General features: G+C 46.7%; 3 protein-coding genes, 1 long non-coding RNA gene and 1 pseudogene across 10 annotated transcripts; 1 reads left to right on the top strand and 4 right to left on the bottom strand.

The window, feature by feature from the left end:
* Positions 1-1,432: 1,432 nt before the first annotated feature.
* LOC120672729 lies at positions 1,433-10,410 on the bottom strand. 5 transcript variants are annotated; one of them, XR_005674267.1, is made up of 3 exons: positions 9,781-10,410; positions 2,745-2,796; positions 1,433-1,751 (listed from the first exon to the last, which is right to left on the bottom strand). XR_005674267.1 is itself a non-coding variant. In XM_039953282.1 (3 exons), exons 1-3 carry the CDS (start codon positions 6,901-6,903, stop codon positions 1,733-1,735), a joined length of 507 nt encoding a protein of 168 aa, XP_039809216.1. In that variant the 5' UTR covers positions 6,904-7,011; the 3' UTR covers positions 1,433-1,732. The 5 variants fall into 5 exon arrangements, 2 of the variants coding, with proteins under 2 accessions (XP_039809216.1, XP_039809215.1); XM_039953282.1 differs by lacking the exon at positions 9,781-10,410 and adding an exon at positions 6,460-7,011 and having other exon boundaries at positions 2,753-2,796; XM_039953281.1 differs by lacking the exon at positions 9,781-10,410 and adding an exon at positions 6,460-7,011 and having other exon boundaries at positions 1,458-1,751.
* A 3,684-nt stretch (positions 10,411-14,094) lies between these two features.
* LOC120676996 (putative disease resistance protein RGA3) lies at positions 14,095-15,823 on the bottom strand. The gene has a single exon (XM_039958338.1). It carries the CDS (start codon positions 15,773-15,775, stop codon positions 14,267-14,269), a length of 1,509 nt encoding a protein of 502 aa, XP_039814272.1. The 5' UTR covers positions 15,776-15,823; the 3' UTR covers positions 14,095-14,266.
* Positions 15,824-22,860: 7,037 nt separating this feature from the next.
* LOC120674950 (putative disease resistance protein RGA3) lies at positions 22,861-24,420 on the bottom strand. Its single transcript, XM_039956045.1, has one exon. It carries the CDS (start codon positions 24,418-24,420, stop codon positions 22,861-22,863), a length of 1,560 nt encoding a protein of 519 aa, XP_039811979.1.
* Positions 24,421-28,428: 4,008 nt separating this feature from the next.
* On the top strand, positions 28,429-34,085 carry LOC120672566. Of its 3 annotated transcripts, none has more exons than XR_005674202.1 (8): positions 28,429-29,333; positions 29,779-29,969; positions 30,073-30,179; positions 30,711-30,816; positions 31,646-31,756; positions 31,830-31,902; positions 32,093-32,507; positions 32,948-34,085. It is a non-coding gene; the product is annotated as an uncharacterized LOC120672566 (long non-coding RNA). The 3 variants fall into 3 exon arrangements; XR_005674201.1 differs by having other exon boundaries at positions 28,430-29,333; positions 32,093-32,361; positions 32,470-34,085; XR_005674200.1 differs by having other exon boundaries at positions 28,431-29,333; positions 32,093-34,077.
* A 17,684-nt stretch (positions 34,086-51,769) lies between these two features.
* The window catches only part of LOC120674949, a 5,460-nt pseudogene continuing 4,117 nt past the window's right edge, over positions 51,770-53,112 (bottom strand).

Genomic DNA, 53,112 nt, shown 5'->3' with positions numbered 1-53,112 from the left:
CTCGTAGTGTGCTTGCTAGCCATCTCATCTAAGGAAGTGTGATGAACAACTAGCGTAGCTCACGACTTGTGGGTAAAGATGTGCAACCTCTGCAGAGTGTAAAACTGGTATACTAGCCGTGCTCACGGTCATGAGCGGCCCAGATCCTCCTTTTGATTAGTGGGGTTATCTTCCTTTGATTAGGGGGGTTCCCTGGGTGGTTTGGTTTGGTTTGGTTTGGTTCTCAGTAGTTCATAATTAATTTTGATTAATTACTATGTAACTGGGGTATGATAATTCATCAACTTGTAGTAAATAGCTTTAATAAAATTTTGCCAAGATTAAAAGCTAATGCAGTTGAGTCAGCCAACTTTAGAGCCTCATAGTTTGTGTTATACTTGTTGAGTACAAGTTGTGTACTCACTCTTGCCTACTCTACTCTTTTTCCTCTTGTTCTTTTGGGGATACTCTACTGCTGCTCAGTTCCTGCCGACGCGAGGGAGTTCACCTAGAGCTACCAGGAGTACGAGGACTTCTAGGCATTCATCTCCCAGTCGATGTCCCTGTGGTGCCCAGCTTCCGAGAGACTTCGTATATATTTTACGCTTCCGCATACTCTGTATCAGACATTTTGTCATTAATGTAATAAATAACATTTGTATACGCTTTATTATATCTTTTTACGTGATATGTGCTGTGATATATTGTTCATTCTGTTGTATATACGTGTGACTTGATTCTAGCAAGTATATGATTGCTCGGTTTATGTCCTTTTATAAACCGGGTGTTACACCAGAGGAGAGCGAAAAGCTTGTTAGGATGGCTGCCAAACATGGCCTGGTGTTTCCTGGTGTAGTCTCTCGAGCACTGAAGCACCCTGAGCTAGAAGGCCCAGAACTCGATGTTCTGGTTGGCTCTCATCAGGCTTGCCACTACGTCCAGCAGCTCCGCGATCTCCATGGCCAGGGATGCGAGCTTTGGATGGTCGAGCATCGCCTGATTGGTGATGTGCCGCCCCTCGGCCTCCTCTACCATGGCATCAACCCGGAGCAGCACGCACTGCAGCCATTGGATCCCGTGCTCTGCCTTTATTGCCCTGGACCTCCTGTGTACCTCTGATCGCCACGGATAGGGCTCTTCTCAAAAGGTCGCTCATGATCGCAGAAAGGACGGCCTCCATTGCAAGGACCAAGGATCCCCTCAGGGAGAAGGTTGGTGGTGCAGTGGACTAGTGGAGACGGGGGGCAAGGAGAGGGTTTGGTGGTGGAATGGAAAGAATTGGTTCCTGTGAGGAATGGTCCAAATTATCTCGATTAAACTGGGTCATCATCCATTGATCAACCCAACTTAACTGAAATAATTTCACTAGTCTCCGATATGCGCCTTGAGCAACGCTCAGGATTAACTCGCATACCATCTGTTCACATCATAACAACCATCACAGGGATACATATGAGAGCAAAATTTTAAACTTTTGATTACAAGTCTTAATCATCTTACAAAAACTCATGAAGTTAACTATAACATAAGCAACTAAACAAGAGGATTTTCAGCATTTAAAGGTTCTTTACAAACTAAGGTGTATCCTAGGTCTAAGTTTTGCTTAGATTCTGAGTTAAAACGCAGCGGTAAACTTAGAGAGTATTAAGTAGCAACAATGATGTTCTTGCCCAAGACACCAATTGCATAAGCTTCGAGAGACTTCGACCACCATCCATCCACTTTACCGGCTGCGGCGTGATGAACATGGCCATCACTCATTAGAAGAACACCTGCAAAACAATTTAACGGCAACACCGTAAGAACATTTCGTACTTACAGGACTTATCCATAATACTATACATTTGGTGGAGCAATAGGCTAGTCAAATTTTAACATTTATCAATACAAATGCGAGCATAGTTGTCAAGTGAATAAGCAAAAGAGATGACATCTGACATTTCTATATCGAGCACCAATACAATTGCATAAGTAAAGTGATCATGTAATCATGAGCTCAATTTTCTATAAACCCTTCGCGAAACTCTACGTTAAAGTCCAAGTACAGGAGCGCTCAATGACCAAGAACATGACTATTGCGATAGATTAATACCCTGCAGGAGTGTACAACTTTTCCCACACGGCACGAGACCATAGGCCATACTACTCGTCGGTCCGTAAGCAATAATTCACGTGTCAACCGTCCGCATACCCATTCCCTAAGCTGAGACGAACGGCCGGGATGGACAGGTGCAACGGAACCGCCGACTACACCCCATCACAAACCGCTGAATCCGCTCAATGAAGGGTGCGCGTATATTGAGTTTACCATCCCATTATAAAGCATGTAGTTTATATGGAGAAGTGCTCAAGTATCACAACAATAACGACCGATCCTTAATCGACCAGCAAGTTTGAACCATTTGGATTCCACTTCCAACATGGCCCTACCACACTTGCTCAAGTCTCGATTCATCATTCATACCTTGCTCATGTTTTAATCTCTCTCATCTACTCAAGTATATTTAGGCAAACACCCTATAGCTCGCGAGTGATGGTGAACTTGCCAGCTCTCGACTTCTACCGTAAGCTAAGCATGACTAAGCAAATTAATTCAAGAAGTCTAAACATACATATTTTACCTAGTATAAGTTATTCTAGAACAATAAGAGAAAACATGCCAAAGTGGATTCTACACAGATCACATGAACTAGATAGGGTTAAGCTCATGCACAAGCAATAATCCATAATAGCAAATTAAGATTCAAAAGTAAGGTTTGAGATACATAGATGCCTGTCTTGGTACTCCACAACCGTGACACTCCAGAACGTCATTCTCTAAGAAAGTAGACAAACACATGAATTAGAAAAGATGCCATAAATGCATATGCTTATGAGATGCAATGACCTATGAGGTAAAGACTAACATGATTCAAGGTCATAAAGCAAGCAATCAAAAGAGAAAAATCAGGATACACAAACATTACATAGGGTGAAGATGCAAAACAATTATTCATACAAGCACACATTCTCCCAGACAAGTTTTAACATAAAGATGGCATAAAAACTAGTTGTGCTATTACTAGTTGTCATATAAATTAAAAATAAGTAACTCATCACAACATAAAGCATCAACCATGTGCGTTAGTTCATGATTGCTATCAGCATAGAGTGCTAGAGTCTAGAGTATGCTCATACAAGTTGATAATATTAGTATAGCTAAATTTAGGCATTTCGAGAATTAATGGGTAGTTGCTAGCATCATCGCATCTTAGTTAGGGTAAGATCATCATTATATAAAAGAGTAGCTATCAAATCATGTTCTACTTAATTAACATAAGCATCATCATTATAAGTGATTTCATGAAGATTACTTGTAACACCCCGGTGTTAATCCATCCTAATTAAAGTTAATCATAATTAGTTTCAAACCTAAATGATCAAATCATAAGATAGCATTTTCTTTGTCAGCCTGGCCAGACCGGTCTGACCGGCTGAGCCGGTTTCAATCACTTTGGGCCCCACAACATTTAAATCTTTTCTCTCTCCCTCATCAGTTCACTCACCTCACTCAGCTCCCTCACTCCCTTTCCGAGCCCCTCTTTTCCCAAACCCTAGGATTTCAAATCCTCACCCTAAATTCAATCTCAAGGCCGGGTAAAGGATCAAATCGGCGTGGGAAGGCTCCTTCTCCACGATTCCCTACCCAGGGGTGCATCGGATCCAAGTTCTTCGCGGGGGAAACACTCACCCAAGGTATTTTAGCTTGTGATGGTCGATCTCTAGTTCTAGATGTTTTTAGGTAGTTCTCTCTGGTCAAAAACGTCCAAATATATCCCTGAACTAATACCTAGAAGGGTTTTAGAATTTGTGGGTGATTTTTGCCGCGCCAAGGATTCTAGGTTTTGATCTGGGCAGGACCGGTCTGATCGGTCGGAGGGACCGGTCTGACCGGTAGGGGTCCGGACAGTCCGGCCATTTGTCCGGATACTCCGGGTTTGTAGTGGTTTAGACACTCCGGGTTTAAGTTCGGATTCTCTGGGCTTGGGAGTCCGGATACTCCGAGAATACATCCGGATAATCCGGATTTTGGGTTTAGAGTCTCATTCAGTCACGACCGGTCCGACCGGTTTTGTAGACCGGTCTGACCGGTATTAGTAGAACAGAGTAGGGATCAGTAGGAGTAAGTTAGTGTAAATCCTTAGCGTTTGTTTCCAATTGTTGGTTTCTTGTAATTGTAAAATCATATTTGCATTTCCTTATGTTACGTGCATACATGTAAAACTTGTAGCGAGAACGTTGTCTGCGAATGGATCGTGAAGCCCAGGATTGGAGCAGAAAGATCGAGAAGGAATTCGTGAAGACCCGGTCCAATGGTCGGAAGGGCCCAAGGCCTTGCTAGAATTAACACTAACTTAGTGTTACCCTCAGGCAAGCCCCGGTGCATGACCTACTATTTTAAATTATGACTCACTATATATATTTATTACTTGTGCATTACGTTTCAGGAGTTGTTTGAAACCTTAGTTGTATGATCACTAGGTTTTCCTGGGCCTTCTACTAGTATGGATAGGTCAGTAGCATTGCTATGCTTAATAGGGCTTGATAGAAGTCGAGTGATTTTTCTGTCACTCGCGAGATATAGGATATTTAGAAGTCGAGTAATTTCCGGTTACTCACGAGATATAAGTTATATACTTATATTACAGTACCTGAGTTATTGAATTGGATATGGAGAGTTGAGACCGGGCGGGGATGATGTATAGGTATGGCAGCAGGACAGGGTTCCTGAGTGCCTTAGCCCCGTCTGTGTCGGTTAAGGACCGGTCGTTGTCGGCAGTGCTGATCGGGGATTGAACTGTACTAACCGCATGCCGGGAGTAGGAGGTAGTCGAAACCGATAAGCCTAGTACTGCCTCGCTTCGAAAGTACAGAACTGCATCACCACCGCTTAGGGCGAGTCGAGTAGTCGCGGAGAAATGGGATGCATATGTTTACTTTTGGTGGTCTCACGTTGAGCTCGGCTGACTATATGAAGGTGGGGTGATTCTGTAGTTCGAGGCGGGGAGGGGAAGGGTTGGTGCGTGTGGTCCGACGGGGCATACGCGTGCCGTGTTGGTTAGGTCTACCTTGCAAGGTTAAATTGAATCGATTCGCCGTGTCTCGCAGTTATGAGGGCCTTGATCTCTTTGCTGCATCGTAGCAAAATGTTAGAATGTGAGTTATATATATATATATATATATATATATATATATATATATATATATATAATGTTGAACATATTGAATTATTCTTGATTGCACCACCATGTTTGCTATAGGTTGTTTATGCAAATATTGGATTAGGGTTAATGTGTATAGAATCTGGAGCTAAAATATGGACATTAAGGACTCACGTTAGTTGCTATTTTCTGCAAAATAACCACCATCCAAATGTCTTGCATGTCTAGGTATGTGGGCTAAGTTATACCCACTGGTCGGGTAAGTCTTGCTGAGTATTAGTTGCTCAGAGTTTGTTGTTTACCCTATTTCAGGTTTAGGAGCTAACTAGGTGTCATATCGGTGGGCTCGATGTGGCGCCTTGTCTTCACGTCTCGGTAGTTCTCGATTTATTTAGTTTGTTTTATTTATTCTCTAGTAAAAATACTCTGTAAGTTAGATTCTTTTCCGCTGCTATCTTTTCATTTGTAAATTTTAAATTTAAAGCTATTTTGAAAAAGTCTTAATATAATTTGCTATTTTTGTAAGTTTATATCGTGATGGTACCTTCTGCGCTCGCCTTCGTGCGAGACTTCTGGTGTGTTTCAGTCGGCCTGTGGGTTGGAAACAGCCTGTCAAGTTATACTTAATTAAGCTAATGCGCCTGATGTGTTCAAATGATGACGGTTACGCTTAATTAAGTGTTTTAACTCGGCGGATCTGTCACATTACTAACCATAAAAGCATATCATATTTATTTTTGACTATCAAAGGAAGGTTGATACCTCACATGAGCACAAGTGATTCACTAGGCATTTTGCAAGTAAATTAGTCCTAGGACAAACATATTTAAATTTGTATCTGAAGGACCGAATAGGCGACCTGAGGGCCAATGGGAGCCTCAAATCCGATTTCGAAAAACGGGAGAGATAAAGTCCCTATTTCACCCGACACGCCTCAGACAGTGAGTATCAGTAGTGCATAGCTCAGGACGGCTATCGGCACTAGGAATAGCCTCACAACAAATTGGAAAAACACACGCGGAACGACAGAAGCACGACAGAGAAAAGCTTGAACAAAAACTCAGTTGAACAAACTTGTGAACGAAACTGAAAGGAACATTGTCGGGAAGCAAAGCCACTCAAGAACTCGAGAAAGGTGATTAGTGCACATGTGAAACACTAACTAGAGAGACTGGAACTAAAACTATCTAACACATGCACAACTAAACTAATCAATCAGAGCATAAATTAAATCTATGTGAGAAACAAAAATAAAAAACAAAGGAACCAGGAAGCTCACCTTCGGCTGCGTGGTTTGGCCTGACGACTCACCTCTGCCCGTGAGGTGCATGCCGACCTGGGCTGCTGCGCGTTGGGTCGCGAGCCCCTGCTGCTGGTTTGGCCTGCTGGCCTGGTGCTGCGGAAGCTGGAGCAGAGGGCTTGACTTGCGCCGCCGCCCAACGCTGCTGCTGGCGCTACTGCTTGCCGCTTCCTGCTGTGTGTCACTGAGTCGCCGCCAGCGCTGCTGCTTGCCGCACCACCGCGCTAGGGCTACACCGCTCGTGGCAGAGCCCGTAACACCGTGTGCGCTCCTCCGTGCCTCCAAGAACTCTGCTAAAAAACAACACAGGAACAAAATGGAAAGGGAGATCCCAAAATTCCAACCAAATAGAGACATGAATCGAATCGGATCAAAACCCCAGAGGGCAAGAGGAGGGAGGGCCTCCATTCCCTGCGAATCCATAGTACAAGGTCTCAATTTTTCATCACAAAATCCTTACCCTAGGTAAAGAGAAGAAGGGGGAAGGAGATGAAGAAAAGAAACGAGAGGGGGGAAAGAACTGTGAACAGCCCCATCTTATCCCCTTGATTCTCCATCTAAAAAGACAATCCTATCCCTACAACTACAACTACGGTAACTACCCACACAGGGGCATTTTGTCCAACTTTTTGTAGAGACATCGGACGGACGTGCGGCCTTCACGACTGCGCTTCGCTTCGACGCAAGCTTCGCGATGCCGCCACGTGACATCCGCCAAGACCTTGGCAGCGCCAAGTTCGCCCCCGGTTTTGTGGCCGAAACCGGGAAACCAGCCACCGCTGATGGTTTTGAGGCCCAAACCATCGAAACCGTCCGTCTCCGCTTGGCCGCTACGCGACCTCTCCGATGCCGACACGTGTCGGACCTCCCGCCGCACCTTGAGGCCTTCGAGTCGTTCGCGTGCGCCCGTCGCATGGGCCGCCTACTTGACTCGCCATCGCCCTCACCGACTCGGCCCACGTCACCATATCCTTTCATCATGCTTCCTTGTCGATCCGTGCACCATGTGGGCCGCCCTTGACTCCACCCGGCATCTTCAGGTCCCTCGGCCCAAGTCTACTCGCGTTCATCCCCAAACCTTTCACTTGGCCTTCACCTCGCGCCGTCGACCGCTGCGTCGCACCCTGCACCTGCGCTTCACAACCAAGGCAAGCATCAACACGCAACGATTATTAATCACTCATCACATAGGGATGACCACCACTGGTCCTCAATCTCCCCCTTGATGAGTGCATTGACAACACTCCGCACAAATATGATAGTCTGAAAGTTAAACCAGAGAATGAACATAACTTCTCCCAAAAGATCCAGAAGCCAAGTGAAAAGGCAGAAACAATCCGGAAGAAGCAAAATCTCAGTCCCCTAAGACAAGGGTAATGGCTCGACGCGACTAAGACAAGAAATCACATGATCCCTAAATAAAAGGGAGAAAGGGCTCAACACCAATCATGTGACAAGAAGGAGTCGATCAATCACATGATCCCTAAAGAAAAGGCAGAAAAGCTCTCAACACCAATCATGTGACAAGATAGAATCGAACAAGTGAAAATCGAACACAAGGCTCAAACAGCTCCCCCTGAAACAATGCTCCCCCTTTCAATGCACGCAAAGCTCCCCCTTGAATGATGCATCTCTCCCAAATTATGATTTGTGCAAAACTCTCCCCCTTGTTGACAATGCATCCATCAAGGTTCAACAATGCAAAAAAGAAGTGCAAAGCATGCCATGAAAGGGTTCAACCTACAAAGCTTCTCAAATAGACCAAAAGCATTGAAATATGCTACAAGTGAACTAAAACTTGAGAAGCGGGTCATAAGCAAGCATTCAAAGCCATCATGAAGATATTATGATATAATCAAGAGGCAAAAGCATGATTATGAGATTTAAGCGTGCTTAAGATATATATCACCACATGAGCAAGCAACTAGATAAAAATCACTCTGTCAAAGATAAACTAGTTCACAAGAGCTCATACAAGGATGACAAGTTCTCAACATAAGATCATTGCTAACACATGCAAGGCATTCCTACTCATTTCCAAACTCACTGAAACCATGAGCCTACTTCTATGGCAAGCACATGTAACAGCAGAGCAACCTGGTGAATGGTTTTTCACTTAGTAATTAAAATAACATGTAATCAAGCATTTCGTTTGCATTTTCATATTTTTTGACCAACTTTAAGATAATACATGAAAGTAACCAAGGTTTATGAGGTGCCCCTTGGCACTAGTGTAGCTCAACATCAAAACTACCCCAAGGAATGCAAAGCATGCACAATGATAAGCCATGTGTAAAGAAACATGCATCCAAGCATAAGCTATCACAAGACTAGCAGCCTAAGCAAGAGCAAAAACTTAGCCAGAAGTTACTCATGGGTGAAGAGCAATTATGATTCAGATTCAAATTAAATGCTCAGCTCACAAGATTTCTATCTTATATCATCAAGAGCATAAGCAATGCATTGCACGAACGCCACAAACTAAAGCATCAGTTCACAAGAGCGTAGATTAATACTCAAGGCATATAAGAGAAGCTCAGTATGAATCTAATGCATGATATACAAATACAATGCATGTAAATGGTACAAGTAGTATACAAAAATAAAAAAGAAAGACCAAAACTAAAAATCAAGTGAACAAAACCAAAAATAAAAGGTAAGTGTACAAAATAATGCAAGAACCAATTACACGCTAGAAGAGGCAGGGCTCAGCTCAAGTTAAATAAAACTCATGAGGAGTAAGACTAATCATTGGAATAAATCTGGAAAAGATCCAAAGCGAATGAAGGACATCCAAGGAACCAATTGAAGGACCAAAAATTGGATACCAAATCAGTTATAAAAAATGGATACAAAAACCTACACTGGTCCTTAGCCAAACTCCCCCTCAAATGAAGCCAAGCTCCCCCTCAAACAAAGACAACTAGCAAATACACAGCTAGGAAAAGGAGAGAACACAAAAACCAAATAAAATACACCAAAACCAATTACAATTGAGGTAGAACTCAAAGAAAGAGAAAAAAATGCAACTTGAAGACATGACCAGCTCAGAAGTAAGTTAAAGCTCAATTCATGTTACAATGTGTGCCGATAGCCGTCCTAAGCTATGCGGTAATGATACTCACTGTTTGAGGCGTGTCGGGTGAAATAGGGACTTTATCTCTTCAGTTTTTTGAAATCGGATTTGAGGCTCCCACTCACCCCCTCTGGTCGCCTATTCGGTCCTTCAATTGGTATCAGAGCATAAATTAAATCCATGTGAGAAACAAAAATAAAAAACAAATGAGCCAGGAAGCTCACATTCGGCTGCGTGGTTTGGCCTGACCACTCACCTCTGCCCGTGAGGTGCGTGCCGAGCTGGGCTGCTGCGCGTTGGGCCGCAAGCCCTTGCTGCTGGTTTGGCCTGCTGGCCTAGTGCTGCGGAAGCTGGAGCAGAGGGCTTGCCTTGCACCGCCGCCCAACACTGCTACCGGCGCTACTGCTTGCCGCTTCCTGCTGCGCGTCGCTGAGTCACCGCCGGCGCTGCTGCTTGCCGCACCACCGTGGCGCTAGAGCGACGCCGCTCGTGGCAAAGCCCGTGACACCGTGTGCACTCCTCCGTGCCTCCAAGAACTCTGCTAAAAAACAACACAAGAACAAAACGGAAAGGGAGATCCCAAAATTCCAACCAAACAGAGACATGAATCGAATCGGATCAAAACCCTAGAGGGCAAGAGGAGGGAAGGGCCTCCATTCCCTGCGAATCCATAGTACAAGGTCTCAATTTTTCATCACAAAATCCTTACCCTAGGTAAAGAGAAGAAGGGGGAAGGAGATGAAGAAAAGAAACGAGAGGGGGGAAAGAACCGTGAATAGATCGACGAGAGGGAGACAGGGGGTCGGTCCTGACCACCCCCATCTTATCCCCTTGATTCTCCATCTAAAAAGACCATCCTATCCTTACAACTACAGCTACGGTAACTACCCACTCAAGGGCATTTTGTCTAACTTTTTGTAGAGACATCGGATGGACGTGTGGCCTTCACGACTTCACTTTGCCTCGACGCAAGCTTCGCGATGCCGCCATGTGCCTTCCGCTCGGACCTTGGCCGTGCCAAGTCCGCCCCCGGTTTTGCGGCCAAAACTGGGAAACCAGCCACCGCTGATGGCTTTGAGGCCCAAACCATCGAAACCGTCCGTCTTCGCTTGGCCGCCATGCGACCTCTCCGATGCCGGCACGTGTCGGACCTCCCGCCGCACCTTGATGCCTTCGAGTCGTTCGCGCGCGCCCGCCGCATGGGCCGCTTACTTGACTCGCCATCGTCCTCGCCGACTCGGCCCATGTCACCGCATCCTTCCATCACGCTTCCTTCTCGATCCGTGCACCATGTGGGCCGCCCGTGACTCCACCCGGCATCTTCGGGTCCCTTGGCCCAAGTGTACTCGCGTTCATCCCTAAACCTTTTATTTGACCTTCACCTCGCGCCATCGACCGCTGCGTCGCACCCTGCACCTGCACTTCACAACCAAGGCAAGCATCAACACGCAACGATTGTCAATCACTCATCACATAGGGCTGACCACCACTGGTACTCAGTATCCTTGTACAAACATTTAATCAAAGCGGCCATAGGTAACTAACAAGTCTCTTTTCATGATTTTAGAAAAGCATCATAAACTAATTAACCATGCAGTCAAATAGGTAACAAGCTCTTAATTAATAAATTAGAAACTACATGAACATACAACTACTGCATAGGTCAATTCTAGACAGTAGATAAAGGTTGAACTAAGTAAACAAATTGGACTCACAATTTAGATGCACATATAGAATTAAGCTAAAAATATACCCTACACCTATATCTAAATTTGAGACTAGAAAAAAACAAACAAACCACCTACAAGTTAGGGATTTCAAATACCCACATGAATATCACTTTCTTATATTCTAACCCACAAGTTCTAGAGTTGTGGTAACCCCCCTACCATTTTGCCATTAGCGCCACATGACCCCCGACCCATATCCATGACAAGGTGCTACAGATGCTCCATGTACAAATAATTTTGTCGCCAAAACTAGTCTCCATGAACCATCCCAAATTTGAGAAATGTATCGCCGCCTTGATGGTACTAGGCGCTGACTCAAGTAACCAAATGGGCAGAAAAAACAAATTTTCTGCAGGTTCTACACAAGAAACATCAAGGTTCCATGGATACACTTAGTCAGTCTTGTCATACCATCAATCTGAGTTCTTAGAAAAACATCCGTTAGCTTGCTACAGAATTCTGCAATTTTTGTTTGTCAATTATACAGAACCCGTTACAAAAGTAACCCAAAATGCCTATACCTATTTACAATTATCCACCAATGGCATTATAAAAAATCGAAAATACCCTTATACATGCTTTGCTGTTATATCCACCCGTACCATTTGCTAAAGAAATGAATCCAAACGCAAAAACGAAGACAACCCAATTTACTAATTTAGATAATGCATAAGTTTGTTGCACAATGTTATTATTGTAAACTGGGTGGCTAGATGATGATGCTGTGCACGCATGTCTAACACGGTTGCATATATTTTGATAACTCAAAACTTGATATGTTAATCAGGAAAGCAAAACATGAAACAGGGGTTGGTGACCCTGTTTGCATATTCAGTAGAGCTGTACCTTTTGTCTTGTTCGCTGCTCTCCTCTCCCTTAATGCTAATTGGACTAGTTTCTTTGTTCTGTAAACAAATATCCAACGTCCAAACTTTACAAGGATTTTATCTCTGTCTCTATCTTTAATGTATACATATTTCTAAAGTGGGTAAGGTTTCCACATAACTTTTTGGTTTGATTCACCTTATGTCATTGACAGGTGAGGCTTAGTCCATCCCGTATACGAATCGGACTAGCTTTTCGTCAATCGAAATTCTAATTGAAATCCGGACAAATCAATCGGAACCGGACAAATCAATCAGATTCCAAATCGGATCCCGGATAATCAATATTTCACATGATCACAATACGGCCTGTATATGGAGTGAAGAACATAAAGTTGGAGATGTTATGTAGATCTATTATATTACCTGTAGCAACGCATGGGCACTATGTCTCATATGTAGATATTATGTAAAGTTTCCACCTAAATTTATAGTTTGGTCCGTTTTGTATCATTGACATGTGGGTCTTAGTCCATCCTGTATGTGAGTTGGACTAGACCTCAATCCCTGACTTGATCATGTAGATCTCTATGAATTAACTAATGGATAACTATACCTATCCGATATTTACACCAACTCTGTCCGTAGCAACGTAAGGGTATAATTGCCTTATTGGTACTCTCTATGTCTACTATTTCTAAAGTAAGCATTGTTTCCTTGGTTCGTCAATTGGAATCCTAATCGGACTCCGGATAAATCAATCCGAATCCTAATAGGAATTTGGACAAATCAATCAGAATCCCAATCGAAACACGGATAATGAATATCTCACACAATCATAGTACAAAATGAACATGAAGTGAATGAACATTACATAGATCTATTATATTACTCGTAGCAATGCACGAGCACTATGCTAGTATATTTCTAAAACAAGCAATGTTTCCTTGGTCTATCAATCGGAAGTAGACCTGATCACGGGCCACCCGATCCGATAAACCCGTCAAACCCGAGCCCACGAAATTGTGCACATAGCATATATGTGAGGAAGATTCTGGATACCCATAAGGATGGAATAAACTGGACTTCTACTAGGATTCCTCTGTAATTCTACTAGAACTCTACTTTGTAATCCTCCTAAAACTCCTATCTTGTAACCGACTAGTATCCCACCCCCTGAACTATATAAAGGAGGGCGGGATACCTAGATCGGAATAAGCTAGAAGGCTCAACAGAGCATAACACTCCAGCGCAGGGCGCAATATACTAAATCACCACACAGGATCTAGGGTATTATGTTATTTCGGCGGCTCGAACCATTCTAAATTTGTGTCTTGTGTCCTTGCATTTACCTTCACCTTCCAAATTCGGAGATCTATCCCCAAGCAATCTCCTACCTTAGATATCCCTAGGTAGGTTGACGGTAAAAACTCCGACAAAACCCGACCCAAACCGCCCGAAAAAAATCCGACCCGACCAAGTGACGGGTCAGGTACGGGCCGAAATATTTGACCCGAAACTCAAAAAATCGGATCCAACCTGAAAATTACACAGAAAAATATGGGCCAACCCGACCTACCCAAACCCAACCCAACCCGACCATGTTATGGGTTGGGCGCGGGCCAACATTTTTAGACCCGGAACCCAAAGTGACCTGATCAGACTCGACAGATGATCATGTCTAATTGAAATCATAATCTGAGTCTGGACAAATCAATCCGAATCCTAATCGGAATCCGGGCAAATCAAACGCAATCCTAATCGGAACACGATCAGGGCACGACTTGTACATGAAGTGAATGAACACAAAATTGGTGGTGCTATGTAGATCTATTATATTACCCGTAGCAACGTACGAGCACTATGCTAGTATTTTCTAAAGAAAGCAATGATTCTTTGTCCATCAATGGGAACCTGATCGGAATCCGACAAACCAATCGGAATTTTAATTGAGACCCGGACAGATCAATTGGAATGCTAATTAGAACCCAAACAATCAATGTCTCACACGATAATGGCAAAGTCTGTACATGAAGTAAAGAGCATAAAGTTCGTGGTCTGATATAGATTTATTTTATTACCGGTAACAAACACAGACACTATGCTACAACTAAAAGGTATTACACGTTGTATGAGACTACCCGAACAAATTCATATCAAACCATCATCTTCCTAGGGCGCTTCTTTCTGACCGTGGAGCATCCGACTGTTTGTGACGCACAACTGAACATGCAGGTGTTGTAAGGGGGTATGCTAGACCTCCACCCAACTACTCTGAACTTCCCCTGATGCGGAGCACGCCCTGTTATGATATCATGTGCTGTTAGCTCGGGGGCACCCTGCTCCGTAGTATGCTCCTGGTACCTGTTGTAGATCACAACGACATGCCGACTCCTTGCCACACTCCAAGCGCACAGAGGATGCCCATTGTCCAAAAGATCTTTCGGATGCTTACCATACGCGAGAAGGTACTTCCTTGTGAAATCTCCCAAGCACTGGAGCACCCTGCGCCAGAACTGAACGTTCAGGTTGGCTCTCATCAAACTCCCCACTATGTTTGCTCCCGTGAACGTGCCGTCGTTCAGCAGCGCTGCAATCTCCATGGCTAGCGACGCGAGCTCTGGTTGGTCATCAGGGTTCGTGCTCCCGAAGGCGATTATCTTGAAGAAGTACCAGTAAGCTTCTTGAGGAAGAAACTTCAGTCTGAGAGCTGGCGCTGTGCCAAGAGCTGCTATCTTCTCTGACCGGCTTGTGATTATGATCTTGCCCCCGTGCCCCATGCTTCTCGCTGCAGAGCAGTACAGATTCCTCCATGTATCCTCTTCCATTTCCATGTCCCGGGCAAGTTCAATGACAAGAAGTGACCTGCCACAGGAGGCGGCGGTAAGATCCTGATGCTTGGTCACACCACTTCGTCCTAGAGCAGCCATGTTCTCAGCGCCAAGATCGTCTCCGCCGAAGAAGACGATCGAGGAGAAGTGACCGCGCACCCTCTCGTCGAGGCAGACATGCTCAACTAGCGTGCTCTTGCCGATCCACGCCTCGCCCACGATTGGAAGCACCCCGGGATTTCCGTCGCCCACAGCTTCTGGCCGGAGCAGGAAATCGATGACCGCCTCCTTCTCCATCTGCCTGCCGAACATGACCTTGTCAAGGACCAAGTACTCGCTGTACGGCTGCCGGGGGATGCGAGGGTATCCCTCGACGAACACGGTGAACTCCACCATGTCGCCCATCAGCGTCTCAAGGCCGTCGAGCATCTTCTCCAGGTTCTTCAGGTTTTCAGCGTCAAGCACGGTGCTCTGCAGGTTCTCTTTGCTGCTGACGGGGAAGGAGAGGAGACGCTTGGCTGAACTGACTCGGGACAAGACAACATCGCGGCCACCACTCACCTCGCCGTGGCCTCTGTACCTGATGGTATCTAGCACGTAGTGGCCGCCGTACATGCCTTTCCTGAGCATCTGAAGCTGCCGGAGCATCGCCTGGTTGGTGATGTGCCGCCCCTCAGCCTCGTCGACCGTGGCGTCGATCCGGAGCAGCACGCACCGCAGCCGCTGGAGCTTGTGCTCTGTCTCTTCTGCCTTGGATGCCCTGTACCTCTGTATCAGCACGGACAGGGCTCTGCCCAGGAGATCGCTCATGATCGCGGAAAGAAGGGGCTCCATTGCTGGACTGCACGAGAGAAGATTTGGTGGGGGATGCAATGGAAAATGGAGCACGGAGTGGTTAAATTAGTGCGCACAAGTCCTTGTCTGCCTGCAAACGTTGAAAAGAAGGGCCGTTTGACAGGTCATTCTGTTGATGCAAATCTGGTCATCACACGAAAGCGCCATTGCAGATTCCAGCCGAGAAGACAAAAAAAGGGTATCCCCATGGAGCAGTTTTGGCACGCGCGGATCGCAAACGATCTTCACCAGCGAGGTTCTGCGTAGACCGGTCAGACCGCTTGAGGCAAAGACGCCGCGAAAATCTAAAACCACGAGTTCGGGAGGGACCCCGTCGGAGCTCGCAGATTTAGGTTTGTTCTAGAGTCGGCAGGCCACACAGAACGCCCTCGAACGTCGTAGAGACGAGCGAAGAAGAACAAAGGGTTGGAAAAGTTAGGGTTTGAAGATAAAAAGTAAAAGGTAATGTGTTGATTCGATTGAGATTACCTCAATCGGCCGTGGCCTTTCATATATATAGGGTGGGGAGGTCTGTATCTATTAGGAGTTGAACCCTAACAAATTTCATGTCAAAATACAACTCCTAACTCGAATTGGCTGTTTCGGACCGGTCTAACCAGTCTCTGGACCGGTCTGACCGCCCTAGACCGGTCTGACAGGTCAGACCGGGGTGCAGATCTTCCGGGAGGCATAATTTCTTCATCCGGACTCCAAATTGGGCGTTCTATATATATATTTCGATCTTATCGACGAGATCTACGTAATGGCGCTGTCCAATTGGCATTTTGACAAAATTACTTAGACCGGTCTGACCGGTTTATAGGACCGGTCTGATCGGTTCGCCCAGATTGACCAGCAAACTCGGTATTTGTCAATTTTGGATGCCAACATATGCCCCCATGTTTCTTGGTAAAGCTTGCGTACCAAGAAACATCTCTTAAAGCCCAAAATTGAACTAAAACAATGAGAAACACCTGTGCCAATCATGTCTTGCTTTTAAGGGCGATATTGTATATCGGCCATATCATTCGATTCTGCTCAATATCTTTACTTCAGTCCTACTTCATGTCACTAATGCATCTTGTGTGAGTGAACCAAGTCTGAGTACATATTACCTCGGCTGTGAACTCTTGAAACACTAATTAAAATCACTCTCACACATGTAATCTGTTGTGGACGTATAACATGGCCGAATTGCTATAAAGTCAATCGGTCGCCACAATATTCTGATTGGATGATGAGCAGATTACTCTTGAACCCCCTCCAATTTGTTTTCTTCTTGTCTTCCAATATGTCTTGGATTATGCAAATGTCCAACAACAAACATTTTAACTACTAAACTCGGCCTCAATAAGTCATGAAACCTCAATAGCCGAAGTAGCAGCCCAACCGGTTAGATTAGTGTCAATGGCATTTAGACCAGTTTGTTCATGATGCGCCCCCTTCCATTACTAAACATCGGTCTTTAGCATGAAATATCTTTTAAACATGATGACCTGATGCTCATTGTTTTAAAGTATCTCTACATTTTTCCTCATTGACAATTTGCAAACTTTCTTGCTCGAATTGAAAAACTTCTAATTCAGCTTTATTTGCTAATATTAAATTTTTAAACCAGTTCAAGACTTCATAATCAAAGCCTTGAGAACCCTTTGCAAACTGATCTATTGAATAGAACTTCATGAGGTAAATAACCAATTGCCGATTTCCAGCCCCCGAGCACTAAAGTGTCGTTGAGCTCCGCGTTGCTGCATTCTTGGTGTAGCCTCATGATTCACTAGCTCCTCATCATCTTGTACTAAAGGCGCCAGTAGTATTTCTTCATTGCAAGGAACCAAAACGGGCATTTCTGATTCGGCTTTCTGCTCAACTACAGGCTGGACCGCTCTGACCGGTCAGACCGGTCGGCTATACCGGTCAGACCGGTCGGTAAGGGCGATCAGACTGGTTGGTAAGGGCGGTCCGACCGGTCCTGCTGGCTGGTCAGCTGACTTGACCCGCCACACCTTGCTCTGAGGGATGATGGGCCTGCATTTGTTAAATTGCCCAACCTTCAACTTTTTGGCCTCCTGCCCCTTCTTCTCTTGACATCGTATGCGCTGCAGCTTCCTCTTTTGAGTACGAGTCAACCCAGATGGACACCACCTTGATTGAAAGTACTTCGATGTTGTAGTGTTGCCGCTGCTAGCCTCATGATAATCAGCCACGATCGGCCTCTGGACAAAAGCATCGACCGATTTACGAAGAACCATTGGTCTTGTGCCCGCCTCATTGACAACCACCTTGATATTACCGATCTGCACAACAGCATCGGCTTTGATCTTCTCTGAATCATTAGTGGACTGTACCTCTTTTTTATTCTCTTTGACACGGTACACCTGTCTTAGAGGATGAAATTGACCTTGTCCCTGGTGGGACCGGTCTGACCGGTCAGTGGTAACCGGTCTGACCGGTCAGTGGTAACCGGTCTGACCGGTGCAGGCTGTTGCCTCTGACCTAATCGGTGATATCCCGATTGGTCATACGTCGGTCATGCTAACCTGTCAAACACAAGTCTTCTAAAGTTTCCTCCCCTCTGATGAGATGGTGAAAGCGGCATCGGATAGCATTGCAACCAAATCCCTTCGTGCTCCCACGTTGGGCAAGAAGAATCTGATGCCGGCGGCGCCCATGGCATAGTAGAATACACCTTCTGAGGAGGGAACAAGGTGGTGTCATCTCCTCTGCGCTTGCTGAATTCTCTTCTAGGATATGCAGGTTTGTCTTGATGCAGAGGTGACCTTGGTGTCTTTTTTAACGACCGACCTTTTGGAACGGCCTTTGCATACCTATTCAGCAACTGATAAAAAGTGAGCTTCTGCTTCACAACTCCTTCTTGCACCTTTGATTCATTCACCTTCCAAGTATCCACTTCCGAGCGCTTGGGCTTGAATGTTTTGGGTCGGCCCTGGGGATAACCAGTCCGACCGGTTGAAGAGGCCGGTCTGACCGGTCGCACTTGAGTGACAGGCCGACTCGAATTCTGCGAGGAACTAGCTTGCCCTCTGGGTCTTGAAGCTTTCAAAGTAATTTTCAATGACTCCTTGCCATCTGGAGTCTTTTCTAGCACCACTTTCCTGGCCAGAATCTTGTTATTGACATTCTTCGGCCTTTCTTCTTCAATGATCACATTCTTTCCTTTAGCTCCTTCGGTTTGTTCTGGCTGAATGAGTACCTTGGCGTTGTTCAGATCAATGGTGTGAAGAGGTAATGACGCCTCGCCAACTTGCATCTCATGCAAAGCTAATCGTCCTTCATTAATGGCCGATTGTATCTGTCGACGGAAAACATTGCAATCATTGGTTGCATGAGAAGAAGAATCATGTCACTTACAATATGCACGCTGCTTTAACTCCTCAAGCGGCGGTATGACATTAGATAATTTGATGTTTCCGTTTCTATGCAGTTCATCAAATATGCGATCACACTTAGAGACATCAAAAGTAAAATGAACTTCTTCTTGCCGATTCTTTTGAATCGGCTTAAGTGATGAACAAGAATATGGTATAGCCTCTAATGGCTATATAAGCTCAGCAATATAAACTCTTTTTTTCTTATCGTCCGAATTATCGGATTCACAATCAACATATGTATTGGACTGATGAGATTCACAAGTTTCTTTGGCCCATTTAAATCTGCACTCTTGGCCTAAAGCTGCAACTTGAAGTTGATTGATCGAAAAATAAGTGAGAACATAAACCACCAAGAGCCAAACCTGCCAAATCTCTTTCAGAAATTGACAAATTGAAACATCGATTTTTTACATCTTTAAATCTTGTAAAGTAATCATGGATAGACTCATCTCTACCCTTTCTAACCGATGTCAAATCTATCAATTTCTCTTCATTGACTCCACTATCAAAGTGATCATGGAATTTTTGTTCTAATTCATTCCAAGAGTGGACCAAATTTGGAGGCAATGAAGAAAACCAAGAGAAAGCGATTCTAGTCAAAGATAAAGAAAACAAGTGAACTCGCAAAGCATCGCTAGAACTAGCCTCTCCAAGTTGAGCCACATATTGACTAATGTGTTCCCAAGTTGTTCTATTATCATTACCGTTGAATTTTATCAAATTTGGAACACACCAGCCAACGGGATAAGAAACCAAATCAAAGTCATCAGGATATGGTTTTTGATACAAATGAGATATGCCCATATCCACTCTGAATTTGATTTTAAACATATTAGCCAGATCTCCCGCAAGATCGGCTTTGTAATTTCTACTTGTAGATGCTTGTGCGTTAGAAGCTAGACGATGTGTGGTAGGATCAGTTTGTGCTATCATCTGTACAGAACTAACGGGTGCACGCCTTAACAAATCATTATGCACATCATCCGGAATCGGCCCATGATGGACACCCGATCCTCGCGGAAAAATAGGCGGCACACTGCATGCTACAGTAGTATATGAGGAATCACAATTTGCCAATTCATTCGTTCGGCTAGGGCCAGCCGAACAAGGAATTGATGCAAAACGGTACTGGTGTTGCCGGGCTGGCCACCGCCACACCGGTCTGACCGGTTCGGCCATATTTGGTAGGGCCAAACGTGGTGGCGGTAACTGCCTAGCGAAATAGTTCGGTGGCATACTATATAACGGTTGTGATATAGATGCTGATGCTGCTGATGAACTAGGGTTAAGGGTTCCAGTAGAATAACTATGATCCAAGACTTCTCCCTCACCCAAACCTCGCGCTTGATCGACAAGATTGCGCAATAGATCATTTGTACGTTCACATGAATCAACAATCCTATCTCCTATGATGGACAGAAATTGTTCAACCAGATCAGGAGACGGAGTGCTTACTTTGCTTGTCGCTGTAGATGGGAACGTCGGCATGATGAATTCTTCTTTCTCGATCACGCCTTGCCGAGTCCTCTCGTAACATGCAAACAATCTCCTCGTGGCCTCTTCTCACTCCTTTCTGAGCTGGGCCTCGAATTGCTTGCGGCGCTCCTCAGGTATGTCGTCGTACTCAACATCAATGATGTCCTCGGGGTCGATCTTAGATGCATCTACAATATCATCAGCCATGGCTGCCGATAAAGGTTTCTTCTTCCCCAGCGGAGTCGCCAAAATATGTTGACGCAAATCTGGTCAACACATGAAAGCGCTAGCACGCGCGGATCGCAAACGATCCTCACCAGCGAGGTTCTGCGCAGATCAGTCAGACCAGTTCTTCAGATCGGTCAGACCGCTTGAGGCAAAGATGCCGCGAAAAGCCTAAAACCACGAGCTCGGGAGGGACCCCGTCGGAGCTCGCAGATTTAGGTTTGTCCTAGAGTCGGCAAGCCACCCAGAACGCCCTCGAACGCCGTAGAGACGAGCGAAGAATAGCAAGGGGTTGGAAAAGTTAGGGTTTGAAGATAAAAAGTAAAAGGAGGGAGAGGGAGCATGGAAGACCCGTAGGCGAGAGAGAGAGAGGAAACGGCGCTGCTCATCGCCGCCAGGCCACCCGCTCCCCGCGCCGCGCCGCCCGCTCCTCCGTCGTCGGGGGTGGCCGCCGTGAGGCCCGCCGCCAGTGCTTCGCCCCACCACACCGCTGCTGCTGCCCCAAGCGCGTGCCGTCGACGTAGCACAAGGGGAGAGAGGGCAGCGCGAGCTGGAGGAAGGAGGAGGAGGGAGGGCGGCCGCCGCAACTGCTCGACAGCCGCGAGCTCGACGGCCGGCGTCGAGCACTCGCAGGCCGGCCCAGGGGGAGAGGGAGGGCGCACGGCGGTCGCCCAGCTCCTCGCTCGCCCATGGGCGCTACTAGCGCTGGCCCATGGCTCGCCGTAGCGCCCCTCTCCTCCGCTCGGCTGCCCGCGCCGCCCGCAAGCGAGCCCAGCCGCGCGCCCAGCTCGGGGGGCCGCGCCACCCGGGCGGACGTCCGCCGCCGCCGCTAGCCGTGGCCACGCCGCCCGCGTGCTTGCTGGGCCACAAGGCCGCTCGGCTGCCCGCGCCACCCGCCCGCGAGGAGCGGCGTGGGAGCACGAGGACCACGTCCAGCCGCCGCGCGCCGCCCGAACGCGCGTGCCCACCTCCCGCCGCCGCCGGGGAGGATGGTTGCCGCCGCCAGAGAACGCAGGGGAGGAGCAGAGATACACGGGAGGCCGGAGAAGAGGAGGGGAAGGAAAGAGAGAGAAAAAAAAGAAAAGAGAAAAAATAAGATGGTAGTTGGATGATTGAATAAAATATGAGATAGTTAGGATAGAGTAGAGATATAGAGTACGAACGACTGCAGAGAAACTGGACGTAGAGTAGAGAATATTGATAATCAAGATGGAATATATTTTTTAGAGGATGAATTTAGAGTACGACGAGTGCACACAGGCTAAACGGGTCCAAAGCGCGCACCATGATGATAGGTCCACTGCTATTTAATGCATAGAGAGCTGCTCAGTCAGTAGCGGCACGTGCAGCGCCTCTTCACCAGCCGCAGCTGGCGCTTCACGAAGTCCATCTGCTTTTCTCTCTTCATTTCTCTATCATCCACTAAATATAAGCCGGCTATTCGTTGAGGTGGAATGGATCTAACAGCTTCGGTTAGGTTGGTTTATTTAAATATTTGACACGACTCTGGACACTAAGCAGCTGCTTGAGCACGTGCTCTTGACTCTTCTGCATAGAACCGTCGTCTGTGTCTCTGGATCACGATGGACCGGGCTCTGCCAAGGAGATCGCATGGCTGTCAGCGAGGAAAAGATTGAAAAGGGGAGCGTGATAGACCGGCATTGATCTGCAGGTCAGTCAAGCCTTCTGAAATACCAATCCATGTGGTCTGTGTAGAACAATTCCGGTTCTAGGGTTCAGACACGGGGGTAGAAAAAAGAGCAGTAGAGTACTATAAGGGTTTTTCGATTTGGATCTCTAGCAAGCTACAGCCATGCCTCAATAGTCAATTCCGCTTGGAGTTACTTCAAGAAAAATAATAGCCACGTTGCAGTTAATCTGTTACAGAGAAGAACACGCATGATCACAAAGCAGAACACCTTCATGGTGTGCTAGTGCCCCCATATACTGAATGGATAAAACATACAGATACACACAGCATAAACATAAAATTTACACCGAATTCAGTTGCCGGTGCTGGATTTGTTTGTTCATGGGCGGCACACGGAGGAACGACGACGATGTCTGCACTCTACAACTCATCATGTAGCTGTAGTAGGGTGGTATGCCAGACCTCCAAGCCACGACCTCAAACTTCTTCCCTCGAGGCTTTGCACTCCCAACATGCACCTCGTTCAGGGTTATCTTGGGTAGATCATGCTCCTGGGATGAACACGCTTCGTAAGTATGGTAAGCTGTGAGCACGGTATCAGTCTTGGGCAATCTCCAAAGGTATATCGGCCGACCATTCATCAGTAGGAGATCGCAAGGATGATCACCAAAGCGAAGGATGTGCATTTGAATGTACTGTCTGACGCCGTGGAGAACCCTTCGCCAAAACTGAGAGCAAGGGTTGGCTCTCAGCAGGCAACCGAACAAATTGGCCGATATGAAGCATCGATTCAGAAGGTCCGCCATCTCCATGCACACAGAAGCTAGCTCCGGCTGATCCTCTGCACCCATGCTTCCGAACGCGATCGTCTTGAAGAAGTACCAGTAGGCTTCTCGAGGCAGAGATTTCAGCTCGAGAGCTTGTGTTGTCCCAAAACTTGCAATCTTCTCCGATCGACTTGTGACGATGATTTTGCTGACCGGCGTGGTGCGTCGTCCTCGCAGTGCAGACAGTGTTCTTCCCCACCATGTCTGCTCATCCACGTCGCCAGCAAGCTCGATAACAACCAGCGATTTCCCGGCCGGATCGAGATCCCGGTACTTGATTGTGCCGTTGTCTCCCAAATGCGGCGATAGCTTTCCGTCCTCGATGTCGCCTTGGCCAAAGAAGACGATCAGGGAGAAGTGCCCGCGCACCCTCTCGTCCAAGCAGACGTGCTCGACGAGGGTGCTCTTGCCAACTCTTGGCCGACCGATCACTGGAAGTACGCCCGGACCTTCCGCGCCCGCAGGCTCTGGTCCCAGCAAGAAGCTGATGATCTTCTCCTGCTCTACCTCGCGGCCGAACATGCGGTTCTCCAGCCACAGGTGCCCGCTGTAAGGCTCGCGGCGCGCCGGCGGGTAGCAGCTCAAGAACACGACGAGCTCCTTCATGTCGCTGGCCATGCGCTCTAGGCCGGCGACCATCTCCTGCAGCTCCGACTCCGCCTCCCCCTCCCGTCCGGTGTCTTCAGGCGCCGTGCTCGCCAGCGTCGTCCTGGCTGAGACAGTGCACAAGCGCTTCGCCGGATTGAACAGGGACGAGGCCAACGACGAGCGGGAGCGATCCCGAAGACTGCTGACCTCGTGAACGCCTTGGCGCTTGATGGCGCTGAGCAGGTAGTAGCCTCTGTACACGCCTTCCCTCATCAGCTGAAGCTGCCGGAGCATCGCATGGTTGGTGAGGCGCCGCCTATCGGCCTCCTCGACGACGACCTCAAGTCGTAGAAGCACGCGGCGCAGCCGTTGCGGGGCGTCCTCCATTCCGCCGGCCCTGCGCCACCGGTGGTAGCACCTGTCCAGGGTGAAGGATACGGATCGGCTGATGAGGTCGCCGAGGATCGCGTAGGCAAGCGTCTCCATGGCGAGCGCCTGGGGCTAAGAACGATCCTCTTATCCAACTTTCTCTCTGTCCCAAAACCGAGAATGGAACGAGCAATAGCTTCAACGCTGGAGTGTCTCCCTGGAGAAAGTATCCGACTCTGTGACTCTGTCTTCGGTGGACACGGCTGTCCCGTGACTTTGACAATTCTTTTAATACGAATACTCCGGATCCAACGCCATGGACCATCCATTCTCATTCAATACGGCGAGCTGAGACTTGAGGTTTAACAAGGCAAACTGCTCCCTCTATTTTAAATTATAGATCATTTTGATATCTCTTGATATATGACTTTTGCTATACATCTAAATATATATACTGTATCTAGATATGTAGTAAAAGATATCAAATCTAGAAATGTTAAAGCGACCTATTTATAATTTGTAACAGAGGGAGTACATACTACATAACGTGTCACTCGTGAGTGTGACTATTATACTTATTTTGACCTTCTCCTATTTAGAAAACTAAATTAACATGTAAGCACATATTAGTGGATATAGATATCTAATTGCCCACTCCGGTCACAAAAAAATGAATGTTGTATTGTCTTAATTCAACTATTTGACAGCTTAGCCCAAACTATTAGTTATAGATAAAAGAGGTGGAACAACCAATTTTATCTTCGAATGAAGGGCTAATTTTATTCCTAAACTACTAAAATGATAATTTTAGTCATCAAACTTTTCCACGCAGCTAAATTTAGTCATTTTCCCTAAGTATCTTGCCACGTCGGTGTGCCATGTCAATATCCAAGTGTTTTTTTAGCAGCAACATATATTAGTTCACACACACTTAAAGACGAGACAATAAAACTTTAGCTTCTATCTACATTATTTTTTTCTGAACAAAGGAACTTGTGTGCTTGTATAATAAATATGTTGCTTAAATTTGGATCAACTCTATTCCTTAAAAATTGTACGTTAGTTTTCATCAAGGTGAAACTTGTATAATGCCTAAATTTATAGAAATGTTGATTTGTTATGAACCGCAGATGTTTAGATGTGATGAGACGTGCCAATATGGTATGACACATAGGATGAAGGACTATATTGAGCTAGATGGAGAAGTTTGAGGACTAAAACGGTCAATTTGAAAGTTTAGGGACAAAAAGTTGAGCTTCCGTTGCAAACTTGAAGACAAAATCGACTATTCCCTTGCTAAAATTTGGATTTTCGACGCAGATTGAAAAAATGAGCATGTCTCGTTTGCAGTTGCGAATGTATGCTAAAATCATCAAAGTTAAATTCTTATCGAGACGAATTTATTAGATGTTTCAGATCCTAGGTTGGTCCGTTTTTGAAAATGAGCGTGACTGCATTCAGCATACTAGCAGCGGGCAGAGACGGCGCGTGGCTGCTGTGCGTGAGCCCGCGCTGTTGGTGGATGATACCCTTCGGAGAAAAGGGATATCACAATAGCCCAAGGACTGAAACCTCCTTCACAGGTGGCACAAAGAACAAGAGCACGAAACTCGATGCAAGTGTAACCACTCACTTATATTCAATGTTACATCAACAACAGTTACAGGAGTATTTATAGCCGACGGTTCACCTACCCGCGAGCCTAGATTTCCCGTAATGCCCCGTAACTGCCAGATTTCCGGAATATGCCGTGGGCAATTAAGTACATTTACACCGGAGAGGCCTAAAGCTAAGCCTTTGACCCTGTCCTATGCCATGTTTGTGGGCCCGCTCCGTCAGACTGCCTTCGCCGGACTCGCCTGCAGTAGTCCCTCTTCGGCTCCTCGGTTCGGCTGCAGCTTGGGGCTCGCCCTGGGTCCTCGCGATCTTCGTCTTCAGGCTTTGGGCTTCGGGACGCCCGAGGACCTTGTTCCCTCGGGCATCTCGGCGGCGCAGCTTCGCCGGAAACCTCTTCGCATTGATGCCTTCGGCAAGATCCGAAGGCCCCGTTCTAGGTGGCTCGTCTTCACTGGTTTTGTCGCTCCTTCTCGGCCTTCGGTCGGTCGCCTTCGGCAACGTCCAAAGGTGGCATCCCAAACACGCCCACATACTGATCCAGTTGAACGCGTTGTGTGACTGGGCATTGCAGCCATGTGAATATACATCTGCTGTAGAACTGTAGTGTCATTGTACCTGAAGGTAAGAGCAACTATAATAGGCTCTGTTAATCGATGGAACTCAGTAGAAAAATGGAAATGCCGGTAAAATACTGATCCAACAGGCTCGCTTTCTTGCTTGCCTCTGTATCTCGCTCAGGATCGGCTCCTCTCCGCTAGACATCTTTACCGAGCGCATGTGACTCGCCATCCCCTTCTCGCGCACCCTCTTGCCCTCTCGGCCTTCAAGGGCGGGCCTAGTATTGATTCAAGGGTATTCAACCGAATACTCATAATTTCTAGCAAAAAAGTTATACACATAGTATATAATATGTATATGTATTAAAAAGGAAAATAAGGTCATCCTAAATATTATTTCTTGTATTCTTGTGTCCCATGTTACTTCCCTTGTACCGAATATTGCTTGAATCTAGACATATTAGGAAAACATGACCCATGAATTTGAAGGTTGAGGGTCTAAGATCTGGTTCTGAAATGGAAGTATTTGGGATAGAGTGTGGATTTTTATTCTCAAATCTGAGAAGGGAGAGAGATGATTTAGCGTATCTCTTGAAGATTATCTAGCATCACAAAACGGACTTCCCAATCTTATATTGCCTCTTGTGCTCAAATGGCTTACTTCACCTCTTCTAGACCCCGTCGCGACCCCCAACCGGCACCAATCCATCGCAATTCCACTTCCCCCTTCCCGTGTGGCCCGTCCTTTCTGCTTTTGGCTGATGACAGCAAACCCTAGCGGTGTAGCCGGCGACGGCTGCCTATCTACCATGAGACATGGCTACATGAGCGACCTGCAGCACTAGTAACAGCGCGGCGCACAGTGGCGGCCAAAAAAAAAATCTATCCTTTGAAAATATTGAATACCCAAACCCCAAATCCTAGGCCGGTGGGCCCACCCCTGCCGGCCTTGTGCCAAATTCTGCTCCCGCGCGCCTAAACCGCTCTCGCGCCCTTGCACCCTCGATGCCACCGGCAGCACGTGTTGCCATCACCGCCACCAGGTACAGGCCGCGAGCGCATGAGCGCCGGAGAGGGAGTCGTGGACCACGAACGCGGACACCATGGATGTCGTGGTGGTCTTAGCAGGGCACTCGTTCCCTCGCCGGCCATGTACTACAAGGACAGGGAGGTAAGGTCGTCGGCCACCATTGCACCGGCCTGCTGATGGACGCCGCCGCATGAGAGCAGCAGCTGCAGGACGCCGCGCTTCGCCCCCTGGTGCGGCTTCGCAGCACTGCTAAGTAAGCGCGACGAGCGGAGGAGGCAAGGGGCCGGCCTGGGAGGCCGGAGATGGAAAGAAGGAGGGCCGGAACATGAGAGGAGAGGAGCTTGGCCGTCAAGGCACTGGGCCGGCACCACCCATCACCGGCCGGGGCTGCCAGTCCTCGGGAAGAGAGGAGCAGAGAGAGAGGAGGCCGGCGAGTAGGATAAGGAAGGGGGAGAGGATGATGCGTGAGACCCATGTGGCAGTGTGTGTGAGGAGGAGAAGAGTTGAGGGTGTTGCTGGGATTTGGAAAGTGGAAATAGAGAGTCTGTTGGAGTAAACATCTTTATATGGAGAGGAATATATTTACAGAGTTAGATTGAGAGCCAAATAGAGATATAAAAATAACTATCCTCTTGAAGATGCTATTAGGATGGGATGACGGGCTTCCTCATAATTGATTAGACTATGATAAGCATATACCAAGTACAGTCAACAATAGACTAATTATTATCTATATCTATACTATAAAGGATGAAAGAATTAAGAACAATTCTCATCCACTCTAACACACCCACTCCTCTCACAAAGTATTTTTTAGACTCACAGGAAAGATTTTAATGCTTAACCAAACCTAACCCTTCCAGAAATCGCTGTTTTTTTTTCACCCGCGCGCGCCCTTACCCGCCCGCCCGTACCCACCCCGATCCCGCACGTCAATCCTGGTCTATCTTCCGTTTCCTTCCTTCTCTGCCGCACCAATTCCCTCCCCTTCGCTCCCCTTCCGACGCCCACCCGCACGCCCCTCCTCCGCCAGATCTCCGCGGCGGTACCGGAGGCCTTCCTCACTGCCGCGGCAGAGCTCCTCCACCGCCGCGCCGAAGACCCGGGTCCGGCGGCCATTGAGCTGGGGCACAAGCTGACCCACGCCCTCCTCCGCCGCCAGCTCAGCGCCACCGACCCGCGCCGCGGACACCATCACTCCGGCCTGCGCTCCACCTAGCCGCGGGCGCCGACGCCACGCCTCCTCCGCCAGCTCTCCGCGGGGCCAGCTCTCCCAATCTCGTGATCCCCAATCCGGAGGTCTCCGAGTCGCCGATCCGGGCGCGGCCGGAGGAGAGATCCCGCCGATCAGGGAGCTCAGGGGCTCGGATTCGAGCTCGTACTCGTGGCCCATGCTCTCCCCTGCGCTCGTGATCTCACCCTGCTCCGATGTCCCAGCCGCGCCTCCCCGCCGGCCCTAACCGCTGCACCCCCCTGCTCTCCGCCGCACTCGCCGACGCCTCTGACCTGCAACGAGCCGGTGCTCCCTACGATCTGCTCCGATCCGAGGTCCTCGCCGTCGGCCCTGCGTTCATCGTCGGCGCCACGTTCACCATCACACTCGGACCTGCAACGCCATGGACTATTCCGCGCGCTCACGATCTCGCCCAGCTGCGGACGCCGTCGCTGCGCCACCCTCCCAACCGCGCCGCCCTTGCGGACGACGTCGCCACGCCGCCCTCCTCACCGCGACTCCCCATGGTGCTTCCGTGGAACCTGAGCGCATCTCGCCCATATGGCTCTCTCTGCTCTTAGAGAGCACAAACTAAGGAGTCGGGAGCTTCCAGGTACCAATCCGACTCCCATTTGGCAGCAAAACTGCGATGATTAGAGCAAGTCGGTTGTTGGTTTCTGGATGCTTCTTCTAGCAATTAGCATCTCGCTTTGCTGTTACTTTGTGAATCTGTGTTAACTTATATTGAATTCAGATAAGCAATCTGTATTGCATTTTCACAAGTTGTTGTAATGTTTAATTGCACAGTTGCTGTCTCTCTGAAATGACTGCTGCATTGTAATGATTCATCATGTCTCTATGCATCAATTGCTGGTTTGTCTTTGTGGCTCTTGGTAGATGCTGATGGGGATCCCATCTTGATGTTGATAAAAAGGATTTATGAGATTGTGCAGACTTTGACTAAGTGGTGTCTCTGCGTGGGAGTTCACATGATGTGCTGGTGTTCTTGGAATGATTGGTTTAGTTAGGCCACTAATCTGTTTCCTATGATGTTTCAGCGTCAGGCCTAGGCTTCACGGCATAACCTGATTGTGTAAATTCATTTGGCTTTCTCTTCTCATGGATATTGACGAACCAAGAACTCCACGTATACTGGCACCGCCGCTACCGAATACTGGCAGCGGAGGCAGCTCAATAGCCGCGGGATCGGGTGGTGCTCAAGCCACCTTCCTCCGGCGCAGGACCATAGGTGTTTTTCTCTTCGTCGCCTGATCGTCCCCGATTTTACGTGAACCATTTGGTGAAATGTCATTCTCGATTGCATTGGTTTGACGGATTTAATATGATGCTAGATCATCCGTGCTCTTGAGCTACTTGAAGTTTCCATGGGATGATCTGGTTCATGTGATAGTGGTTTCAATACTGCCATCAAGATTGGTGGTGATCCGAGCGTTTTGAGGTAAGCACCTGCCGACCTGCGTCTTGTGTATTGCTCCGTGCATGTAGTTCTAAAAAAAAAGAGTATGCATTCCAGCCTTCAGAAAGACAGTGTTCAAGTGTACTTCAGATATTATGTAATTTTCTAGAGGAATGATATGTCACTAATTATTTCTGATTGCTATGAGTAGTGGATAAAGCAATCTTTTTGGTTTAGATGCAGTTCTGGTAATTATTGCTAAGATGACATGAATGCATGTGGTGCATGGTTGAATAACTATGCACCTTGAATATATGACTGGTGGTGATATCACTCTTGTTTGTTTAGACCCAGTTTTGGTAACTTGTAGGACAACTGGTTGTTTTCTCTCTTTATAGTATTGATTTATAAAATTTATGTATAATGTCATATTGTGCTGTCTTTATATTAATAAATATATCAGACTGTGTGCATATTAATTTTGACTCAAATTAGTGAGGATTCTATGGAACCAATATCAGCTTTCACACATGGTGCATCAATCAGTTAATCTTCCAACTTCATGTGATACAGGGCAAATGATGGGAAGGACATGTGCTAGCGGCGTTGACATACTCTTCTTCTTGAGGTAGGAGTGAGGAGGAAGGCTGAACCTTCTGAAACAGCCAGCAAAATTGAGGTATTTGACTATTTGTGATTTTTAAGGAAGGTGTCTCTCAAAGAGGGCACCCCGATCATATTGTATACATGATCCCCAGATTTCAGGTAGGATTGATGATAGCATTTATATTGTTGTAGCTGGACCTGGAGCTGACAACAATTGCTATAAAACCAAATCCATTTTATACCAGTAATATTTTGAACTTGCAAACTTGGGACTTGGGATACAGTTTCTATAGTTGTCCATGTATAGAATGGAGAGAGCTTGACCATGGCATCTATGTGTTAGTCTTTGCGTGACCATGACCTAAGCTAGAAAAGGATAACCTCTGTTTTCTTGTACTGTTAGTCATGTACTGCTAGGCATTGTCTCTTTTGAATAATCTCATGGATCAGGATCATATTTCAACCCAGTTTTTTTTTTTAAAACTAAAGGCAGGATTTCAACCCAGTTTTTGTGCGCTTCTTGATCCAGCTTGCAGGTCCAAATTAATTGAAAATCCAGGATATCAATTTCTTCCTGGGCGTGTTTTCAGAAAATACATCCACATCTAGATTGAAACCGGCAATCTCTCATGTCCTATTCATTTTCAGAAAAGTAAAAAGAGCAATTACTACTGAAAACGTTGAAACACTTCCCTCAGGCTTTATGATGATATATGATATCTTCCCTAGGACAAGTAAAAAGAGTAATTCAGTGACATTTTCAGAAGTCCTGATAGATTGGTTATCCTGCATTCTTTAACCATTTTTGGTTAGGACACAACTATGAATACTATTAACCGAGGCCGGCATATTATAACACTTTTCATTCTTCTGAATTTTTTTTATTTTGGTGTGCTTTTCAGAGTTAACCGAGGATCGCGCAGCGGCCGCCGCTCCAGCCGACAATGATCCCTCCATCACAGTACTGTAGGAAGATTGAAAAATAGCAGGCTAAAGTAGAGAAATAGTTCAAGGTAAATAGAACTGTCTTCCTGTTGGTAAATTCACAATTTCCCTAAATTTTCTTACAGAAATTTATTTTTTCAGATATGTGGCATAACGATGCCATCATTCATTCCTAACGGCTGTTCTAATACATATTTTTGCTTATGAGAAGAAGGTATGAACAAATAGAATCTTTTCTTCATTCACACATTGCAATGGTCATTCTTAATTGATCTGTTGAAAGGAAACCATGTTCATGGGCAAGTTGCTTGGATATACCGATTCTCGTGGGAACCAATGCATTTAGGTCTTCTCATTATTTACAAAAGATTGTGCTGATATAGGATCATCTACTACTATTCCAGGTTTCAATATATTTACAAACTAATTGATCAGTCCTTCAGAGGCTTCCAGGTTCAGCCGTGGTCATCATGAGTACAAGCTGCTAAGAGCAACAACCGTGTGGAGCATTGCAGGTTCTGTGAATTGTGCTAATAAATAATGGGTTAACATGCATGCCATGGTCAGCATTGAGTTCAACCTCCTGTTTGTTCTTCCTGCTATTCCAAGATGATTTGGAGAGGAAGGCTGTTTGTTCTTCCTGCTATTCCAAGATCTGGAGAAGAAGGCTGAGGTGCTCGAGAAGAAAATATTTCTACTTTGGGGCCATGTAAATCACAGAATCAAGTTAGCATAAATTATTGGGAGCTCACTCATGGTTCTTTTTTTGGACTAATTTCAGGTTTCCACACTGATAGCAGCAGGATTGACTAATTTCAGGTTTGATTTGATTATTCTATTCTCTTCTCGATTTAATGAATGCTTTGATATTTTCCGCTAATTAGAGGTGGGTTGTGATTGGGCCAGGAAGAGTATTAGTGATGGGGTTAAATACTAAGACCTTAGCTAAGTTATCTCTATATATATATGGAGGTTTTTTCCTTTGGGTGTTTTTTCATTCATTAAGTTCAGCTTTTTTATTGCTGTATGTACCAAGCTGAATGCCGTACATGAGCTCCAATATGTCTGTTCTAAGAGATTTACCTGATAATACTATATGCCAATATTAAGTTATTTTTGTTACAGTCAAGGACACAGTTAGAATGCTTGCATGGTAGAGCTCACGAGTTCAAGGAATATGGCTACAATGCAGTCCTTATGCAATCTGATTCTGTCAAGTATGCTCTTATGCAACATGTGCTATTTTTTTCCTACTGCAGCCATTTGGGGAGAGTTTATCTAAATGCCTAAAGCATGGACTTTACAATCCACTTAAAGTAAGATCAAAGTATTGCAGATGCGATATACATCACTAACAGTGTTTCATTCTCCTTTGTAATTTTTGACATTCCTGTTTTCTGCCTTTATTTACAAAATTTGGTTACTTATTCTGTCTCAAGTCTAAACTTTACTATCAGCTGATGGAGTACTGGATACCTGACCAATCTTTGCTTTTATGGAATTATATGCACTACTTTATTTGTCCATATGTTCAATCCTAGCATCTGCAGTTTATTCCCAGTAAGACTGTGTTAGGCTGCAGCACAATGCTAATAAATTTGATTCATCCAGAAGATATTATTTTTACTACTGCAACAAGTTTTGGATGTCAAAAAGATCTATGAAGAGATTAACTGCATTGCATCGAGTTTTATTTGTCAAAGGTCTAGGAGAAATTAGAACGGTAGACATATTGCTAACTAATTACACAAAATTATTAGTACAGTAGACATACCAGTATGCTTGATCACTTTCAGTATGCCTTATTCTGTTCTGATTATCTAACTCCTATGAAGTTGAATATCTTTTCCTCGTGTGTAAACTGTATGTTAATGCTGACGTGTAATTTCCGGAGGTGAAATCCGAAGGGTGTAGACTCATAGGGGGTGAGAGAACAGAGCGTAGAGCTGAAGGGTGAAGCTGAAGACACCGCAAGATCCCAGAACAAGACGCTCGAGAAACGGGATCGGCGGCAGCAAGGACACGAGGGCTGGAGGGGAGCAACTAGATGGAGGTGCGCGGTCAAGCAATCCCCTTCAGTTCATGACCGAAGGCTAGGCGTCTGAACAAACAAACTGAGCAGTAAAGGTGTAAAGGGTAGCCTAGACAATCCTGTAATTGTGTTTGATGGGATGGCTTGTCCAAAGTTAAACGAACGAATGAAACGTCTCTTTGGGCTGTTGTAATACTTCATTCGGAAGGGTATTCTTCACCAATAGGTTGCTCACAGATAATGTTGCTCTACTACGTTAGTTGCAGGTCACTTGCTTTGCACATGCATTTGGATTCAAACATTGGCAGGCTTGACCATGACTAATCTGAGCAAGAAATATGGATGGATCTTGCTACATTTTTAAAGTCTTGTATGCTACTGTTGGCCATATTTTAAATTCCCGTATCAATCAATAATCAACATTAATGGATTGAGACAAGTTCTTTATGCTACATTATTATTGTTATTAATTATTAATTTATTTTGTTGAATTTTGTGATTTATATATTCTTGATTGATTTGTCTCCTTGGTGGAACTCTTACACCATAGAATATATTATGTAGCTCCGTAGAGTTAAATAGAATTAGTTTTAAACATGAAACTCGAAATGTGCAAAACCATTAAATTAACATGTGTGTGGGCACGTGCATAACCACTAGTTCAATACAAAATGGTGATCCAGTCTAACGGAATGCAAAGTTAACCACAAGTCCAAAAAAAGGGAATTATTCTGGAAAGTTTTTTTTTGGAAACGGGAAATTTTACTGATTTTAAGAAGTTACATCAAAGTGATACAACGATTTGAAACTTTCCCGACCTATGCCAAACGGCACACAACCTAATACAAAATTAGACCGTCATCCATATGCTCGGGTTAAAAAGCATTGGCAACCCGCTCCAAGAACCGAGATACCGCAACATGCACCTCCTGGAAACTAGACTATTGAAGGGTAGCTCAAATATGAAGCCAATGCGTAGCCGAGTATATTACCTGCAAAGAAAAGAATGTTTGTTTTTAAATACGACAATATTTTTGCAGATCCAAACATACAAACACAAGACTGCCTCTCCTACAAACCTGAATCTGTCTAAACCACCGCTTCACCCATACCTCTCTCAAGCGCAATCCCACTGCGTGTTACACCTCTGGCCGGATCTAAACGGGTTCCCACGAATTCCTACTCGCAATACTCACCCAACGTTAGCCTCGGTAGCACCTCAAGTCCTGGGTCCGACTCCTCAAGGGAGCGAATATTCTAGAATTTAACGGTATTATGCTTTCAGTGATTTAATTTTATTATTCTTGAGAATTTGCTGGCTTAGTCTTCTAAGATTCTTATAGAGGTAGTGTTTATGTACGTCTGTTCATAAGAGAGTGAGTGTGCATACATTTTGAGTGTCTGAGTTGTAATGTATAACCTTAAAAAAAAAGAGATCACTTCTTCGTGGTCATCATATCTTGTGGTACCTCAACACACGTCGCAGAGTAGCTGTGATACGGGGATATGCGCGATTTCCACAGCACGGGGCTTCCAGCTTCCCACGAGCTTTGGCACTTATTTGGGCTTTGTGCAATGTTGTCTTTGGAATATGACTCTGTTCATAAAGGAGTGAGTGTGCATACATTTTGAGCGTCTGAGTTGTAATGTATAATCTTAAAAAAAACGAGATCGCTTCTTCGTGGTCATCATATCTTGTGGTACCTCAACACACGTCGCAGAGTAGCTGTGATACGGGGATATGCGCGATTTCCACAGCACGGGGCTTCCAGCTTCCCACGAATTTTGGTACTTATTTGGGCTTTGTGCAACGCTGTCTTTGGAATATGACCCCAAATAAGTACCTTCGTATTGACGAAGGTTGAAAAGAAGCACGTAAGAGCAAGTATTATGATGGGTGAGTAGTTGATACATATCTACGTAGAGGAGAGAGAAACAAACATACAGAAAAGAATGGGAGACTCACGACGCGCCGGCCGCAGGGCGCGAAGAAGCCTCCGCGTACTCCTATTGGTTGAGCAGCAACCTTTACGGCAGCGGGTCCCATCACCCTCGCATACGTCATTTCGTCGGCTGGAGGCGAGTAGCAGCCGCAACTATTAGACCTGCTCTAAAGAGGTACATCTGACCCGCCGTGATAGACGACATTGATCTCCCCAGGTCAACGAAGCCTTCTGAAATTCCAATGGTCTTCGTACAATACTATTCAAGGGTTCAGACACGGGGTAGAAAAAAGAGCAGAGTACGATTTAAGGGTCTTTAGATTTGAACTTCTAGCAAGCTACACCCATGCCTCAATATTAAAATCCTGCGTTTGGAATTACTTCCAGAAAAATAACAGCCGAGTTGCTGCTAATCTGTTACAGAGAAGAACACATATGATCACAAAGCAGAACACCTAAGTGTTGCTACTGCTTTATACTGATCTCTGAATGGATAGAACATACAGAGCTATACAGCATGAACATAAAGTTCAAACCGAATTCAGTCGTGGCTGCCGGTGCTGGATTTGCTTGTTCATGGGCGGCACACGGAGGAACGACGACAATGTCTGCACCCGACAACTCAGGACGTAGCTGTAGTAGGGTGGTATGCGAGACTTCCAAGCCACGACCTCAAACTTCCCCTCGAGGCCTTGCACTTCCAACCTGCAACTCATTCAGGGTTATCTTGGGGACATCATGCTCCTGGGATGAACACGTTTGGTAAGTATGGTAAGCTGTGACCACGGTATCAGTCTTGGGTAATCTCCAAAGGTATATCGGCCGACCATTCATCAGTAGGAGATCGCAAGGATGATCACCAAAGCGAAGTGCATTCGGATGTACTGTCTGTTGCCGTTGAGAACCCTTTGCCAAAACTGATAGCAAGGGTTGGCTCTCAGCAGGCATCCGAACAAATTGGCCGATATGAAGCATCGATTCAGAAGGTCCGCCATTTCCATGCACACAGATGCTAGCTCCGGCTGATCCTCTGCACCCATGCTCCCGAACGCGATCGTCTTGAAGAAGTACCAGTAGGCTTCTCGAGGCAGAGATTTCAGCTCGAGAGCTTGTGTTGTCCCAAAACTTGCAATCTTCTCCGATCGACTTGTGACGATGATTTTGCTGACCGGCGTGGTGCGTCGTCCTCGCAGTGCAGACAGTGTTCTTCCCAACCATGTCTGCTCATCCACGTCGCCAGCAAACACATTATGCGGCGATTTCATCTCATTCGAGAGTTCATCGATCTTGGTGAGATCAAGATATGCAAAATACACACGGATCTGAACATTTCAGATCCGTTGACAAAACCCCTTCCACAGCCCAAGCATGAGAGGCACATAAGAGCAATGAGTATTAGATACATTCTAGATTGACTCTAGTGCAAGTGGGAGACTGTTGGAAATATGCCCTAGAGACAATCATATTTTCTTATATTCATGATTAATAAAGTGTTACTTGAATATTCATGGATGACAACTCGTATTGATTAATGCTTATGTGAAGTATTTTTGAAACTCTTTACTTGTATGAATATTCTAAAGTGTTCCTAGTCGAAGTTCATGTGAGGACACACATGAATATTAGACTAGCACATGTATTAGTTGATTGATTACGTTTCACAAGTCATGTACATGGGGATGTCAAACTAATAATGTGGGCTCATGTGAGACATGAGACTGAACTGACCCAACATAAGATGATGATGTCTCATTACACAATATGTACGCTGTGTCCTAAGGCCTCAGATCGTCGTATGTAGTCAAGATGTGAGATATGAGACTGAACTGACCCAACATAAGATGATGATGTCTCATTACACAATATGTACGCTGTGTCCTAAGACCTCAGATCGTCGTATGTAGTCAAGATGTGAACCGACTTACTTAGGAGCCATCAAACGCTGCACCATAATAGGATAGTCATAAAGGTGGCTTTCGGGTCTGTCAAGAAGCATGCCGTGAGACATAGTCGGTCAAGACGGGATTTGCCCATCTCTACAAGAGAGAGATATCTCTTGGCCCCTCGAGTGATTCGGATCAGGAAATGCATGGCCATGTTGGGGTTAAGAGTTAACCAAGGATTCCGAATCACAGGATCGAGAAAGAGTGGTCGGCTTCAAGCTAGACCAAATATCGTGAGGCAAAGGGAACATCATGTATAAAATTGTGACGGCTTGACAGATATGATTCGCGCGTGCTTAGGAGTTGACACGTCTTGCTAGAGACCGCTATCAACTAGTGGCCAGCAGGAGTACTGGGCCATGTCTATTCACGTGTGAGCCCATAGGGTCACACACTTAAGGGCCAGAAACCTAATGAGGATGAGATCCAAATTAGACTGGGCTTTGATGCACTAATGGGCCTTGAGAGACCCATAGAGTTGAATTTTTGGTGGGGGCTTAGAGCAGCCCACCTGAAGGGGGCGCCCAAGGTGGGGCCCACTAGGGCCCATCTAGGGGCGCCCACCAGGGCTATAAAAGGAGGGGAGGGGGGGCATCCAAGCAGCCCTAGCCGCACCCTTCTACAACCTGCGCCCCTTCTCCTTCCTGCTCTTCGTCCAGCGCATAAGCCCTAGTTCATTCTTGCGGATCTAGCAATCCGGAGAGCGAAGCTTCTTCCTGTACGTGTGGACTTCGTGGAGGTGCTGCGCTTGCTGCACAAGGACGAGCCGTTCGTGAGGTGGTTCACGCAACTGCATTGCCGGCTTCCATCTGCATTACACCGACGCGCTACAGAAGTTCCGCAACTGCGCGTTTAGTGGTAATCCTGTGATCTATAATTGCAGTAATCCTAGTTTATGTGGTAGAAAATTTTTGTTTTTGCTACCCCAAATTCCTACACTTAGTCCATCCTGTATGTGAGTTGGATTAGACCTCAATCCATGACTTGATCATGTAGATCTCTATGAATTAATGAACGGATAACTAAACCTATCCGATACTTACACCAACTCTGTCCGTAGCAATGTAAGGACATAATTGCCTTATCGGTACTCTCTATCTCTGCTATTTCTAAAGTAAGCATTGTTTCCTTGGTTCGTCAATTGGAATCCTAATCGGACTCCGGATAAATCAATCCGAATCCTAATCGGAATCCGGACAAATCAATCAGAATCCGAATCGAAACACGGATAACGAATATCTCACACAATCATAGTACAACATGTACATGAAGTGAATGAACATTACATAGATCTATTATATTACTCGTAGCAATGCATGAGCACTATGCTAGAATATTTCTAAAACAAGCAATGTTTCCTTGGTCTATCAATCGGAAGTAGACCTGATCACGGGCCACCCGATCCGATAAACCAGTCAGACCCGAGCCCACGAAATTGTGCACACATCATATATGTGAGAAAGATTTTGGATACCCATAAGGATAGAATAAACTGGACTTCTACTAGAATTCCTCTGTAATCCTACTAGAACTCTACTTTGTAATCCTCCTAAAACTCCTATATTGTAACCGACTAGTATCCCACCCCCTGAACTATATAAAGGAGGGCGGGATACCTAGATCGGAATAAGCTAGAAGGCTCAACAGAGCATAACACTCCAGCGCAGGGCGCAATATACCAAATCACCACACAGGATCTAGGGTATTACGTTATTTCGGCAGCTCAAATCTATCTAAATTTGTGTCTTGTGTCCTTGCATTTACCTTCAACTTCCAAATTCGGAGATCTATCCCCAAGCAATCTCCTACCTTAGGTATCCCTAGGTAGGTTGACGGTAAAAACTCCGACAAAACCCGACCCAAACCGCCCGAAAAAATCCGACCCAACCAAGTGACGGGTCGGGTACGGACCGAAATATTTGACCCGAAACTCAAAAACCAGATCCAACCTGAAAATTACACACAAAAATATGGGCCAACCCGACCTAACCCAAACCCGACCCGACCCGACCATGTCATGGGTTGGGCGCGGGCCAACATTTTTAGACCCGGAACCCGAAGTGAGCTGATCAGACCCGACGGATGATCAAGTCTAATTAAAATCATAATCTGAGTCCGGACAAATCAATCAGAATCCTAATCGGAATCCGGGCAAATCAAACACAATCCTAATCGGAACACGATCACGGCACGACTTGTACATGAAGTGAATGAACACAAAGTTGGTGGTGCTACGTAGATCTATTAGGCTTTCTCCAACCATTCCCCCCTCCAACTCCCCCCAAACGTACTATTTACTATATTTTACTACCTCCCTCCAAAAAATTCCTCCCCCTATAACTCCTTCTCTCCAACCATTCCCTCCATATCTATTCCCCCTATATACTATCACTTATTAACTAACTATTTAATTAACATTTTTGAATTTTAAAAAAAACATACAGTATTTGTACTACCATAATACACATTATCATCGTGTTACAGGGCTCAAACAGGATTAATATCGCGAAGAAACGGTGTGATTAGAGATATAGGGGGAGTTTCAACTCCCCCCATATGTGGAGTGAGATTCATCTCTCCCCCTACGTAGGGGGAGCTGTGGGGGGAGCCATTGGAGCACTCGCTCCCCCCAAAGCCCCCCTACGTAGGGTGGGGGGCGTTATCCGGGGCGCCGTTGGAGCACGCCTTATATTACCCGTAGCAACGTACGAGCACTATGCTAGTATTTTCTAAAGCAAGCAATGATTCTGTAACATCCCAGTTTTCATCACTATTGAAAGAAATGCAAGGCAACCCTCTAGAATATTCTCCACTAAGCAAGAGTGAGATATTTTCCATGGAGTACTCTAGAATTGGTAATAAGTAAAATTTTGAAAATGTTAGAATATTTTGGAATTCTCTAGAAGGAGGACACTTGTCCTAATACCATGGCTCCCCTTGGCCTATAAATAGAGCCCCCCTCCTTGCCATGGCATCCATCCATGAGCAAGGTAGATGAGTTGTGGTAGGACTAGAAGGGTGAGTGCTAGGCTAGCCACTTAAAGGTGTGTGTTCCTTTGTAACTTTATTGCTCCAATAAGGTAAGTGTCTTTACAAGTGTTAGTCTCCCGGTTAAATTTAAGTACTTAGTGTATAAGTTGTGATCCATCAAAGGTTGGCTCTGCCACCCGGGATCACAAAAGGGTCTGGGCTTCATCGAAGGTTGGCTCTGCCACCCGGAAGCCAGCTTCATCTGTTGGTAGGCTCTGCCTCCCGGAAGCAAAAGGCGGCTCTGTCGTCAAAAGGAACCGGTACACTAAGTAACTAGAAGCTGACCGACTCTGAAGTGAGTTGGTGTGTCATAGGGGTAAATCCTCAACTTAGTGGGAATTAGGGCCACCTCAATTTCCAACAATCACTAAAATAAAACTTATGTTATAATTAAACTAGTAATGTAAAATAATACTAACGTTATATGAGGTATTACATAACTACTAGGCAAGCTATTTTATACTCTTGCCTTGCGTTAGTACATTCGTTCCTTTCAGTAACCAGCATACGCATGCTTGCACCTACGACAAAAATCATCTCATCTCTTTCCATAGAAGCCTCTCGAGTCACCGTACCACGCCATAATTCCCAGACAATCATGACAGCGCCTACCTCCTTGGTCATAACTTCATCATCCCCTGGAAGCCACAGAGTACCCACACCATTGACCTTGAAATGACCCGTCATGACTCACCCTATTTCCTGGAAGCCGGCAAGAGTGCTCACAATATTAAATAACCCGTCATGCAAATATGGCGGCACCCACCTCGCCATAAATCGGGGTCGTCGCAGACAGTGCCGGCCGAGATTTTTTCTCCGCCGCGCGAACCGCCTCACCTCAATACTGTAAACTCAATATCTCCTTCATATCAACTTCTTTTCACGTAACTCTTTTTCCTAAACTCTCCTCAGATCATATACTATCTGTTCCTGCTATTTTCATCTCCATTTGAGCTTATTTTATAGCTTGCTTGTGTTTGTTTGCCGGTTGTGCCGTTTTCACCCGTAGATCACGAAGTGACCGAGGAGGAGCCTGCCAAGGAGTACGAAGGCCAATACCGCGAGCTGGAGCCAGAAGACCCGTACCGCGAGCAGGAAGCCGCCGCCGCCGACGCGTACGTAAGCGAAGGCAAGTTTCATCGACCCCTACGTGAGCGGTTGCATCCATGTGAGGACGTCTAGTTGTAACCCTGGTTTAGGATCGATTACATATACCGGTACTTGAGTGATTGAGTGTGCTCATACATGCATATGAGTAGTTATGCATATCCGGAGTTGAGACTAGGATATGAAGGGTTTTGGCTGAGTCTAGGGCAGTTGGGTATGCTGGATCCGGCGCTACCGTGGTGGTAGACTGACAGGTGAGTGCTACCGTGGTGGTAGGCTCGAGTTGACATGTTAAGGGATGGTTGCTGCCCTGGTGAACCATAAGGACCGAGTTGTTTTGATATCTCACTTAGCTTACTTTAGTACGACCACAGGTTCCGGTATGGGCCGGACTTAGCCTAATCCCACTGGATAGCCTGACGGTCGCAGGGATGGTTTACGGGTATAGACCATTGGGGTCAGGGCCCGACGGTTTGTGCGGCCGGGCTGGGGCGTGACCACGGCTGGGTGTCGGCTATGTCGGTTGTCCGTTCGGGCAGTCGAGCGTGTGGGTACAGTGTACGACCTCTGCAGAGTGTATAATCCATTCGAATGGTCCGTGTCCACGGTATGGACAGGCTACGGTGTGGTCCTAACAACTAGTGAGCTACCAACTGTGGGTTGTGTCGGGAAGAGTTGCATACCATGAGTTGCATTGCTAATGCATTGTGCTTAATGTGCGTCGTGCATGTCATTCCCCTCCCGTAGGGTGAGGTGGAACTTGCTGAGTACTCTTGTACTCAACCCTTGTTGATTTTTCTCCAGAGGATCCTGACTTTGTGCCAGAAGACTGCGAGTAGATCGTGTCCGCACCCAAGCTGATCGAGTGGAGCCGTGATGGATGAAGAGCTAGTCCTCTATGCCGTCATGCTAGTCGTTATCCTATGGTTGTTCTGTGTAGCTCTGTGTTGTCGCTTTATCCCTCGTGTACATGTTGAATAAAGCTCTGTATGACTATGGACTCCACTTGATGTAACATGTATGATGCCGGAGACCCTATTCGGTAATTAATACATGGTTTAGCATTGATCTTTGGGTCGGGGCGCTTCAGGTGGTATCAGAGCCATGCTTGGTTGTAGGACACGCACCGGTAGTAATGATGACCGTAGGAGCCCTAGTATGGTCAATCCTTGAAACCCTATTACTCCTTAAAACTTTATCCTTATTATGCTAACCCTACCTTTGTAAGTCAGATGGCGGATGACTGGACCACCACCTACTGCATCAACGAATATGGATTCCCCAGGGTGCTTTATGCTGCCACGGTGCGACTTGGTATTCCGGAACAACCGGAGTACGTGGGTCGCGAGTTCATGGAGCATAGCACCGAAAGCTGTGAGGTCATCATCCATATTGGTGCCAGTGATAAGTACTTGGAGATGCAACCCTGGAGCGTCACCGCCACTGGAGCCCGTATGCCTGACACAATTCAACTTGCAGCTCGCAAGGCACTGCGGTACCTGTGCCAGATGTTTGAATGGCACTTGGGTTCCACTCCCATGAAGTACTTCCACCGTTGGATCGTAGCCGTCCTGCTTGGGCGGCAAGGATCCGCAAACTGGAAAGCCCCGCAGGGACAAAGAAGAACCCCACAGTTGTCGCTATGTCTGGCTATTTTCTTAGCCTCGACGATTTGTGCGACCAACTGCATCAGCATGTGAGAGATTTAATCCAGCGTGCTGAGGGAGCGGAGTCCCGTTGGCGTAGGGCTAAACTGGCCGTAGCCCAAGCAGAAGCCCGAGCAGCCGAAGCTGAAAGCCACCTTGCCGTGGCCAAAGAGAACCTTAGGGAGCAGGCAGATTGCCACAGTCAGCTCCTTAGGGGTGTCTACCTAGTGGACCGTGCCAAGCGCAAGGAACGCCATCCCAGGACTGCCGTGGAGCCGCTAATCCTAGAGGGAATCCCGCTGTGTTCCTCGTCCCAACCACGCAGGAGGATTTGTGAATCAGTGCCGCCCACACCTCCCGCGTCTCCCCGGGATCCCGGAAACTGTGACCCCGAAGACCGTGTTGTAGGGTTCAGTAGTCGAGTCGTCCCGACCGACCCTTAAAAGTTGAGCTGCGTTATTGTAATCCGTCGTGTCATGTATCCCTGCTTGTTTGAATGAATGCTTGTGTGGTGCTTGAATGATTCGTTTGTGTTGTGTGCTATTATATATATACAAATCTACCCCAGCAATAAATTAGGAGAGCCACCTAATCTTACCTTATCCCTCCTTGACCGCAGATGTCCCGTCGTTCGAGCCGAGTCCAGGGACTCCATGCTCAGGAAGACGATGACGAGGTCAACCCGAGAAACCAGGCCCCTCTGAATGTAGCCCCAGAAGCACCAGAAAATGGACACCTACCGCCGCCACCTCCCCGTGCCCCAGCACCCATTGATCTGGCAGCCATACTACAGCAGTAGAGCCAACTCGTTCAAGTTCTTGTGACCACTCTCACAGCTCAAGCTCAAGGCAATCTTGGCAACAATAGACCTGCAATGCATCATAATGGCAATGGCAGCAGAATTGCAGATTTCAACCACTTGCAGCCACCTAAGTTTGGAGGATCTGATAACCCTATTGAGGCAGATGATTGGCTGCGAGAGATTGAAATGAAGCTCGAAGTGGTCCATGCAGATGACAGAGACAAGATTTTGCTCGCAGTACAGCAGTTAAGGGGACCAGCCCTTGCTTGGTGGCAGAGTTACCGGGAAATAAATGAAAACGCTAACGAGATGGTATGGGCTGACTTTGTCAAGATCTTCAGAGAACATCACATTCCCAGAAGTGTTATGAAGCTCAAGAGGGATGAGTTCAGAAAGCTTCGTCAAGGTGGTATGAATGTGATGGAGTATCTTCATAAGTTCACGGAGTTGTCTCGTTATGCACCAGAGGATATCAATGATGACGAAAAGAAGCAAGAAACTTTTCTTGGTGGACTTAACCCTGAAATCAGGACCTTGGTTGAAGTCACCACCCACAGTGACTTTAATGCCATGATCAACATGGCTATCACCACTAAGAGAAATAGGAAGTCAGAACTCAGTGAGCGCAAACGACGGTTTGAAAGCAAGAAGCCCCAGCAGATGGAGAAGTTTCAGAGGACTCAGTATCCGGCTCACTCAGGCCAGAGGAGCCAGGGTGCCTTCTCATTCAAAACGCACCCCGGTTCTTTCCAGAAGCCAGCCCAGTCAGCTCCTGTTATGAAGACCCAGAATACCTTCCGCACCCAACCGACTGGTGGAAGTCAAGTGACCAATGTGAAGACCTGATTTCACTGCCGCGAAGCCTGACACTACAAGGCCAACTGTCCGTATCTCAATCAGCCCGCCCCTTCTATTTTCTCCAACTCTGTTCAAGGACCAAAGCAGCCGACGGAAGCCAACCGTACAGCACCAGCTAGGAGCCAGCAGCAGTCCTTCGGCAAGGCAAAGGTGAACCATGTGTATGCTGAAGAAGCAGAGGGTGCACCAGGAGTGATTTTCGGTGAGTTTCTGGTCCAATCAGCTCTAGCCTCAGTGCTCTTTGATTCTGGAGCATTGCATTCCTTTATATCCTCCCACTTTGTGGAAAAGCATGATATACCTACTATAGCCCTTAAGAGGCCGCTAATGACACGTTCGCCTGGAGGTCATATACCTTGCCACTTAGGTGTCTTAGATATCCCTATAAATCTAAGTGGGATAGTATTCCTTGCCAACCTAGTAGTCCTTGCTTCCAAAGGGATAGATGTCATACTCGGTATGGACTGGCTCACCAAGCACCGAGGAAACATAACCTGTGCTGAGAGAGCAGTGACAGTCACCAACCACCAAGGGTTAACAGTCACATGCCTAATCCAGTCTAGCCTATCAGACTCCATGGTGAACCACATTCAAGCAGAATCCCCAGAAGATGTGCCAGTAGTTCAGGAATTTGCAGATGTGTTTCTAGATGAATTACCCGGTATGCCTCCAGAAAGAGATGTAGAGTTCACTATTGACTTAGTCCCTGGAACCAAGCCTATAGCAAAGAATGCCTATTGGTTAGCAGCCTCAGAGCTTGCCGAGTTGAAGAAGCAGCTTGAGAAGCTTCAACAAAAGGGATTTATTAGACCTACTGCTTCTCTGTGGGGAGCCCCAGTGCTCTTTGTGAAGAAGAAAGATGGAAGCATGAGACTTTGTGTGGACTACCGTGACCTGAATGCAGTCACCATCAAGAACAAGTACCCTCTGCCTCGGATTGATGACCTGTTTGATCAGCTGAAGGGAGCTAAGTTCTTCTCCAAGATAGATCTGAGGTCAGGTTATCATCAGCTCAGAGTGCGACAAGAGGACATCTCTAAGACAGCCTTCAGGACCCGTTATGGCCAGTATGAGTTCACAGTGATGTCTTTTGGTCTAACTAATGCCCCTGCCTTTTTCATGACCCTCATGAATAAGGTGTTTATGGAGGAGTTAGATCGGTTTGTCGTGGTATTCATAGACGACATACTGGTCTACTCTAAGAGTGCTGAGGAGCATGGACAACATCTCAGAGTTGTGCTGGGAAAGCTCAGAAAACACCAGTTGTATGCCAAGTTTAGTAAGTGTGAATTCTGGTTGCAGAGAGTCAGTTTTCTGGGTCATGTCTTAACAGCTGAAGGTGTTGAAGTGGACCCAGAAAAGGTCAAGGCAGTATCGGAATGGAAGCAACCAACCTCAGCCTCGGAGATCAGGAGTTTCTTGGGATTAGCCGGCTATTACCGGAGATTCATAGAAGGTTTCTCTAAGATAGCCCGGCCTATGACTGAGTTGCTCCGGAAGGACACGAAGTTTGTCTGGTCTGAAGCTTGCGAGAGAAGTTTTCAAGAGTTGAAGAGGCGACTAACTTCTGCCCCGGTGCTAGTCTTGCCAGATAATCAGAAGAACTTTGTCGTTTATTGCGACGCATCCCGACAAGGATTGGGTTGTGTGCTTATGCAATAAGGAAGAGTTGTAGCTTACGTCTCAAGACAGTTGAGAACACATGAGCAGAACTACCCCACCCATGACTTGGAGTTAGCCGCAGTGGTGCATTCCCTCAAGATTTGGAGACATTATCTAATCGGGAACAAGTGTGAAATCTACACATATCATAAGAGCCTGAAGTACATTTTCACCCAGTCAGATCTCAACCTTAGACAAAGAAGATGGTTGGAGTTGATCAAAGACTATGATTTGGAAATTCATTACCACTCTGGAAAAGCTAATGTGGTGGCTGATGCGCTTAGTCGTAAAGCGTATTGCCATCACCTAGTTACGCAAGCCCCAGAGCTGAGTGAAGAAATGAGGAAGTTGAACCTAAGGGTTATACGCCACTCCTGCACCCACAGTCTTAGTGTTCATCCCATCCTGGATGACCAGATCAAGGAAGCTCAGATGGAGGATGAAAGATTGGTATGGATTAAAGATCACAACAGTGAAGGCAAAGCCCCTGATTTCAAGATAGATAAGGATGGAGTCTTGTGGTTCAAGAAAAGATTATGTGTGCCTAAGCAAGTTCATTTTCGCAGGACCATCTTGGATAAAGCCCATAACTCCACTTATTCCATTCACCCTGGCACTACGAAAATGTACCTGGACCTTAAGGAGAAGTAATGGTGGAATGGTATGAAGGGGGATATCGATCGATTCGTCGCTCATTTGTGATGTGTGCAAAAGGGTTAAGGCTGAGCACCAGAAGCCCAGTGGATTACTTCAGCCGTTGCCAATTCCAATATGGAAATGGGATGAAGTTAGTATGGATTTTATCACCGGCCTACCAAGGACCCCGAGCGGTCATGACTCAGTTTGGGTAATTGTTGATCGACTCACTAAAGTGGCACACTTCATCCCAGTGCGTACCAATTATGGAGGTGATAAATTAGCCAAGCTGTATATTGAGCGTATTGTGAAGTTACATGGAGTACCTAAGAGTATTGTGTCAGATAGAGGCACCCAGTTCACTTCGAGATTCTGGAAAAGATTACATTAAACGCTTGGTACAAAGTTGGACTTCAGTTCGGCCTATCATCCTCAGACTGATGGCCAGACTGAAAGAGTTAATCAGATCCTTGAAGACATGCTAAGAGCATGTGTTCTTATTTATGGCAAAAATTGGGAAGACAATTTGCCATATGCGGAGTTCTCTTACAACAACAGCTACCAGTCCAGTTTGAAGATGTCGCCATTTGAAGCCATCTACGGGAGGATGTGTCGCACACCTCTCATGTGGACCGAAGTCGGTGACCGCATTATTGAGGGCCCAAATTTTATTAAAGAAGCAGAAGACAAGATAGCAGAAATCAAAGAAAATCTAAAGGCAGCTCAATCCCGCCAGAAAAGTTATGCCGATGAAAGAAGACGTACTCTCAGCTTCGAAGTTGGAGACTATGTGTACCTTAAAGTTTCCCCAATTTGCGGCACACGCAGATTCCAGGTACGAGGAAAGTTGGCTCCATGTTACATTGGACCTTTTCCAATTATCAAGAAAGTGGGAGCGGTAGCCTATAAGCTTCAGTTGCCAGCAGAGATGTTAGATGTGCACGATGTATTCCATGTGTCCCAACTCAGAAGGTGTCTGCGAGTACCAGAAGAACAAGTGGCCCCAGAAACAATCGACCTGCAGGATGATCTCAGATACCAAGAATTACCAGTAAAAATTCTAGATACTGTGACGCTAAGAACCCGCAACTCAGCAGTTAAAATTTGTCTAGTCCAGTGGAGTAGACATTCGGAAGCAGAAGCAACTTGGGAGAGAGAAGACGCGCTCCGAGACGAGTTCCCCAGTCTCTTTAGTAGTGAAGCTGAATCTTGGGGACGAGATTCAACCTAAGTGGGGTAGGTTTGTAACATCCCAGTTTTCATCACTATTGAAAGAAATGCAAGGCAACCCTCTAGAACATTCTCCACTAAGTAAGAGTGAGATATTTTCCATGGAGTACTCTAGAATTGGTAATAAGTAAAATTTTGAAAATATTAGAATATTTTGGAATTCTCTAGAAGGGGGACACTTGTCCTAATACCATGGCTCCCCTTGGACTATAAATAGAGCCCCCCTCCTTGCCATGGCATCCATCCATGAGCAAGGTAGATGAGTTGTGGTAGGACTAGAAGGGTGAGTGCTAGGCTAGCCACTTAAAGGTGTGTGTTCCTTTGTAACTTTGTTGCTCCAATAAGGTAAGTGTCTTTATAAGTGTTAGTCTCCCGGTTAAATTTAAGTACTTAGTGTATAAGTTGTGATCCATCGAAGGTTGGCTCTGCCACCCGGGATCACAAAAGGGTCTGGGCTTCATCGAAGGTTGGCTCTGCCACCCGGAAGCCAGCTTCATCTGTTGGTAGGCTCTGCCTCCCGGAAGCAAAAGGCGGCTCTGCCGTCAAAAGGACCCGGTACACTAAGTAACTAGAAGCTGACCGACTCTGAAGTGAGTTGGTGTATCATAGGGGTAAATCCTCAACTTAGTGGGTATTAGGGCCACCTCAATTTCCAACAACCACTAAAATAAAACTTATGTTGCAATTAAACTAGTAACGTAAAATAATACTAACGTTATATGAGGTATTACATAACTACTAGACAAGCTATTTTATACTCTTGCCTTGCGTTAGTACATTCGTTCCCTTCAGTAACCAGTATACGCATGCTTGCACCTACGACAAAAATCATCTCGTCTCTTTCCATAGAAGCCTCTCGAGTCACCGTACCATGCCATAATTCCCAGACAATCATGACAGCGCATACCTCCTTCGCCATAACTTCATCATCCCCTAGAAGCCACAGAGTACCCATACCATTGACCTTGAAATGACTCGTCATGACTCACCCCATTTCCTGGAAGCCGGCAAGAGTGCTCACAATATTAAATAACCCGTCATGCAAATATGGCGGCACCCACCTCGCCATAAATCGGGGTCGTCGCACACAGTGCCGACCGAGATTTTTTCTCCGCCACGCAAACCGCCTCACCTCGACTATAAAAGAAGTCGACCCCCCTCCCTGCCGTCCCCACCCGTGCTCGCTCTCGCTCGCGCATGCGCGACACGCCGGCCCCACGACGGGACCGCGTACTGCCGTCGGCACCACGCCGTGCCGCCCACCTCCGCGTCCCCACCTCGCCCATGCCGCTGCAGCGTCCTCGCCGGCTTTGCCGCCTCGACGCTCGCGCCTTCAGCACTGCCACTGTTCGCGTTGACGACGAGCTGCCGCAGCCCACGCCGTCACCCGTCCCTGCGCGACGCCGCTGCTGCTCTCCTCGCCTATAAAAGAAGTGAGGCCGTGACGAGCCCCATCATCAGCCCAAGCACACCGAGCCGCTTCGCTCCGCTAGCTGAACCACTCCTCACGAGCCCAGCTCACGAGACGAAGCTCCAACAGCTGACCCTCTTCCTCAAGCTGTTCCGCGCCAAGGTGAGATGGCAGGCAGCTCCCCGACCATTAACTCCGCAATAATAATAAAGGCCCAAAACACCCATCAGGCCGTGAGCACTTAATCCAAATAATTCTATTTTCGGAATTAAATACCAAGCAATACTGTAAACTCAATATCTCCTTCATATCAACTCCTTTTCACGTAACTCTTTTTCCTAAACTCTCCTCAAATCATATACTATCTATAACTCCTATTTTCATCTCCATTTGAGCTTATTTTATAGCTTGCTTGTGTTTGTTTGCCGGTTGTGCCGTTTTCGCCCGTAGATCACGGAGTGACCGAGGAGGAGCCTGCCAAGGAGTACGAAGGCCAGTACCGCGAGCCGGAGCCAGAAGACCCATACCGCGAGCAGGAAGCCACCGCCGCCGACGCGTACGTAAGCGAAGGCAAGTTTCATCAACCCCTACGTGAGCGGTTGCATCCATGTGAGGACGTCTAGTTGTAGCCCTGGTTTAGGATCGATTACATATACCGGTACTTGAGTGATTGAGTGTGCTCATACATGCATATGAGTAGTTATGCATATCCAGAGTTGAGACTAGGATATGAAGGGTTTTGGCTGAGGCTAGGGCAGTTGGGTATGCTGGAGCCGGCGCTACCGTGGTGGTAGACTGGCAGGTGAGTGCTACCGTGGTGGTAGGCTCGAGTTGACATGTTGAGGGATGGTTGCTGCCCTGGTGAACCATAAGGACCGAGTTGTTTTGACATCTCACCTAGCTTACTTTAGTACGACCACATGTTCCGGTATGGGCCGGACTTAGCCTAATCCCACTGGTTAGCCTGACGGTCGCAGGAATGGTTTACAGGTATAGACCATTGAGGTCAGGGCCCGAGGGTTTGTGCGGCCGGGCTGGGGCGTGACCACGGCTGGGTGTCGGCTATGTCGGTTGTCCGTTCGGGCAGTCGAGCGTGTGGGTACAGTGTACGACCTCTGCAGATTGTATAATCCATTCGAATGGTCCGTGTCCACGGTATGGACAGGCTACGGTGTGGTCCTGACAACTAGTGAGCTATCTACTGTGGGTTGTGTTGGGAAGAGTTGCATACCATGAGTTGCATTGCTAATGCATTGTGCTTAATGTGCGTCGTGCATGTCATTCCCCTTCCGTAGGGTGAAGTGGAACTTGCTGAGTACTCTTGTACTCAACCCTTGTTGATTTTTTTCCAGAGGATCCTGACTTTGTGCTAGAAGACTGCGAGTATATCGTGTCCGCACCCAAGCTGATCGAGTGGAGCCGTGATGGATGAAGAGCTAGTCCTCCATGTCGTCATGCTAGTCGTTATCCTATGGTTGTTCTGTGTAGCTCTGTGTTGTCGTTTTATCCCTCGTGTACTTGTTGAATAAAGCTCTGTATGACTCTGGACTCCACTTGATGTAACATGTATTATGCCAGAGACCCTATTCGGTAATTAATATATGATTTAGCATTGATCTTTGGGTCGGGGCGCTGCAGATTCTTTGTCCATCAATGGGAATCTGATCGGAATCCAACAAACCAATCGGAATTTTAATTGAGACCCGGACAGATCAATTGGAATGCTAATCAGAAAACCCAAACAATCAATGTCTCACACGATAATGGCAGAGCTCTGTACATGAAGTAAAGAGCATAAAGTTCGTGGTCTGATATAGATTTATTTTATTACCGGTAACAAACACAGACACTATGCTACAACTAAAAGGTATTACACGTTGTATGAGACTACCCGAACAAATTCATATCAAACCATCATCTTCCTAGGGCGCTTCTTTCTGACCGTGGAGCATCCGACTGTTTGTGACGCACGACTGAACATGCAGGTGTTGTATGGGGGTATGCTAGACCTCCACCCAACTACTCTGAACTTCCCCTGTGGCGGAGCACGCCCTGTTATGATATCATGTGCTGTTAGCTCGGGGACACCCTGCCCCGTAGTATGCTCCTGGTACCTGTTGTAGATCACAACGACATGCCGACTCCTTGCCACACTCCAAGCGCACAGAGGATGCCCATTGTCCACAAGATCTTTCGGATGCTTACCATACGTGAGAAGGTACTTCCTTGTGAAATCTCCCAAGCACTGGAGCACCCTGCGCCAGAACTGAACGTTCAGGTTGGCTCTCATCAAACTCCCCACTATGTTTGCTCCAGTGAACGTGCCGTCGTTCAGCAGCGCTGCAATCTCCATGGCTAGCGACGCGAGCTCTGGTTGGTCATCAGGGTTCGTGCTCCCGAAGGCGATTATCTTGAAGAAGTACCAGTAAGCTTCTTGAGGAAGAAACTTCAGTCTGAGAGCTGGCGCTGTGCCAAGAGCTGCTATCTTCTCTGACCGGCTTGTGATTATGATCTTGCCCCCGTGCCCCATGCTTCTCGCTGCAGAGCAGTACAGATTCCTCCATGTATCCTCTTCCATTTCCATGTCCCGGGCTAGTTCAATGACAAGAAGTGACCTGCCACAGGAGGCGGTGGCAAGATCCTGATGCTTGGTCACACCACTTCGTCCTAGAGCAGCCATGTTCTCAGCGCCAAGATCGTCTCCGCCGAAGAAGACGATCGAGGCAGACATGCTCTACTAGCGTGCTCTTGCCGATCCACGCCTCGCCCACGATTGGAAGCACCCCTGGATTTCCGTCGCCCACAGCTTCTGGCCGGAGCAGGAAATCGATGACCGCCTCCTTCTCCATCTGCCTGCCGAATATGACCTTGTCAAGGACCAAGTACTCGCTGTACGGCTGCCGGGGGATGCGAGGGTATCCCTCGAGGAACACGGTGAACTCCACCATGTCGCCTATCAGCGTCTCAAGGCCGTCGAGCATCTTCTCCAGGTTCTTCAGGTTTTCAGCGTCAAGCACGGTGCTCTGCAGGTTCTCTTTGCTGCTGACGGGGAAGGAGAGGAGACGCTTGGCTGAACTGAGTCGGGACAAGACAACATCGCGGCCACCACTCACCTCGCCGTGGC

The sequence above is a fragment of the Panicum virgatum genome, chromosome 5N (genome assembly GCF_016808335.1).
Source record: "Panicum virgatum strain AP13 chromosome 5N, P.virgatum_v5, whole genome shotgun sequence".
NCBI lineage: Eukaryota > Viridiplantae > Streptophyta > Magnoliopsida > Poales > Poaceae > Panicum > Panicum virgatum.
The sequence above is the reverse complement of the archived record's forward strand: the minus strand, read 5'-3'. Positions and strand labels throughout refer to the sequence as shown.

What these genes read in the sequence shown, in the direction of transcription:
- LOC120676996 (XM_039958338.1), bottom strand. Translation starts at nt 15,775, where the DNA reads ATGGAGCCCCTTCTTTCCGCGATCATGAGCGATCTCCTGGGCAGAGCC.
- LOC120672729 (XM_039953281.1), bottom strand. Translation starts at nt 6,903, where the DNA reads ATGGATTCGCAGGGAATGGAGGCCCTCCCTCCTCTTGCCCTCTGGGGT. An exon ending in GCCAAACCACGCAGCCGAAG is followed by an intron (nt 2,797 to 6,459) that starts GTGAGCTTCCTG and finishes CTACTTTCTTAG; the next exon opens with AGAATGACGTTCTGGAGTGT. An exon ending in GTACCAAGACAGGCATCTAT is followed by an intron (nt 1,752 to 2,744) that starts GTATCTCAAACC and finishes ATTGTTTTGCAG; the next exon opens with GTGTTCTTCTAATGAGTGAT.
- LOC120674950 (XM_039956045.1), bottom strand. Translation starts at nt 24,420, where the DNA reads ATGGAGACGCTTGCCTACGCGATCCTCGGCGACCTCATCAGCCGATCC.